General features: G+C 39.9%; 1 protein-coding gene across 4 annotated transcripts; it reads right to left on the reverse strand.

The window, feature by feature from the left end:
• Window positions 1-858: 858 nt before the first annotated feature.
• PXYLP1 (2-phosphoxylose phosphatase 1) lies at window positions 859-53769 on the reverse strand. 4 transcript variants are annotated; one of them, XM_032193538.1, is made up of 6 exons: window positions 53736-53769; window positions 37326-37457; window positions 16109-16270; window positions 15120-15246; window positions 4683-4822; window positions 859-2122 (listed from the first exon to the last, which is right to left on the reverse strand). In XM_032193538.1, exons 2-6 carry the CDS (start codon window positions 37402-37404, stop codon window positions 1191-1193), a joined length of 1440 nt encoding a protein of 479 aa, XP_032049429.1. In that variant the 5' UTR covers window positions 37405-37457; window positions 53736-53769; the 3' UTR covers window positions 859-1190. The 4 variants fall into 4 exon arrangements, with proteins under 4 accessions (XP_032049429.1, XP_032049430.1, XP_032049431.1 ...); XM_032193539.1 differs by lacking the exon at window positions 53736-53769 and adding an exon at window positions 52419-52441; XM_032193540.1 differs by lacking the exon at window positions 53736-53769 and adding an exon at window positions 51867-51905.
• Window positions 53770-72089: the final 18320 nt, after the last annotated feature.

The following is a 72089-nucleotide window of genomic DNA, read 5'->3' on the forward strand; positions in this document are numbered from 1 at the left end:
CTCCTAAAGAGATGAAATTGGTTTGAATACAAGTTTTCATACATACTCGTTGCTTGTTACCCATAAAAGACAGTTTATACTTAAGTCCGCACATCCTGATCAAGGGAAAAAAACATCTAAAAGTCAGCTTTTCACAGCTCTTTACAAACTGAAGTAGTAAGAAAGTTCTACTGTGTTATAAATACACACAGTGCAATATGTACAAGTCTGATCATACAAAATAAGAGCTTCCTAGTCCATAAAAATACTAAGTCAGCTACAAAATTCTTAGTGTTTAGCCAAGCTGTCTTAAGCAGCCACGATATCAAATTCCTAAAACTGTTTTGTTTATAGCGCAGCAGCTTGAGCACGTTCACAATGGGAAAGAGCCCAACACTTCCCTGTAAGACTGATTTATAATGCTAATTTCCCACTCAGATTTAGCAGTAATGTTAGTGTTTGCTATCTACTTCATTGTCACAAGACCTTAACATATTTCTAGATTGTGTTTGAACTATTCAAAGTGCTGAAAGTGCAATCAATAGAGTTTTGCACACATTTTCCAGTACACCCTTCTCTGATACAGGTAACAAAAGTCTCGTATTTGTAGGTCTGTGAGGTCAAAAAGGCACACACTTATTTGTACATGTTCAGGTACGTATGCACAGGTAAAGGTAAACAGTTTGCTTTAAAGACCTGTCCCTAAATATTAAAATGCTTCTATTTGAGTAGGGAGCTTTAAGAATATCTTACAAGGGGTTTAACACAGATGCCTGGAATTTTATAAATATCCTGATACAGCTGCTTAAAATGATTGAAAGTTGATGGTAAAAAAAAAAAAAAAAAAAAAAAAAGATTTTTCTTGTTTTTAAACTCACGGTATCCAAGTATTGCTCTGGAATATAGAGAAAATCAGTCTGTGCTCTGTCAGTCTATCAGAGAAAGTCCAAGGCTACAGTAACTCATGTGGTTTATCGGTTCATGACAGTTAACACAGCATATGTGAGCATACACAGACATAGCACTCCCTCAATATTTGTTCTTCTACTGGAGACCACCTACAGTTTGAATGAAAATAAAACTATTTGAAGAAGGTTTCAAGCAACATCCTTTTGTACTTACAGGTACAAGAAACAACAAGACCAAACTGTGCCTCAACCAAAATACAGACTTTCACTTAAACAGAAGTTAAACATTTTCACTTTCCTTGCCTACAGTGGTCTTCTACGACACGCATCATAATAACTAGTGCTGTTAAAAACTAAAAACATATCCCTCTTGACAAAGCTAACAAATTTTTCTAGTGGGCACATTGGCTTGCTGGAACGTTTATAATAATCCTTGCAAAATGAGGTCTGGAATGTGACATCAGCACCATTGTACAGGATGCGGATAAAGTGTTCTTTGGGTCTCTTCCCATCCTGCCACAGCTCAAAAACTAATCTGGCAGCGAATCGTGGAAATCTGGCCTCTGTAATGCCCAAGGCACTAAGAACAGGTGACAACGTGACATCATGTGCAGAGTAAAGAACAAATACTTCTTCTTTCTTGCCTTCTGCAATACGCTGCAGCCGATTAACAGTCTGGTTGAGAAGAGGATGAGTGGCCAATAGTGCATACAGGAAATAAAGTTTCTTTTCCTGTCGTTCTCTCTCATCCTCCAACTGATGTCTTTTGATTACTTTGAAGTGTTCCATACCAATGCAGCCAGTTTTGGTACAGGGAAAACTGACATTGTGGCAAAAATAGCACAAGAGAGAATCTATTGGGTTAGAAGCTCTCAGCTGCCTTGTAGGAATGCCAACTATCTTGGCCATATCCACATATATCTTCTCCAAATCATTGTTCTTCACCCGTAAACTGTACTGCCTGCGCTGTTCCTCTTCTAGGTAGTGGTTTCGCATAGGACAGTCGCAGCTTCCAGAACAAAAAATGGTGCTCCACTGATGCCTCATGTAAATTTTCTTCCAGTCAAAATCTGGCAAAAAACTGTAGAGCAGCGCCAGCGCACTCTGCAGGGTTCGACTCTTTCCCGTTGTCTCCAAGTAGAGCTGTTTTGCTGTCCAGTCGCTCAGAAGCAGTTTATGTTTGTTTATATAAATTTCTCGCAATAGTTGTCCATTTCGCAAGTGCTGTACAACGCCTGAAAGAGAATTTTCATTTTTATTAGTTAAAACACATGATTAGATTCTTCTGAGTTTTAGAGGAAATAAAAATACAGTTATTGTCCTACTGTTAAATGCATGGTTAGTTAAAAAGTTATGAACTGGACTTCACCCGTGCTCGACTACTATGAAAACCACAGGAAATTAGATACATGCTATTCTTTCAGTATCTCTTGGACTCTAGGAGCTAATCTGACATGCAGATAGAAAAAGCTAGTTCCATAAAATTAGCTTAAATCTTTAGCAGTTTAATATTTGTTCTTTGGACTAGAAACACAGGACTAAATGGATGTACCATGACTATAAAAATAGGACAGTTATGACAGTAGATTCAGACTGCACCTGAGTCAGCTTTCCAGACAGGCCATGAATGCTGGGCTCCCTGCGCATTTATAGGAGGCAATGGAAGTACCAGCAGGCAGGAAATGAATACACAGAATGTAAGCCAGCATACAAACTCAGAAAACTGTACGGTGAGGTGTGGCAATGACATCAGGCTTCCCCATCTTCCTTCAGGAAGTATGCAAATTGCTTGGGAGTTCTTTATTAATGCTTTGGCTTTCCCCAGCTGGAATGGAGGAGGGCATATATCCTTCTCCTACACCAAAACCCCTACTCCAGAATACACCTTGCTTGGATTATTCTCTCACAGCAGCCAACAAATATATCTGAACCCATTACACACCAGACCATTTGTATAAATTTCTCCAGGCAATAGGAGTCCCAAATGCTACCTCAGTCCAGCTGTGCAGAGTGATGAACCCCGTTTTACATGCAACCTGCTATGTCAGTGGGAGTTATTTAGCAATCTCACAAGACGCCTCCTGAGGTCACTTTGCAAGACTTAACACTGATGCCTAACAGGTATTTCCTCTAGAGGGGCAAGAGAACATGAGGATTTGACAGGCATTTTTTGGACTCAAAAATATAGGGGAATCTCTGAAAGACAACTAGCAAGAGGGAAATGGTAGTAACCCCCAAAATCTTCGACACTGATTTCATTCTGTCTGGTCTCTAAACCTGTTGACTACTCAGATCCATTGCAATATGCTCCTTCAGCCACTGGTACTTAGGAAAAAAAGACTAACAGTTAAGGTGTGGGATCAAACAGAACAGACCAATGTTAAAATTGAAAAGATGCAGGATAAAAGTACCATTAATGCAAAGTTTCACATACATAACAGAAGAGAAAAATCAACATATGATTAACCCTTTTCACAATCACATTTCTGTCCAGTTGTGCAAGAGTTATATTTCTTCATGCTTATGGGCAAGCACTTGTTATTTCTGAAGCACTGGTGAATACATTAAGAAGAAGAAGAGCAGCAACCAAATACACTGACTTTGACTTCTATCATCAGTTCAGCTGGTTATTCTGGGTAGAAAATATGAACAATTCTGAGCTGTGTAACCTCTGCAAATCTGTTTCTTAAGGAGTTATTTCTATACCTCTCTCATGCTTACCTTTTGTTCCCCTCATATTTTCCATCATCTGCTGACAGCAGTCCCAGATCCTTCCCAAATGCCCCTTTCACCATAGCCCTGTTCCCAGTCTGCCTCTCCAGTCCCAGTCCCCTTGTCCCTGTCATTAATCCCAACAGCCCAGCACCACAAAAACCCAAGCTCTTCACATGCTTCCTTCTATGTGCTCCTCTCCCTGACTGCAGCACTTCCAGTTACCTCCCATCTCCCTGCTCTCTTGGTGTGGACAGACTGCATGAAGCACACATTCACTAGCAGAGGTCAGCAGCCTCTCTCTCAGCAGTATTGAGGAAGTCTCAAAGCTTTAAGTGCTGGCATTTCTACCCTTTCTCCCAATAACTAAGTTCATCAGGAATGACAGATATAAGTGAAAAACTCCATTTTCCTGTGGTAAAAATATACATAAAGAGGCCAGAAACCAGCAGCCCAACAAATATCAGCTCAGCCTCCTTAATGCTCGTGAAACTTTGTATAAAGCTAAGGAGAAAAAAAAAAAGCAAAAGCAAAAAAAGCAAAAAGCACCAGATGTTAGAAATAGTTATTCTCCTTCCCTAATACAACCATCAAATTTATCTGCTACATCTGAATCTCTTGCAGTGGACACAGTCACATCACAAATGAAAACTGGCAACCAAGTGTTCCAGTGCCCTTCTGACTCACTAACTCATCAGCAGGAGATTACCAGGTCTTCCTCAGGAGGGATGGAGCAATGTCATTTTTCACACGGGTGACAAAGCAATTTTGTGGTGGAGGGCAACATCAATGAAAGTTGCTGTAACTTGTTAAAAATAAAGTTAGAAAAGATGTCAAGGGTGATCAATCTGTAACAGAACGCAGGCAGGCTACACGATAATGTTCAGTTTCTAGAACTGCCACTACTTTTCTGGTAGAGTTTAATACTTTATTCATACCCCAGCAAAACCTAGGCTATGACCAACATGAGGGGCTTCCCACAGAAAAGCATTTATTTCAATATGAAGAAAAATAAGAGAGATGGTTTCAAGTGGACTGTATTTACAGAGCAGAGTGAAATGTAAAGCTGATGTGGAAACTTACCCGTCTGCGTAAGCTCTCCCATCTCGCAGAAGGAATGGCTAGGGTAACGAGGCAGGCTGCTGAGGGTACCATCCATTTGGGCTGCAGACCCTTTGGACATGTGTTTGATGAAAGCTTCCAGCTGAGGATGAGAGGGTTTCCTAAAGAGGTAAACCAAAATGTGAAAACTTCCAAAAGCATATGGAAAAACAGCTCAAAGAGTGAAATATTCTAAGAATGTCAGCTCAGAAATTTCATGGTGAGATGTTATTTCCCACTGAGACAACATCTGCTCTTACTCAAGACTTTTGCAAGCATGCAGAAGAAATCTAACCACTTCATACCAAAGAGTTATGGGGAGACACATGTCTTGGCATGTTAAAATTATGATACCTTTCAGAAAATGATTTTTTTTTTTTTTTTTTTTGAAAGAAGTAACACTTTTGTGATTTTTAAAAATTTAAATCCTTGGGGGCAAAAAAGAACAAACATCCAGTTTCTTTAACGACACAGCCAAAAGCACTAACAATCTAAAGGGGTTCAACTGACCAGTACTGTAAGTAGGCGATCTTGTGGGAATTCTCAAGTTTTGTGACATACAATGCTGACTACAATCTCAGACTTCAGGCTTCAAATCGAAAAGCTTGTAGCCTCCTCAATCACACGAAACCTGCAAAGTAGTGTCCAGTGGCACCAACTGAAAATAGAGCCCCCTATTTTGGGGGTTGTACTACTATCCAAGAAGAAAGAGTCCAGCACTGCTGGACACCTTAAGTGGATAAGATTAAATCAAACTAGGTCCTAGGTTAAGAAAAAAATATTTATGGACTACTTAACATAGCTAATTCACACAGCCTCCACGGTTGATAAAACATGATAGAAAATTAGAGATAAAGAGATGAATCTGATGAAACAGCAACACCAAATTGTCCGTTTTATTCAACCTTGTTGAATACATACTACTTCAAAAGCAGTAATTAAAGTTGCCCATGTGATCAAACCGCATTCTGCGAATGTAACTCAGACTTCTGACTACAGACGTGAATACCATCTCATTAATGGCAACAAAATTTTTCAAATCCAGTACGCTGCAAGTGCCTGTGCAAGCACTCCATAAGCATCCATTCCATCTCCCCTACTGCCAATGCTGCCTCTGAGCAAAAAAGCACAGCTTAGGCAGAACCACCCCTCTGCACAGCCGTAGCACATAACACAACTTCATTCCTGCATTGTTCCTCAAACACAAGATTTGTTAAAAAGAATGTTATGAGAAAAATATACATACATACATATATATACACACATATATTTGCCTCTTTAAAATGCTTCCTTCACACCTTAAAAGAACAAAACAACAACAACAAAAAACAGTAGTTTGAGCCTTTGCTAATTTGACACTTCAGCAATGACCTAAGGAACCTGGGAACACAGAGTACCAAGAAACCTCTGTACCTGGCCAGTGCCCCAGACAGCATGGCATGTCATTGGCATGGTCCTTGGCAGGACAATGCAGCAATGTGACCACTTTGCCCCTTTTTGCACACGCACAGATAATCATTGCGGAAAGCTGGCTTGCCCAACACAGCTTGATAGAGACTGGGAAGAAAAGGCTATTGCAGAGCTCCATAGCCTTGCCCTGAGAATGCTGGATTTTCACCCCTGTATTTGAGTTTATTGAGTTTAATGCAAAAGTAATAACAACAACTGACTGTAAATGCCCCCACAATGCAAGGAAACGATACAATTGGAAAAGAGGATACAAGCAAAAAGTCCAGGTTAACTCACTGAAATAGAATCCAAGCCATTGAAAGCATGTTTAAGACCTCCTGAACTGTTTTGCAGCCTTCAAATACAAGATCGACTCCAGTTTGTTGGTGTATGGTTGTGCTTAAAATGGCATATGCAAAAAATGCTCCAAACAATGCAATCAAGAGGGATTTAAACTGAAAATAATCATAATAAAAAATCTGACCCCACTGTCACAACAGAACTTCACCTAAGCAGTGTTTCATTTGTTAAAAGTCAACACTTAGATTTTACAAATAATTGAAAATGCATGACTTAAGTCCCCAGACAACAATACACATAGCATTGTACTTCAAGACTATCTTTCCCCACCCCAGTTAAACACTATTATTCCTTTTTCACCTCTCCTCTGTGAAGAAATGTTCTGTGTTATCCACACACAGGCAGAGGTACACAGCCACCTCCTTACTCTCGTGTAGAACTAAATCAGAAACAGTACAGCAATCCATTTTTGCCCCAGATGGTTGCCATTTTAATTGGACTTTTATCCTGAACAGTGATCTGTTTGTTTGTTTGTTTTTTGATGTTGCTCACAAGAAAATTGGAAAAAGTATTTTTTTTTTAATTTCCAAGTAATTTGGAAAAAAAATAAATTTTGTCAAAGAACTTTTACAGCTGTTGGGGCTGTATATTTATTTCTCACATTCACAATTTGATAGAAATATGTTCTGTTTTGATACAAAAGACTCAGATCTAAAGAAACTTCCTGAACTACAGAAACCACAAGAGGGAGCAACACAACTACTAAAGTGTAAGTAAGTGTCTGAATATCTTGGTCCTGACAAATTTTGATTCCATGCTTACATAGAAGAGCCAACAGAGAATCTCTTAAATGAGAAAGGACCTACTACAGAGCTATGCCCACAGCAAGTATATACAGGACATCTCATACAAAACAGTCCTTCATTCAGCAGAAAGGTAGGCCTTTGAAACTATGTCATCTTACCATTTTATAAAATTTGAATTTGCCAGTATTTAATTTACCTTCATGAGAGAGAAGAAAACAACAACAACAACAAAAAAGGACAACTATCAAACTTACAACCTTCTTGAAAAGAAAATGTTATTCTAAATTTTGGTACAACTGCCAGTAAGACAAGGGTTAAACGAACAAAATGAGAGGAAAATATTCAAAAGTTTGGGATTTCTTTAATATTTTTTTTTTTTTAAACTTCAAATTAAAAGGAAAACCAGTCAAATTATATTTTAAATTCACAGCTGCTTCTGTATAGTATGATTTTAATAACCCAAAAGAAGATTAATACTTGAGAAGCAGAGCCATGTAAAAGGATTTGTTGCCTTCTGCATCAGTTGAGGCTTCCTATTGTACAAAGCACACATTACAAAGCTTAATCCAGTTTCCAGATGTGAATTTTAAAAACAACTTCTTGGGCATTTTGCTATTTTCACAGCCCAGCAGTGAAAAATGGAAGAATTAAGTTGAGAATATTAAATAAATCCATTAACAAATGGCTTTTTAAGCTTATACAGATACAGCACATCTATGGCTGAACAACAGAAAAGTTTAGATTTTTTAAACTTTTGCACTTCGTATAGCTCTAAACATGAGCAAAATGTCAACCAATTTTCCTTATTGTTTTATCTAATTAGCAAGTTCTGCAAATACGCGCATGAGAAAACAAAACAAAAAACAACACAAAACACAACAAAAACTGCACTATCCATCATTCTGCTTCATTTGCTGCTTAGGTTACAAAAACCTGCATTTTACTGGAACCAGACCTAGACCGATGAAAATCAGCACTCACTTGTGGGAAGGAAGAACAAAAAGAGGGAAGAAAATCATTTATCAGTGCACTGCAAAAAGATCACTCTAAAAAGTGTCAGGCAAGTCCAACTAGTATCCAGAACTTGATAAAATTTACATTCCAATGTATTAATATAGCTTTTCATATATGTATGTAGATGCAAGTTGCTTAACTTCATAGCTTTTATTTATTTATTTATTTAAGTGAGCACAAGTTAAACACATGCTAGCAGAAACAAATTCAAAAATTGACCGTTAGGCACATTTCTGTACACAAAATGAAAGCTTACTACTTGTTAAATATATTTAAGGGAAAAAAAAAAAAATCAGACAACAGAAGTACGAGCCATTCTGCCTGAATGGGACAGACATCTCAGGCTGTAGTACACTTCTGTTCCTAATGTCATTGTCACATCTGCAACACAATTCTGAATACACCAGCAATTCTCCTGATTAACCGCATAAAGCTGAACAAACAATTCTTGCTGTTAAGAAAAATAATTTTTTGTTGTTGTTGCTACACCACTTACTAACTAACAAATGACTCCCCATCCCCACCCCAAAATTTCCCCTTTATCCAGAATACGAATCCTGCTGTTGCACTGGCCAATTTACCGATGCTGCAGGAGACAGAGTATCTAGGCAACACAGCTCAGACTGCTGGGACCGTCTGAGCTGCAAGCAAAGAAAATTACTCAGTTGTATAGTTGAAAAGACTGAAATATCCTTAAAATTGTATTCCCATATAAGTTATAAGAAAATAAAAGTGGATTAAAAAGACACCTACTGTAATTTGCTGGACACTATGACAGTAGATTTCTGCACTTGGGGATGTATGAATACAGTAAGTATTTCAAATTTTGTCAGAACAGGGAATGGCTTATTATTTAACATCACTAGTAATAGCCATACATTTTCCTGGTTTTGAACGTTTATTTCCTATTTTTCACAAATGTTAAATTGCCTTTTACTTCATTATTGCATAATAAAATGTTTATCCGTAACAAAACTGAGGATGTTATTTTTTGCTTGAATATTAAATTCACCTTTTTTTTTTTTTTTTCCTTCAAGTAAACACTGGAGAGTAGATCCCAGATTTAACAGTGCAGTTTTCACACACTAGCATTAATGTGGACCAATATTTAAACCCTTATTCAACATTTAAGTATCTTATTTCGTAAAGGACTTAAAAAGCTTTAATATTAAAATATGACATCATCTCCTCGTTGCTACACTGGAGCCTGTGTAAGTGAAAAGATAAAGCGGTGCTCGGACTGTTCGAGTGCATGGAAGCCTTTTTTGGTAGAACCATTTCTCCAAGCAAAGGTATCTTTGTTTAATAAGTAAATAAATACAACTTAAAAATATTTTTAAAAAATCAGCATGAAGACAAACGTCTGATTTTCCATCACCTATGCCAGACTGGAGTTAGTTCACTGAGCAAGAAGAAAACAGTCTGTGCTTCTCAGGGCTATTTGTCCCTGGACCACTCAAAAATATATTACCAATGATTTATATTGTCTATTTGTGAAAGTTTTTCATCCATTGTAATCCTTTCACATTCTTTCCTACCAAAGCTATTGGAGCACTAAACCACAGCCTTATTTCTATTGTGTATAATGAAGTACAGTTTAAGCCTTGTTTCAAACATGATGTTCAACAAACCACAGCATTCAATCTGTCCTCTGACTCATTAAGCTTAATACTCCTTTGAACCACCTACAAATTTGAGGCTACAGATCTATGAAAATTGCAAGGTTAATCTAATTAAGATGAAGTACGGTCTTTAAGAAACAGATGTGGAAAGATATTATCTAGAAAAGACCACATGCAACTACAGTTTATTTTTTAATAATTGCATAAAAATAGAAGAGTGGCACAAATAATATAACCTCACCACCATATCAGGTGCTACAGATAGACAAAATACATTTGTCAAGGTTATGATTAAAAGAGAGATTGCAATAGAAGACTAATTATTGAGACCAATTGCTAAACAGTCATTTATTTAAAAGCTAAAATGGAATAGTTAATCCAACAGAAAATGACCAGTTAGCAGATTACGGATGCTTATCAAAATTGAGGAGAGGTAATCTTTTTATTCCTCTTACCTCTGTTACTGCACAGTGCTGTCCTCTGACAGCATTGCGCTCTGGAACTGTGCAGGAGATCTACATGCCTCAGCAAAGAACTTGTGGTCGTGGACATGATTACACTAGAGATAGATTTTTTTTCCCCATAAGAAAATCTCATTTATCTATGCAAATGTCACTTTTTTTTAAAGCAAACATAGAATTTGCAAGAGCTAAGAGGGCCAATCTTCTGACAAAGAGCTGCAGAAACCTCAGCATGTCCGTCACTGGGCAAGTAAAGGGATGCCAGGGACACACCAAGCTTCCGACAAATGAACATCACCTCCCCGTAGTTGTGTCACGCCGGATTGCGTCTGCTAACTGCACCAAAAGCAAATCCATTTGCTCTTCCACTTAAAAGGCAAAAATAATATTTTTGTAACTCCAAACAAAAGCTTTCTGTGAAGTTTTCTGTGCCTTCTGTGAAGGTCAAGTAGCCGAAATAATTCTTAGTCAGAGGACTATACTGTTTCTCTTTTAGAATGTAAGTGAATGAAAAGAGCCACTAAAACTAACAACGGATTACAGTAGTCTGCAGAAGAGATCCTAAAGACAGCATTAGTATTTGGGGGGGGGGGGGGGGGGGAGGGTTGTTTATTTGTAGAAGTCGTGCAGCTTGTACATCTTTATACCAAACTTTCCAGTGATCTGGTCTACTTCACTCCTCTTCCGAGTCTTTAGAGAAGTCAGAAGAGGCCCTGAGATCTTTATTCACCTGACTGTGGTCTGGTTCATGCTTTAACCTCAATCCACGTAAAATCCGCACCTGCTTTAGCTCACAATATACTACTCGCCTCTCTCATGCTTTCCTCTTTCATTTCTTGCAAGTTTCAAGACATGTTCATATTGAACCTGAAATTCAAGTATTTGTTACTAAAACTCGAAGAACATGACAATTAACCCAGCATACTATTAAGTTATAGCAGTCTTCTAAAATCGTTTTAGCATTTTCAAGAAAACATTTCTCCTCTATCTCAGATAAAAACCTGAGAGAAGACACATAGTGTACCTGTTATTTCTAACACTCAACACGTAAGGTACAAAGGGAAGGGAAGTGGGAGGTTAATTTATTCCCTCAAAATCAAACACCACAGTAAACAGATTTTCACTAACATCATTCTAATACTTTTCTTGGAGGGTGGGGGGAATACATGTATTATTCAGTTCCCCTTGGAAATTTACATCGAGAACAATGGAAATAATATTAATTGAAGTTTTAGGTGGAAGGAATCTCCAAAGCATTTAATCCGTTTGCTTATATTCATTCCACACTTGTATGTCACAATCCATAATTCGCAAAACCCAAGTGTGACCTCAAGGCTATTCTGCATATCCATCAAAAGTCCATGGGGCTGTAGCATAATCTGCTTAATTAATGAATTCCATCAGCTGAATGCCAAGTCGAATAAAGAAGTATGCTGCTCATATTCAGTCTGTTATCTGAAACTAACATACAGAAAGCTTAAACAAGCCAGACTTTTAATCAGACATCTCAACGTAATTATAGAGCATAAAGAAACCTCCAGTTCAAAGGTAGCAATTCTATAGCTTGTAGCACTCTCAATATAAATACATTTACAATCAAGCACCAAATTTACATCATAAAGGAATATAAGCCTAACAGCCAAACACAGCACATAGTTTCCTGATGTTAAAATAATAAATATTCCATCAAAATAATGATAGAAGCCTTAACAATTGTATCTTTATTCAGAAAGGTCAGCTTTAACCCATCAGGAAACAATGGTACAGAGCCAACTCCTTTAATCTTTCTGCTGTCCTTTCAAAGTCAGCCAGGAGATTCATAAACTTTGTTCTCAAGGAGACAAAGTCTTTTTGTTCTCTACTCATTTTTACTGGTGGCGCATGGTAGTGGATATATGATTTGTACATTGATCTTCTCATGCTTCATAAATTAGTAACAGCCAGGGTCATCTATACTGCTGGCCTCCGCACATCCTGAGGCTGTGCCCTCTTAACTGCATTACTTGGCCGCTCTTGTTGGCAGTGGCAGAAGCTACACTACTGCCTTGCCCTTTTGTGGATAGTTGTCCTGATTGCATGGCTTTCACGCTGTTGTTGCCTGAAACTGCAGAAATACCTATAAAAGCTTTTCCAACAAAAACAAAACCGAGGTCTCATGTGGCACTGTAATACTGAGAAACACCGCAACTCATCCAATGTTGTCACACCTCTGCAATAAAGATTTCTCACACACATTCTAACATGACAGATACCGAGTAAGATCAGAGGATCAGAGCCTTTAAGAACTCCAAAAGGAACCTGGATCATACCACTTAACTTTGTGCTTTATTCTGAAAATAATCTCACCCCTCAGAGGAGGATCATTAAAAATGTTACCACAGCTATTAACAAATTGTTCATTTTCCATCTTGTTAAATAAATTAGTTGGGCACACGACTCTATGGCTCAGATGTCTGTCTGCAAACTTGGTGTGGCGTGCTGCATCTCAGGCAGGCAGCGAGCTTGCAGCGGGTGCAGAGCACTGCTGGGGTTGGGCACCTCTCAGATCAATTCAAACTTCTCTTGGAGGATGTTTGAGAATGCCAATTCTTGACAGAACAAATATTTGGTGGAAGTTGAAGTATGAATAAAGAAGAAGAGTCAACATAAAAGTAGGTGAAAGGTCTTTAAAAAAAATGAACTACATTACAAGTGACTTGGGTCTTTATACATGTAAAACTTTTTCAATAACAGGAAAAAAAAAGTCCTTTATATTTGTGTTCATGACAGGCACTGGAAAAGTACTCTTTTCTAAAGACTTTGATACTTGCTTTAAACAGTAGATAATATGAGTACGTATATACACTAAAAATAACAAAATTAGAAGCTATTTTTATCTTCTCAATTCCAGTGCCATGTTTGCTATAAAAAGCAGATTTCTTCTGTCTACTTTTCCATGCCATTTTAATCTTAAGAAGTATTTATTTGTATATATTATATACAGAAGTGTATATTCATGGAATATTGTATAAGACTAAGAACAAACATAAAACATGTAAGATTTTTTTATTTAAAAGCACAGCTCTTCAATAGAGGCTTAATTTCACTAACAGAATGGAGAAGAGTATTACAGTTCAGGTGCAACTGAAACTTTGCATCTCTGTATGTGCACACACACGGGTTAGAACTGCTCAGCTTTCAAGCTTTTGTAGGGTCACCCCCCAGCCACAACAGTAGCTTGGTCAGCAATACGGCTATTTCTCAATTACACGTGCCAGGATAACATTAGAACACTGACAACAACTGAAGACAGCACTGCAACCTTGCAAATTTCAGGATCTTTATTCACAAAGGCAATTTCTTTTATCTTTACCTTTTTAAAGATAAAATCACAAGCGCTCTCGATGATAGGAGGCTACTGAAATTCTAAGGAAAATGGCCCATTAATTTATCAAGACAAGAAGTACGTACTTGATATATCTAATACTCAGAAAAGCACTTTCAGCGTGCCATTACATTTTCAGCTTGACAGAGCAAAGCTACTTCTGAATAATTCTACAAAAGAAAAGCAAGAACATCATCTCTCTTTAAAGAAAGAGATTCCATGCTTTTCTGGGAAAAAAAGTATTTATGGTAATATCAGCACTGCTTTGTATAGCAGTAGATCAGGAGGCCCACTATGCTCTCTCCCTTAGTAGTGCATGCAGGTACACAAATTGGATGCAACTCCCAGTCATGGAAAGCTGCACACCTGATGCTGTTGAGTGAGCAGCAGTATAAAGTTGCCAAGAGATTTTATTAATGTCTGATAGTTTTTCTTGATGTTTTTCCTTCAACTGTAAACATTCAGTAGGTTCACTGGATAGTCCTCTATTGGGACAAAAGTAATGAAAATACCACATATCCTACTTAAAAAGAGAAAAACACATGTAATCAAGCAACCTAGGATGACTCAAGCTGCCAATCTTGGTCCTGTTGCTTTCTACTGCTCTGCTCTACATCTTTACCAATGAAAAGCTCTAAACAAGAGAGAGAGGTTCTTCTAGAAGAAGCTCAAACTGATTCAGGTATCAAGACAAGCATCAGCAAACTACAAAGATATGATGTTGGACAGAAGCATGATACACTGAAACAGAAAGGTAAGTGACATTTTAATGACAAACAAGTATCAGATGTGTGACAGTGTGAGAATGTTAGCTACAGTACACCTGCAGTTTTCAAGTAGCAAGCAGTTTACTTTGTTTAACTTGCATTTTTATCATTAAATTTTTGTTTCACACTTCCCTAGGGGAAGTTTGAGACAAATCATTAATTTAAGAGGAAACTCTGAAAACCTATATTTATATTACTTTTTCTTTTACTTATCAGAAAACACAAATATCAATTTTCCTGTGGTAGTGACCCAGACATTTTTGTGTTCACACAAAAGGAGACGTATAGCTGAAATGGAAGAGATATTTTCAAACAATGCAATAACATTTTGGAAGTGTCTAGAAGCTTATCTAAGAAGAATGGTAACCTAAATAATTAAGTAGCTTTGGCTTTTTAATAGAAATTTATGGAATTTATTCTGATCAGACCTGGTAATAATTAACAGTTCCTGTTTCACAGGAAGTACCATACACCAGTCACACAACTTCCCTCCCTGTGCCAACTTTCATCCACCACAATACACAAACATCAGAAGCCACACCGTGCTTTAAGCTGCAGAAATTGTTTCTTGGAGATGAACAAAATAATTATCAAGCAAACCATGCATTAAGTAATGGTATAAGCCAGAAATTTTACCTGCTAGGCTGCAATGTACAGTCAATATCTGGTCTTTTTGTCTTGGGAATGGCATATAGTGGATACCTATCTCCATGTCGAATCAACACTTGAACTGATACTAGTTTAAAATAATGAGGTGCATGACCTGAAGCACAAAAAAATATATATATATATATAAGAAAAAACGTAGATATAATTAGTGTTACAATGAACGAAAAACCCCAGAAGGGATGATGAGTTCTTGTCACAGGAAAAATTATACAAGACTTAGGTACTCAGCACATTCTCCATACTACATCCAAAGTCCCAAAGCCATACAAGAAATTATTCAAGCACTGGTCTAGTGCTTGAATAGCAAGCACTAGATTATTCAATTACTCAAGCACTGGTCTAGTAAGGCTACTCCACTTCTATGATGCCTCTTTCCATACCCTTAATTGTAACGATGCATTTTGCAGCACACTTAATTTGGAGCTTTTTGATATATTAGTTTGTGATTTTATGTTAGTGGGCTATGCACATGAGGGAACTCATGCTGCAACCACCATGAAGTAAAGAACACAAATGTGCCTTCAAGGTGACTATGTCTAATGGTTTGGAGTTCCAACATGAATACATTCTTTTTGTTTGGGATTTGTGGTTGGTTTTGTCCTTTTTTTTTTTTTTTTAATTTTAAGTTAATTGTTTTTCAGACATTAATAGTAAAATTTGCCGTGCAGCTCACATGTAATAAACATTATTAGTTCAAACATTAAATACCTCTATCACTCCCACCCCTTCCAATTTTCCAATTTTAGAATTCCAGTTGACCATTGACTGGAAACAGAAACCACTTCCAAAAATCAAGTTATCAAAGGGGATATTAAAAAAAGGACAGTGCATTTTGAATGTGTTAGCATAATTCATTGACCAGCTGGCATTTGCTGTACCTTGCTTCAAGCACTGAAGAACTGACGATGCACAGTCATCATTTCCACTAAATTATCATTTGCACGCAGAAAGCTTACCTTCCATGCTGCGTTCAGCAATGGTAGGAATATTGCAGTAAACACGAGCTTCGTAAACAGGATCTATTGCAGGAGGTTCAGTTAACAAGTCAGGCATTATTCTTTTTCGGCTCTTAGGATTCAACCCATCTTCCTTGATAGGGTTGACCGGGATTAAATGTACTGAAAGACACAAAACATGCACAATTTACCCTTAAGGACATATAGAACTATGCCTTTAAACAAACAAACAAAACAAAGTAATTATTCACAATGCCTACAGTTTCCATGAAAGGATTCCACCCTAAAATATAGATTTTTTGTTTTGAATTTTTCATGTTTTTACATAATCAAGAAGGCAACCCCAGAGAACTCTTTAGCAACTTCGATCTTGGTTAAGACCACAGAAATCTATCTGGCTGCAGAAAAACTCCACCTTTTGCACTCATGAAGATGCTTTTTCAGTCAGTCTCTCACTAAGCACTAGGAGAATGACAGAAAGAAAAGTACCATAACAGGCCCATAATTTTCACTTAAAAACTGATTTGAAGGACATCAAGCAAAAGACACAGCACAGTTATGATGATGATATTGCAAACCACCTGGAAAACAAAGTAATGGAAATTCTCTGACTATGAGATCAAAGGGACTAGATTGCCTACCATTTTCTCTACCGATTCCTCCCCCTCATTTGGCTACCCTTCCCAGTCTTAAGTAGCCCGACTTATCTAAAGAAATGTATTTATTAAAATGCAACTGAAACTACCATAACAAATTTCATTAGAAAGAAACGCAGTTAATGCTCAGACAAAGCAGGGAAATTAACAGCAATATCACTGCTACCATACAGACATGTAGAAGCATGCTTCTATAACATCTGAACATAAATTTGGAGTTCTATTGACAAAGCTTCTTTAGCTTGTTCTGATGTGAAAGCATTAGTTAATTTACAAGCCTTTCAAAATTATACTTGTGATAATGAGCATGCCCCTGCCCTCCCCCCCAACACACCTTTCCCCCCCCCCTCTTACTACTACCATTTTCTGCTATTTAAACAAGGATAGATTTATAGGTGAGAATGAGGAGGGAATTTTTTTTAATTGTTTTTTACCACTATTCATCTTCTTTGGAGAGAGAAAAATTAAATAAAGGAAAGAAAAAAGATGAGAGAACAGATTTCAAAGCAGAATTTCACTAATTCTTCTGGCTCAGTTTCTCAGTTGCATCTTGACTCCCAGTCCTTATTCTAGAAGTGAATTTGTTCTACGGTGGAGTTGTGTGCACAAAGAAAACCAAAGACAGCAGTAAACTGAAGTGAAATACATACACATTTAAGAGCACGTAGCTGTTAATATAACACAGACTCTTCATTCTTACACTACAATATGCTAGTTTAATGTGATTACTCTTTGCCTGCCAAAACCAGAATTCAAGCATTTTTCCATACCCTTGCTAGTGTTGTTGACATGGTTAATACCCACAAGCACAGTGACTTCAAACTTTTCCTTCAGCTGCTCCACATTTTGCATATAATTGCCTACAGGACTGTGCTTGGCAAGAATATTAAGCTGCAGTTTTGACTTTGGACATTGAGCTGTAGGGCTCAGCTGTCATTCCAACATTCATTTATTTATCAGATTCATTTTTTTTTTTTTTTTTTTTTTTTTTAAGTTCTCCCACAGAGAACTTAAGACTGGTGTAAATTATTGCAAGTCATTGCAAACCACCGCTGAAAGAAACTCTAGTAGCAACACAGAACCTTGGCAATAGCCATTAGAGGTCGATGACTATGGCTTGAAGGGTGCTTGCAGCAAATTTATAAATCCCAACCCTAAGAATGCACTACAACAGCTGCTGGCCTCTGCAAATAGACAGCATTACAATACATTGCCTAAAGAGTATAAATGGGGAATTACAGCAGTTATGTTGTATTGGTCAACTTTCCTAGCCAGAAAAGGTTATAAGCAAGAACTTCCAGCTTTGTATTAACAATTTTCTCAATAGCAACCCACAACATTGCTACTCCTCACTTAATGTCACAAAAACACAGAGCTGGCTTTAGCGCCCATGGGCTTAATATAGCTCAGCTTTGACCCAAGATTGTTTTAGAAGACAGAAAACAACATACCCAAAAGCAACAGCTTGGAACTCTAGGGCTAAAATTCAGTTTGGAGATTTAAAAGCAAAATAATGAACTTAATTTTTGATCAAAGACAAATACAAGTACCAGAGCAGACCACATTTTTGCATTGAAACTATTAACTACAGCACAGACGTACATATTTTCTTATTAGGATCAACTGCCTAGGATTGATGCCACAGAATGCTTTATTCACAGATAGCAAGTCTTATTTCTAATCAACCTAGTCAAAGAAATACTTTAACTCTGCCAGACAAATTTAAGAACAAGCACTGAATCTAACAGAAAATAAACAAATCGTTAAAATTGCACATTCAAAATAGCACCTATATGAATATCACGACACATTTTTAGTTCACAAAACCACTGACAAAACATCCTAAAAGGACACTGAAGTCAAACCAGACATTTGTGATGCAACATTAACACTAGCTTGTGGACTGGAAACAGTCTTAGAGATTAGGAGTAACAATAGTTGTGTAATTAGAAAAAAAAAAAAAAGGTACCTACCCCTAAATTTCTAAATGCTGCTACTAACTGCATTTATTACTTCATAATATGTGGTAAAGATTGCCCTTATTTCTTAGAGAATAAGCTTGGATTATACCAGGGAGGAAGAAGGGACACAAGATTTGCAACCCCAAGTACCACCACTCGGTCCACTTCCAAGTACCTGACACAGGGTCCAGGACAAAGGAGTTTCTAACTCTGAACCTACCTGTGGCACAACCATGTGGTCTTCCTTTCTGAACATGCTTGACTTAAATGATTCAAATTATTTACAGGTTTCTCAAAGAAAATTATCAATGACCAAAAAGCTCCAGACACCCAAACAACCACTTCCATTGCATGTTGTATTTACTTTCAAGAGACATGGAATAACATATAATGGAAGAAATCATCCAAACTACCTGCAAATACCTGGGTCTTCTATTTAGCTGTTAAATTTAACAATGTTAAACACAAAAAATATCTCAAAATCTGGGCACCAGTCTAAGCAGTCCACTGGAAATCTCCACCAAATGTATCCATATAAAAATGACTATTATTTCAGAAGGGACGAAAAAAGATCAAGGAGATGAATTCTGGTCGGAAAGCTGCTTTCTGTTGGCTCAGTTTCGACATGGTGACCCCAAAGAGCCCACCTGGCAAGATTGTTCCTCATTTCACCTTGTTAAATTAGCTCCTCACAAGCTCTAACAATCCTGTAGTTTCAGTGCTTTGGAAGGAGGGCCCGAAGTAACAGAGCCCCAGTTTGTACTTCTGCTTGTTCCAGATAATGACAGAGGTATTGCTGCTATCCTGGCAGCTAACGTCTCAGATGCATCTTGTTTTCTCACCTTTCACTATTCCCTGGACACTGTTCACATCTTTCATATTTATGATGTCTTCTCCTTTCTCCCTCCCTTTTCATTTCAGGTCCTTGGGCTTTGTGCTCCCTTGCTGTCTTCGTTTATCTCCTAGCTGCCAAATTCTTCTTTGCACACCTGCCTCCGGCTCCCTACTGCACTGGAAGTTCGGTTTGTGCTCTTGTTCTGGTAGCCCTTACACCACATGGAGCAGCTATGTAAAGCTCCTCGAAGACCAGATGATCTCCCCTGTATCCCAGTATCTCCTTACTGACAGCTCCTCTGCCCTGTCAGTCCCACCTCCGTCTCCCCAGTGGGGTGGGGGCCCTGGTCCCTGCCTAACCAACACATTACACACCTCCAGGTAACGCTGCACTGACGCAGCTCAGGGCAGGAAAAAAAATGCCACTCCTATGAAGCTGAAATTCATTTTTTTTTCCAAGCTCTGTTCTTTCAGCTGTAAATCATTATAAGATCAGTATTCAATTACGTAGCTTTACACGACTTTTTATTACTTAGCACTAGTTTATATGACTTGTTCTGTTAGCTCAACGTGCACTTGCTCAAAACAGAAGTCTGCTGATGTATCTATAATCATACTTAAATCTTTGATTAAGGGAGCTTTTGAACAAGATCTTTACACTGCTCTGCCTTTCAAAACTCATGTTTTACTATAACAGGAATGCAACAATGTAAAACAGAGATTAAACACATGATTTTGATCTATGTGCATTTCCCACACCCAGGGCAGTTAATGAAATACATCTGAAACATATCAAATCAGCTATCTGGAAGCTTTGCCAACACTGAAGCTATAAAGAACACGTACATATTTTTATAGAGGTTGTTTGACAACAAGAAAACGTATTTTACTACCCAATAACCTTTTTAGAAAAAACTAAAGTTAAAGTTAAAAAACTAAAGAAGCTACAAAAAAACTACTTCAGAACATTACATCTGAAAAAGCTGTATCTAAGAGAAAAAGCCAAAAGGCTTGCAGAAACAATAAAAAAGACCTCAATGTAACTCTGATTGGCGTACCAAGTTAAAATTGTTTAAAACATGAAATAAATTAAACACATTGACTGGTACCAGACACAAGTAAGGCTTGACAGAACAAACTGCAAATGGAGTCCTGTGAGAGACAGACGGGCACTGCTCACCCAGCCGAATAGCTCCATACTGCTGCAGAACCTCTCCTTCAGGAATCTGTACATCTCCAAGTTCAATTAGTTTTCTTTCTTAAAGTTAAAATTAAGAGGAAATAAAATCTAAACTTTGATATGAAGCCAATGGAGCAACCAGTCTTTAAATAAGTCGGTCTTCATTTTCCTCTCTCCTAATTTATTAAGAATGCACAGTTTAATTAAACAGAAAATGTCCAGTAATTTATTTTTAAAATCAGTTACCCTACAGAGCCTGAAAATGAAAATAAAATTTTAAACAAAGTTAACTGTTTGACTAAGAAATGTATTCATGAACAAAACCAGCAGCGTCAAAAAATTACAACATATGGTTTTATTTTCAATGCACATTAAGTATGACCTATTTTTAAAAGTAAGCAGCTAATTTGTCTATTTCCAGACACCCAATTTCTGAATGCCAGAATATACATCAAAAAATGCAAATATTGGAAAAGTTGTTGCTAAACAACTAAGAGAATCATTCAAAGGTAATTTCAGTACAATGAGCAGAACAGCCCCTGCGTAGCAGCTAGTCCCCTGTGGAAGAATGTCAAGTTTATCAAATCAACTATTGTATTCAGCGGACCACGCAGGGAGCCAGTCTGATGTGAACTAGGGATACAAAGCTGACATGAATTTGATAGAATTTAGTACAGCAGAAAAACACACAAGCCAAAACACAAGTCACGTAGAAGAAACACCAAATTAAATGCTAAATCACTCCAGTACCAGCTTCTCTCCCTCCTGCAGTCCTGGTTTCAGTTTAAAAGGCACAAAAGGTATCACCACTGTTTATCCAGAACAAATTCATCCATGAAAAAGAAAAAAAAAATCACTTTAACATTTACCTAATATCAGAAAGATAGGGAATAAAATCATTCTCCACTTCTGTTTTCCTTTATAACTCCAAGCCGTCTGAGAAGCAGCACCACAAGCAGCCATCTTAGCCTCAAGTTTTCCCTGACTAAACAGGGACCTGGAGTTTTCATCTGTTTTAAGACAGAAGGCTCTTTCAGGTCCATGCAAACATACTATTTAAAACAGTCACATGAAAATGAAGCCACGTGGCAGAAATGCAAAAACTACCCACTGTAGGTAACCTTATGCTAACGGGTAAGGAAAAGCAAATGTGCATGACAGAGAATACAAAACGTTATTTATTCCTCTTCTACCTTCCCCTCCCCTCCCCATTCCGCTCCTACCAGGGCACCAGCAAGGCCCAGCAGAGAGGAGAACGAACACGCTCCAGCTCCTGGGATTCTGGTGATGGATGGAGACGTTTCTTTCAGCTGCAGTAAAGAACAACCAGAAAAGGTAGGAATGCTCCAAAACAAGTGAGATGGGGAGAAAAGAAGGTGAAGATGTGTACAGTGACAAAAATGATCTGGCAAAATGGCTTAGATGCTCATGGGCTGAAGAGCTCGACCCAAGGCACGCAGCGGACTCCTGCCTGAGCTGCCCCATGGGGCTGGGTCCTGCCACCTGCCCTCATGCCTGAGGAGCACATCCCCAGGGCCACTTGCAGAGGTTTTGGCTACAAGCACGTCTGAACATCAATGAAGTTCAAACACACCTGCGTGACACACCACCCACCCGTCTCATTTCATCCCTTGGCACAGTCAATACAGGTTTTGCACCTCTCTGTTGTAAGATCTGCGTTAACAGTCAGCGCCTTGATCCACAGGGCACAAACACCGAGGTGCTGCATTTGAATGGCCAATCACACAAACTAAAAAGGCTTCTTAGCTACACAGCGGTCATACTATCAAGTACTATTAAGAAAAAGAAGCATAAATATCTCTAAAAAGGCTTGTTAAGCCTGTGAACACACAGCCTAGAAGCAGAAAATAGCATGTATTATCGGTCCTCCTCTGAAGAAGAGCCAGTCCTCAGTATCTGCCCATTAACCATCCCCATCTGAACCTTTTTACTTCCCACATCTCTGCTTCCTCCAGCAGTTACCCTCTCATTTTCTCCATTTCTGCTGCCTTCTGCCTGCTCCGAGCCGAGGGCCCCCGAAGCACAGATGTTTTCTCTGCAGAAAGCCCCCTATGAAAGCGCTGCCCTTTCTATCATCACATGGGCTCCGAGCTTCAAGGCTTCCTTCCCACAGTGCTGCTAATGTCTCTGCGCACCCCTCCAAAGCAAAAAGAGGGAAGGGAGCTATGGGGGAGGTGGGGAGCAGGAAGAAGAACAGCAGGGGAGGTGGGGAGAAATCTAAATTCATCCTAGAGCAGCAACAACAAAAAGCTCTTCTGTGACAAATTCCTGACAAGCTAAAGGAGGTTACCTGGAGTGTAATTTATCCCCAATAATTCCACCTAGCAATAGGATATTTTTCAATGTCACACAGGCACAGCTTTCAGCTTGCAAGAGTATCTGGGCAGCAGAGATAAGCGCTTCCCTTCTAATACACTGAAAAAGGCCATGAAAACAAAAAGGTCTGGAAGTAGACGTACAAACTCCTCAACCTTACCACAGATGCAGGCAGGAATTTCTAACCTCACGGTATCCACAGAACAGTCAAATGGGAGCAAACAGCCAACACAGACAACAGATCTTTTCTTCCAAGTTTCCAAGAATTTGCAAACATTCAGCACTAGTGGAGAGTTAATTTTGGACTGAGATGTGCTCAGACACATACACCTACTTGACATACATTCAGTTTCTGGATTGCTGCTGCTCTTCCTCCTTCTGTAAGGGAGATCACGGTAATTTAGGCGATTTTCATGCAGTCTGTTGATTTACAGCACAACCTTATTGCCAGCAACCTACATTTCATGTTCAAAGAAAGACTATGTCAAAAATATTCAGGAAAAGTATTTAGAAGTGCAGCAACCAAGTAGTAGCTACTGAGGTATCATTGAATAAACATTCTTTTCAAGTCAGTGCCTAATCAAAAGTGCTGAAAAAATCTTTGCTATGGCAACCTTGAACACATGCATTTCGTTCTGCAGAAACACAGATTTCTGCGATAACCTTCACTACACCATATTTTGACCTACTAAAATAGTTCTATTGATCCAATCAGGTAAACACACATACCCCTTCTACAGGGAAGCATCAATTTTTGGTTTTGAAGGCAATGAGGGATGCTACAGCAGACTCGTGAAAGAGAAAAATATTCTCATTTCTTACATATAATTATTAACCTCACAAACTCTGTCCCCCTTGCCTCCCAAATTTTGACGCACTGGTTCTTGTAAATATCTGCATTACCTGAATGAATATTGGAAATGCACTGCTTTTTAAAATCCTGTTTTCCATTGCTGCGTTGGAATTTCCTCATGTTCCTCAAACTGCATCTTCTGTTTCCAAGTGACTACACAGAAGTTTCCCTTTTTCTTCCCAAATTATTACTTATGATTTAATAAAGACAAGGTGGATGTCCCTTTTCCTTTGCTCTTGCAGGCCCAGACGCCACAGAGCCAGAGGCAGCCGCTCGCTCCCTGCTCTCTCCTCACCTGCAGAGCTCAGCCATGGCCAGACACCACCAACACTTCTTGGTTTCCCTCCTCCACTTTCTCAGACATCCCATTTAACTTGCAGAATACCACCTGTTGAAGGCTGAGAGGAACATATCCATTGGAAACATTAAATCTAACAAAATGCTACCTAAAGGTGTTTTTTTCCTTTGTATTTCATGGTTCCTTCAGCTTTGATTATTATTTTTTTTTCAGTAACTTGTCTAGGTAATTTTCTCCTTAGAGACCTAAACCACTTTTAATTACCCAAGTAAATAAAAAAGCTGCTTTTGTTTTTAAAGCAGAGGAAAGATCACTTTTCAGAAGCATCCTGCATATCAGACGCTTACTCAGAGGAAATGGACACTTAGCAGGGCTGCTGGGCTACAGGAGAAAAAACAAAACAAACAAACAAACAAAAAACACTAAAAACTTCACCAAAATCTCCCACCATGCATAAGCTCAAACGTAAGGTAAGCTAAATTTCAGCTGAACGCAATGGCAATCTACACACATGCCCCAGTACCAGTTTTCACAACAGAGCCTCGTCTCTTTCCCCTATAACAGCACTAATATGACTGTGGCTACAACTTGTATCTTTGCTAATCACTATTTATGTAATTTTGCTGCATGCAATGGAACTGAGAGCTTATTTTTCAGTCTAATTCCAGAAGAGTTTTCAGCCTCCTTGGTTTTCAGATCCCTCAAGTTTTCCACTGGAGGTGCAAATCTCCACATGGACAATTTATAACTACTGTAAATCGGCTGTTTTCTTAGCTGCTTTTCACAGGCTTGCTCAGAAATAGTCCGAATTACCTGTTTCTTTCCAGGAATGGGTCAAAACCTATTTATCAGCCTATTTTCTGGATCACAGGTTAGGAACTTCCTTAAAGCTTTTCCTCGTCTCAGGAGAATTGCCAAAAATCAGCCTTCTGCCCATCATCAGGCAGACACTGACTCTGGGCCTTATTCCTCTTTAGACTCGGTGGAAAAGGCCGGAGTGGCTTGTCCACATATTCACGATCAAAACAAAACAGCTACACACAACCAGCATAAGTGGCAGCTTTACCAGCCTGAAACAACTCGCTCCAGTATTGTTGATGAGACATTTCTTATTTCTACCCACATTAGCTGCATATTTTGCTGATTTTTCACACAGGGTCCCTATCTGACTTGCACAAAGAAAATAAATATGGTAAGAAAATCAATCTTGCATCAAAACAAAACATGGCAGACCTACTAGTGTTATGTTTTTGAGGCCAAATTCAATCAGACATTAAATTTCACAATGGGCGCTTGCGTTTTTATTCAGTCCAGATGGGGTTCTGAAAAGAGCTTTACAGTTTCAGTTCCCCCCACCCCAATTTGTTTCTCAATTGACAATTCAGGAGGGCATATGGCATTGCTTAAACAGCATCCAGGATTTTCAGCTTGACAGCAGTAACGCAGCCCTGCTGACTGCAAGCTCCAGCCTTTTCAAATTCCAGAGACGACAGTCATTTTCCACTGCTCCTACCAAAGTGAAAACCTACCCTGTATATTTTATTTTCCTACTATGCTGAAACACTGAGGTTTTATAACATGGAAAAGATTTATATTTCCATCAATTACTTGCCCTCTTTTCTTGTATGTGTGTGTATATATATATATATATATATGCATAATGAAGCTTCTCCTTGCAAACTTCTCACTAATTACCTCACTGCTTGGCTTCCCAGTCCAATTGAAGGAGAGTGGGAGGAGGTTCCTGCTAGACATCTAGACAGATTTCCTGCCCTTTAAATGTTTCACTCAAGTCAGATACTGCTCACACTCCAGGTTATTTAGTGACAAGATAAAAAAAGCCCGACCGCTGCTTATGATTAAACTGTTCTGTTCATCCCCAGCACACCAGGGGCTTGCTCAGGACACACATGAGAAGCATTGCATAAACACGATGCTAAAATGAAGTCATTCCTACCAACACATCTGCATAGCTGCCGTGTCTCACCAGGCCGAGATCACTTGATGAAATCCGTGTCCTGAAGACTACCGGTTAAGTAAACAAAGGCTAGAGAGGTTTTATGCTGAAATCATGGCTTTATAAATACAGCAGATGCAGCCATTATTACTTATCTGAAAAGATTCATGAGCACACCAATAAGATGTTAAAGCTCTGTCCTGCTTCTGTCTACAGAACCCAGCAACTGGTAAATTAACTAATCGAGTTGAATTATCCTGGAACAGATTTTCAAAACAGCTTCTATCAGCTGTATTCAGATTGTTATCAGCTGTTCCCATTTCCATACTATTGTCTCAAAATAAAGGTCAACATGAAAAGGTAGCTCCAGGACACAAAACGCTGAACGCTACTGCCGTAATTCGCCTGTGGGTGGTGACCTTTATTTCAAGTTAAAGACACTCGTTTCTTTTTCTCCTGTATATTTAATGGATCTGACAAAAACTGGAGCAGGAAGCTGTGCAGCACTGATTACATAATGACTGAAGGAAAAAAAAATGCTTGGCAGATTCTGCATGAGAACTGTGCACAGAGGCCAACTACACAAAGTATTCAGCACAACAGAAGAAAATATGTATTTTCTCAAGAACATGGACTGCAAATCCTCTGTCTTCAGCATTCTTTTCATCTACAGCAGCTGAAAATTACACAAAATGTGGCCCATACAGAAGAGTTCATGTCAGTTCAGCAGCTGCTCCTGCTCTACCTGCAGTACATTGCTAATGCTCTACAATTTTGGCAGGGTCTCTCTGCTGTTGAAACATGCATACCCTCTGGCTTATTCTCTAAGGAATTTGCTAACTCTGGCTACTAAGCTCACATTCTTCAAATGGATAAGAACTGGAAGTGTGCAGTATTGCTTATCATCCTAGATAAAGTGCTTTTCCCCTCCCTTTGAAGACCAAGCAATAGGAGCACAGAGCAATTTAGAGCTTCAAGAGCAGGTGGCTGCCTCTTTTCCTTAGCACCCTCCTTAAATGCCATCCCAAAAACTCAGAATGACTTCTTGAGTCAACTTTTATTCTTTTATTAAAGCATACACTAGAACATCTAGATACTGAAAGAGAAAAGCAAAAATATGTAGGCAAAACAAACCAACAGAAATAAAAGGGCTCAGAAGCACAGCTTTGCCTGCCCACTACGCCCTTACAAGCATCGCTCCCTCAGTTTCAGACAGCACATCAGCAGCTGTTGCGGCTGCAGCAAGTTCTGTCCATCAGCTCCCCAGACCAAGCATTTTGTCACCTCCCAACAGAGCTGCTTGCTGCGGTTCTCAGCGGCATCTCCATTTCTTCACACCTGCGGCAGTTACAGTAATCTCCCTTTCTCCCAAAGGACTACCACCCGAAAGTCAAGATAAAACAGAAAGCCTGTGGTTCAGCCACAGCCTTTGCAAAGGCTCAGGATGCAAACTGTTTAATATGTTAATGTCATCAGTCAAACACAATCCACAGACATCTGGTGCTTCCCTTCATTGGTGTCCTTCAAAGACACAGAGCCTTACAAATTCAAATCAATATTTTAACTACCGCATTAAATTAGCACCTTTCTGTTTCACATCTAATCCCAACTGTTTTCTGTCCACGAGGCGACCTGCTCAAGGAAGTGATCTCAACACCATATGCCACTGCAGATCCACGCCAAGCCAGCTCACTTGTTTGTCCAGAGAGCTGCCACAGCCCGGCTAGCAGGAAACCCCACCACAGCAGATTTAACGCAGTAGTGCCTGATAGATTTTTGTGCTGGGGAACCTTGTAATGAAAGACGCAGTCATCAGTCTTAGGAACTCGGAACAGCTCCCTCTGGAACAGAATTATCGATGTCTGTAGCTGTAAACCAGGTTGGAGGAAGCTGGTGAATCATATTTCTTGTCTTCATCCAGTATTAATGTGCACAGTTGGTAAACCCAAATTACACCATGGACCTAGGGCTTCCAGCTCTTTTAATCCAACCATCTCCCAAAAATCATAAACGGAGATCACTTCTATTTTCCAAGATTTCGTATTTCCCTGCAGCAAGTCCACAAAAGCCTCAGCCTTGTAAACCCCCCACCTCATTAGCAAGCAAACCACAATGCTATTTAGTATGTGTAAGCACTGCTCTTCTCCCAGTGAGCTTCAAAACCTTACAAGGGAAGTAACTTTGGGAACAGAAATTACATGCTTCTCAAAAGTCTTCATGGTCAAATGACGAGACACTTTGGATCAAAAAAGCCACTCTGACATTCAAAAATGAAAGCCCGGCAAAAACAGAGATGAAAGGCCAAAACCACCAGCAGACAAATTGCAAGAGGAAAATTAGGAGGACTAAAGACAAACATGAACAACCATCTGAAGAACATTAACAACTGAAGACCGTTAAGTGTATCTCAAACAAAGGGCAGCGAGCAGTTACTGTATGAGGAATCTGCCCACAATTAATAGATAGCATTTTAATAAAAGCTCTGATAAAAGTAAGAGGGCTAATGCCACTGCAAATGATTTGATTGTGAACTCTCAGAAAACTGATCTCACATTGGAGTGGTCAGCAGAAATTAACAGAGGCCTTGTACTAAAACAAAGCAGCGTGACAAGGCTGTCATTACCTTAAGTGTAACGTCATAGCTTAAGACACTCAGGTTTTGCTTTGATCACATCATCTTTGTAAAACACGATAAAAACAAATGTACAAAGGAAGACAGCATACAGCAAGGGAACAAACAGCTGACAAACTGTACCTGGAAAAGAAAAAGCCTTCAGGGATGAGAACCACTTTCCGTTGCCTAGCCAGCAGAACAGAAAGGCTCACCAGGGATGGAAAAAGAATGGCACAACCAGGTGCCAGCAGTCTCTGTGGTCCCCAGCTTGCCCACAGGCAAGAAAAGACCAAAGCTGCACAAAGCGCATCTCCCAGGCAGCCTGGAGCAGGCAGCGGCATGGGGGTTGCATCCATGCAGCTGCCACCACACTGAAATCCGAAATCTTGAAAACACCGAGGCAGAGCTAGAATCCAAACTCTGCATGGAGGGGGCCGTACTCTTATGAGAAGTAAGGGCTTATATAAGGCAGACTTCACCTACTTGAAGTAAACCTGAAACACCAAACCAAGTGTAAAGAATTTAACAGCTACAAACAGAAACAAAACTATCCCACACTATTTATCAGTAAGGCCCCACAACTCGGGATCAAAGACCATAAAAGAATGAAGAGCAGAGAACTGCACTGGCTGGCAAGTGAGTGTTTCCTTCAGTTGATCAGGGTAACGCTCCTGAAATTATAAACAACAAAGAAACAAGGTATTCATGCAAAAAAAAAAAAAAAAATCAAAAAATCTATCTGATCTACTGCTACTAATATTTTAGGTTTTAATGGACCTCTGCAGGTCACCTGGTTCACTCAAAGTAGGGCTAAATCAAATCTGGCTGCTCAGGGCATTGCCCAGTGAAGTTCAGCTACAAACAGCTCAAAAGTTACCCGGTGGGCTAAAGCAGCCTGCCACTGGGAATGACAGCAGACAGACAGCCCTAAGGCCTGGTTATGAGTGAGCAGCCTGTAAAGGAAAAAAGTTCTGATTTCTTTGCTGTCCCACATCTTAGTTCAAATTATTCTTCATCAAACTGATAAGAATTAAAATACAAGTACCCTCATTGGAAAAAATATAGAAGTCAGTTACAAACTGCTGGCCTGTACAAACTGGATGAAAGCTAAAAAAAAAAAAAAAAAAAAAAAGCATAAGAACAAGAAATGCACTCCATACATATAAAAATAAAAAACAGCCAGCACTTCTGACAGCACCACAGAAAATCTGAGCTACTTATTCTGTGTACTGCCTGAGCTACTTATTCTGTGTACTCCATCTCAGACTGTCTGCAACTGCAGTGATGCCACTACAGCCCCGTGCAGTGATTCCCCAAACCCCCACCGAACTCAGAACAGACTAACACAATGCATACAAGCTCACAGACCTGTAAATCAATTACATACCTAAAGAGGTATGGCAAAGAAAACTGCAAGTCACCAGCAGAAAACACTGTGCAGTCATCCTCTCCCGGCTTTCCCCAAAGCCTACTACACCTCCACATAGAAGTGTGCACGGGCAGGAGCTGTGCAGAGGGCTGCTTCAGCATTTGGTCTAAGACTTCAGTGGCAACAGAGCTTGCAGCATTTACACTGGCACAACACCGATTTAAAAAAAAAAAAAAAAAGGAGCCCAGTTCACTTAAGAATAAACCTATTCCCCTCCTATTATTAAAGTTCATTTTCCTTCGCTGTTTTACCATTCATGTGAAATTCAAATAATTGAGCACAGGAACATACTTTTGGGACTGTCCTTAAACTTCCTTAATTTCATAGTAAAATTTAAAAAAATGCAATGTTTACTAATTATTAAAATATTTAAGAAATTTCAACGCTTCTAAACTTTCTTGCAGATATTGGAACCATGATTCAAGTTGGATTTTGAGTAAAAAGATGCTAGATGGTTTTATTATTTTCCAGTCTTATTTCCTTCCCTGTAGGATTTAACCCATTACCGTAGTAAGGTTTTGTAGAAGCCTAACTATTGACTTGCAGTTAGTTCTTGTGAAGTTTGGGCTTTATATACAGGAGCCTTCAACCAAACACTTTAATGGCTCCTATTAATCTGTGTACATACGGCTCAACTAACTGTCATGGATGGAGCCAAAACATACATTTAATTAAGATTTATGAAGTTCCATAGCCTGCCAAGTAACTTCTACTGGTCAAATCCCATCTGAAGCAACTTAACCTCACCTATACTTAAAGCAGGTGTTTTAAAATGATTTTTCTGTTTTTGTGGGAGAAAAATCAAGACTGTCCCACAGTATCGTTCTGATGTATTCATTGTGTCTCATCCCCCTCCAAGTGAGATATACTGCAAAATGCAAACATGCACCCTGATTCCAAAACAACACATTACAGAGCTTTTTAAGTATCACCAAAAAAGCAGCTACACTTCATTTAAATCTCCAGTTACAACATAAAAAACTATCTTTAACAAAAAAAAAAAAAAGCAAAACATGCTTATGAGTAGATTTCTTCATTCACTACTAAAACGTACACAGCCTTGGATATATTATTTGTGCATTGCCTTTCCCTTAAATCTTAAATATAAATTAGTACTTAAAAAAAAAAAAAAAAAACACAAAAAACCACCAGTCTTATTAGTGGAAAGTCTGTCATGCTTCTGAGCTTGAAGGCAAAATTCAGGAAGGGAGATGCTGGTCTCCTTTTAATTCAGTATGCTGGCAGCACATGACAAAAACCAAGTTGTCTGCTTCAAGACTTCCTATGTTGCAATTTGTTAGATATGGTTCATTGTAATAAATAAGAAGAATGTGACACTCTTCTTACATTGGACCTATTTTAAGTACATAATATGTTCAAAGTGCAACACAACTCCAGCTTCCTGAGCTGAGGAAGCACACCCTGCTCTGCCAGTGGAAAGGCTCGATAGGGGCACTACGCCCCTCGGTTTCCAAATCTATTCCCATCCTCAAGTCCCTGCTGGGTCCCCCTTTCTCAGACCTGCTGAGCACCCACCACACCACAGCTTCCCTGCAGCAGGAGCTGGAGTGAGCAGAGATGCTGAGCTAAGCTCCAGCTGCTTCCACCTGACTCTTGCACAGATGTATCTGGCCACAAAGCAGGCATGCACACGGCAGCAGTCACGCCAGAAGGTTTGGGATTATTAAAGTGAACAGGCTTCCAAAAGGGGCTGTGCAGCAGCACAGCGATCTCCTACAGGCAACCACCTGATGGGATCGCATATGGTGCTCTTCACCGGTCCTCAGAAAATACGAGATGCCCGTAGCACCCAGGCCAATAAAAAAACCTCACTACCTTTCGTGGTGGAGAATCCTGTCTTCTGTTTCATATAACTCATATATACAATCAAAATCTCCAGTGCAAAACCAGGCAACAGGAAGTACAATGAAATAAAATTTATTGGAAAAAAATAAAAGTCACATCCAGATGGGCAGAAAACACCAACACTCGAGACCATCAAGGCAGATTGAGCCCTTAAATAAACGAGGCTCCCCACGCTGTATGTAAGAGCTAACCAGGTTAGCAGCTGACATTTTAGAAAGCAGTGGCAAATACTGAATTTTTTTTCTATAGAAAGACAGGCCTGAGACTGGCCAAAGTATCATGGTACTGAGGGAAACAAGTGTCAAGTAGAGGATCCACATATGCAGGCTCTGCCTGAGAGCCAGAGCCTTAACAACTTCGCAAGCGCCTGTAGCAGGCTCAAAGGAAAGTTTATAATTTACGGCCACCACAAGGGTGAAGAGCTAGTAGAAAGAGATGCTTTCCCAGTGTAGTTTTAGTCCTTTTGTATAGAATTTTTTCTTTAAATACATTTGCTTTATTAAAAAATATATTTACAAGCATTTGACTAAAAAATAAAAATCCATAGTAATTGTCAAGTCAACTTTATAGAGTTCACATACTGTATCATAACAGCTCACTTATAAATTTCCTTTTAGTTTGGTTTATTCAAAGTAATTTCAAATATACGTAACTCATTGAAAAATTCTGTAGAGATCCACCTTCAGGCTGCTGCAGTCAGTCTCAGATGTTTTAATTTACTGTAAGGTTTGTGCATGCCCTGTAATTGGGTCCTTATGTACTACACCAATCTTAAGGGGTGAAAAAAGAAAGATAATGTCCTGTTCCTGTGCTGATCTGAGCTCTAACCAACATAATTGATGTTGACAGGGTCCTAATGGATGCCTTTCCCCCCCTGTGAGGCTGCATGACCACAGCCTGACTGACACAACCCTGACCTCAAACCCGAATCTAGCTGAGTTGCCATCCTGTTTTGGTACTGTAGGAACCCCTCCAGCCACTGCATTTGCAGTCTCTTTGCACTGCTCTTGTCGTTTTACCAAGCACAAAGTAGGAATGAAGACCTAAATCACTGCAACCTTCTCCTCTAGTGGAAAAAGAAGCACAAAGTATCACAACTTGCATTCACTCTGTATGGAAATAAAATACCCAGTGTTGGTCAACGTAATTACAACCACAATTTAGAGAGACAAAAAGGACAGTCCACTATCTAGGACAGGTCATTTCTCCATTCTGCAGTTTTTCTGACAATGCAAAACCAGTAAGTTTTTAGTTGTGCCACCAGGACATTAGGAGAGCAATATTCCAGCACCCGATGGAATGGCATTCGATCCAACAAGCCAACCCAGCACATGTTTGACAAACGTGAGCTGCCTGCTCCACAGAGCTGCCTTCCACACCACTGGTACCACCGTATTCCAGACACAAAGCAGAGGACAGCTTCTGCTCTGGTAACAGGGGGCACTGACAACTGGTTCGTGTCAATCCACTGCAACTATTACAGGGGCAAAACACCAACAGCACTCAGAACCGTTGGCTACTCTCAAAACAGATTTGGAGGAAGCTTTCTCAATGGTCTACCCTGTAAGTTAAGCACCAGTAGAGAGCATGCTCTAACTGCATAGAGCACCAGCCATGGGAAAACCACAGGAAAGAAGATTAGTTTAGACCAGAACTCAGAAACCACTGTACAAAAGAAATGGTCTAGAAACAAACATGAAAACAGGAAGCAAAGTGACCTGGGTCTGCCCCAGCCTACCAGTATTGAAGGCTCTGATGTCCAGTATCAGTTGTTTTCCCTGCTGTTTGTCTTCCTTCTGTATAAACTTCAGATGTGACAATCATTAGCCCTGAAACAACTGCCTTGGGACTTGCTCTTACAAGGACGGATGGACTTGCATTAAGACTCTTGACATGTATGACACCCATCATCTCCACTTCATCGTGGCTGCAGAAATCGCTGCTTATGAAGCAGCTCCAGACCTTCTGCAACACAGTCTATTAAAGTAAACCAGCATCAATTTTCGCCTGACCTGAAGTACTGGGCTGCCAAGTGCCGCAAGCAATGCCTGAACCCTTTCAGCTCAAGCAGATAGTAATCTTGTCAGACATCCCCACGTGCTCTGTGTGTGACACTGAGTGGGAACCTACGGAAAACCCTCTGAACCTGGGCATTCCCTGCTTGCTTCAGTGCAGAATCAGCCACAAATCACAGGGCTGGCTTCAAATTGCTTCAGTTCTAGGTATGGACAAGAAGGAAAAGGTATCATGTTTATACAGGAGCTAGGCTCTGCCCTACAGCAGAAGGTTAAAAAAAAAATTAAGGAAGATATGTCCCACTTATGCAATCATGCATTTATGTTACTGTTTCACTTTTCTAAACAAAGTTAGGATGTGGAAGAAGAAACACTTTCAACACTCTCTTCTTCGGAAAGCAGTAGCATGTTTTAAGACAACCAGCCCTCTTCGTCAAACCTGTGTGCTGCTTGCTAACAGAGAATCACAAGCTCACAACAGCCTAGAACATTCGTTCCCATACCAAAAGCTTCAAGAGACAGCTCCCATCATCCATGGGTGGGGCATTTTCCAAAGTCTAAATGTATGAACTCTCATTTTCATATTATATGCATATGAAAATTATATACACATAATGAAAATGAAACTTATATTACATATACATATCTACACATTATACACACATATCATAGCCATTCTATGCTGATTCATTTTCATTCCATGATCTGACTCAAATTACGAAGCAACATCACCAAAATTTGCATCAGGAAGCTTGGAGGGGATCAGAATTTGGAAACTCAATTCTACAGTCTGACGAAAAAGAAAATAAGCACATTGCTTTCAGAAAATAACTTTCTACATGAAACAAGACTACATTACTACCACACTGCGTAACAGTGAGAATCAACAAACTTCTGAAATTTGCGTTATCTTAGGGTAACAGATTCAGTGCAAGGGAAGATGTTCAATAGGAAGGACCTCACAATAGCTAAGAAGAAGAAAAATAGTAAATACAGATCTACTAAGTATGTAGTGAGACAACAAGTAGTTTGAATTTAAAGCAGCAGTAAGTTTTCTTAACAACGTTCTGAAATTTCTCAGGTAGTGATTACTGCTTTGTTGAATCAGCATGTGGGTTATGTTCTAGTACTTGGGTCACTTTTATCGAAGCATCAGTTTTACATACTGGTATCAGTCATACTGACTTCTGCTGTGAGGCAGAACTGAAACCATGCTTGCACTGACAATGTATTACAAGTATTTCCTTAAATATTTGCATTTCTGTTTCATCAAAAGCTCTAGTTCAGAATCAAGTATCTCTTCAGTTTAATACTATTTGGGAATAATTTATTCATATTTATTTATATTTATATATTATTTAGGAATAATAAATTAGAGGAGTATAAAAATTTACAGCTATAATTTATTTGAAAGCAGATCATGACGAACTCACAGAATCTGAACAATTTTGTTGGTGGTTGTGATAGAAGAGAATTTTGCCTTGGCTTTGGAGATGGCCTTTGTGACAAGCTTAAATTAACATCTCTACAAGCTGAAGTTGGCAGGAGTTAAAATATTAGGCTACTTAAACTACCTGGTCCCTGCTGGCCTGCACTGCAGCTCTCATTTTGTAAAAATTTCTATATGCATTTTGGTATTGGCCCTAAGCTTTGCAATGCCTGCTTGCTGTAGCTTAAGTGCTTTTTAAAGCACTCCTCCAACTTCTTTAGCTCCTGGAATCCCTCTTGCACAAACGTTATCTCCTAATTAATTGGAAAATTAACTTGCTCTTTCAATCAAAAGTAATTTACTCTCCTGTATACCTCCTTCTCTAAAAAAAGCTCATTTTGGTGAAAAAGTCAGTTTCATATTTCAGCTGAAGTTCCTCCAAGACCTTAGCTCTACACACAATTCTTATCAAGCACACAATACCAGGCTTTAGCTATAAAGAGCCTAAACTGATTGCAGCAAAACAAGCTACACTCAGACCCAAAGGCATGTACTCACAGGAGGCTGAAAAAGCCATTTGGAGCCACAGGTTTCTGTATTACATGCAAACGAGTTTAAAGACAAAAAAAAGATAGTAACAAAATCAAAGTTTTCTTTGTTGTTGTTGTTTTGTTCCTTTTTTAGTATTTAAATAGGAAGAAAGAAAAAGAAACTGTTCAATATACACAGAAGAAACTAAATCATAAGTAATCTCTTTTTTTTAGCCACAAGCCAGGAAATTACTCACTCTATGCAAACTGAAAAAAATATATACATCTATATATAGATTGGTAGAAGGCTCACAGAGCTTTAAAATATTCTTACATTAAAATCAGATAATTAAGCCATAAAATGGTCTGGATTAGAAAGGACATTAAAGATAATCTCGTTCCAAACCCCTGCCCTGGGCAGGGCCCTCCCCCCAGCCCAGGCTGCCCCCAGCCCCATCCAGCCTGGCCTTGACACTGCCAGGGATGGGGCAGCCTGGGCCAGGGCCAGGGCCTCACCACCCTCTGAGGAAAGAATTTCCTCCCAGCATCTAATCTAAAGCTACCCTCTTTTAGTTTAAGGCGATTCCCCCTTGTACTATCACCGCACTCCCTCCCCAGCTCTCTTTTTTCTCTTCAGCCCCCTTTAGGTATGGGAAGGCCGCTGTAAGATCTCTCCGGAGCCTTCTCTCCTCCAGGCCAAACAAGCCCAACTCCCTCAGCCTCTCCATAGGAGAGGTGCCCCAGCCCTCTTATCAGCAAATGACCACCCTCTGGATTGATCTATGATTAATTCATGTGAAGCAGAGACCATGATTCATCTTTTCTTAAATAAACCTACGGATAAGCCAATTCAACTGTTAAAAGTTTCCCAATGCAAGGGCACAAATAAGGAGAAGTTCCAACCTCTTTCACAGCAGTTTTCTCAATCCTGTCTAGGCTGATGCAATATAAAATACAAATTGCAGCAAGTTTTACCCAAATGTGTTTGGTTTTATTTCATGGAAGGACTAAGACACTTTCAATTACTTAATTGCACTACAGAACTAAGAATTTCTGAAATAGCCTTATTTGAAAAGATTCTAGGTTGTATGGATCCCTACATGGCACACAAAACTGTTTTAATTCTTACATTTGCTTTCCTATTTTTGAAAACAAGTATTTAAATACACAAAAAAATGCTTGAGTGACATGTAAGCATGGCTACTTTTTAAAACACATCCACAGAGAGATGCAGACAAGACAAGGAGGACACACTTACAGAACTGTAGACTGAGGCTCAAAAAGGCAAGTAAGGCTGCCAAAGCCAGCAAGAACAGAAAACGGTTTCGGAAAAGCATTATTATTCGTTCTGCTTTCTCTTCATGGTTTCATCTTCACGTGTCAACAATTTCTGCAAACAACAAACAACAAAACATTGGCAAATATACTTCAGATGTGGGAGTATCAGCTAAATCAAAGCAAATTCAAATAGCCTTTTGACGGCATCAAGTTACTTCTTAAAGGCAAACACGAGCCAATTCAAACTGCGAACAACAGCATCAAGAAGTTGTCTTGACCCAGTTATGAAATTACATTTCCACAGTGCAAAACTTCCAAGTAAATAAGACTCTGTCTTTTCCCATCAGATTCTTTTCTCTTGCTAACACAGGGTTAATGCTCATATCAGAACATTGGCAACAATTAACAGAAGCCTCTTACCCCTAAAGAGAGCAATTCACAACAAGAACATTTCTACCTAAGGGCTGTCAAGAGAAGTTTTGTTAAATTATTGCAAGGGAAAACAAAACATACAAAAAAAACCCATAACATTAAAAAGTTACATCCCATCTCCCTTTTAAATAAAGGTTAAAAAATAGGTTCTCTAACTGGCAGCCCTTTTACAAAGTTCACAATTCTTATTTAATAGAATAAAAACTAAGAAAAAACTGCCAGTAGCACTACACAGAGAATAGAAAAGTATATCAATTTAGGAATAACACCTTCAGTAATTCTGGAATATTTTTAAATAGCTGTTTTGATGAAGATCAGAATAATATATTTCATATCAATAGATATTTAGGCACACTTCAAAACTCAACTAACTTGTTGCAAATGTTAAAACAAACAAACAAAATAAAACACCCTCTCCTGAAAATATCCAAATATGTAAAGCGCACAGAATTTGCTGAGGTGCTCTATTTTGACATGCACATATTTTCTATTGGAAAATGGTCCCATATAAGGAAGAGGGGGGTGCTGGGGTTCTCCTCTTCCTCTTTGTCTTAAGGGAAGGAAAAAAAAAAAGGGATGTGAGATGCTCTTATGTGTGAAAGATGCCTTTTCCTAATACTGACAGCATGTTCATGAAATCTGAGATTCTGGGGTCCTTTGAATTGAGTTGTTTATGACAGCACATCCAAATCAGTTGACAGAAAATAACTTTTTACTTTACTCCAAAGATTTTTCTCATTAGTATTTGAAAATGTCTCCTGAATGACTGAATTTCGTGTTTTATCTATTGTGGTTAGTCCTAAGAAGAATTATTGATCTATGCATTGAGCCAAAGCAATACCTTAGTATTAAGCAATTATTATTACCTTAGTATTAAGCAATAGGACCCAGAGTGTAAGCAGTGATCTTTCAGAAATGAAAGAAGTGGCACTAGTGGTGAGATGTTACAGACATGTACATTTTACTGGATTGAGGTCCCTGTCTCATTTTACTTGGAGAACTATCTTCACAGCTTTTGCAAACTGGAAAAACTGAAAGAACTGGAGGTTCTGAGATGAGAAGTAAGAAACCAGATCTATTACAGTATTTTTCCAAAATGCCAAGAGCGCCATAGTTGGCACGTGCAAGCCGTAATAAAAGAAAAGTCAAAAAAGAGACAGAAGGAATGACTTTAGCAGTGTCAGTTTCACTAAATCATAGCTCATCGGGGAACATCTCAGTGAAAGGTATGCTGAATCTAAACTGCACTAAGCCACTGAAACTAAACAAAGCTGTGAAGGGTGGAAGGTATAAGGGGCTTGGTGAATACAGAACACTAGGAGAGAATGAAGCAGTTAAAACAAACAGATGGGAGAACAGAAGGGGAACCACGGGAAAAGGCAAAATTAGACTTAGACAGGAGGAGAAGGTAAAACATTAAAAAGCTCTCACGAACAAGGGCTCTTGTGCACAGTCCACGCACAGGAACACAGCCACTGCACAAACAGAACTTCCATAAAAGGGGAAGATCACAAATCAGGAGGAAAAGGGGTAACACCTCTAATTGCCAAAACAGTTTAAGTGTTTAATTAGTTTTCAATCTAGTCACAAGATCAGAAGTTTCAAAACGTTTAGTTTTAATGCAATTAAGAACTGCATTAAAATGCAATATTTTGCATTATATCGCAATAATATAATTATTATTATAATTGTGTAATAATGCAATAGTTAAGACATTATTAACAAGGTAGAAAGATTTTCCTTTTAAATATATTTGGCCTGCTGAGTTAGAAGATGCTGTGTTCCAATTCATTAGGAGAAGGAACAGTTGCTGTTGAGTGATTGTTAAATAAGAGCCTGTCAATACAACTTGTCATCAGCTGTCACTTGGTAACATCAAACTGCCAGGAATAAGGTGAGCGTACAGAAGGCTGAGACCTGAAGCCTCTGCTCCTCAGTGCTGGCACCCGAGGAGCTCCCAGGTAAAACAGGACAGCAAATGCTAAGAGTGAAGACAGCACAGCAGGCATTGCACCCAGCGATGGGAGCATTTGGAAGCATATCATAAGAGGGAAGATAAGATTAAAAAAAAAAATAAATAAAGCCTGAAGGGGAGAAAAAAAAGAACCAATCTTACCTCCCCAAAAAACCTCTTTTCCTACGCAGACTGATCACAAAAGAAGCCACACAGCAGACCACATTTTGGGTCTTCACAGAACATACTAGCACATAACCAGAGGCTTGTGTGTTGCAGAGCATCTGCTGCGAACATGACATTTGGAAAACATTGATCTATTTACTCTGCACACAGGCCAGAGTGCAGGTCGTGCCCTGGTCTCGCCATGTCCCCTTGTGAGCTCTTGGTACTCAAAGGTCAGTTTTATCAGCATCTGACAGCTCCACGTTCCTGCTCCCAGCTATGGGCCGTGGCTCTTTTGGCAGAGCTAAGCAAGCAGCTGCTGCTTTCAGGGGTGGCTGCACCACGCTGCTGCAACTGGCAGAGCTCTGCACCTGGAGGACAACCCAGGCAGTGGCTTCTGCAACATGCCAGGAAAGCACTGATTGATATTCACCTCTGGCGAGGATCTTCTGCTCAAGAGAGAATGTAGGTCTGGATAAAGAAGCCCTACAGAAGCCAGAGCTTATTTAGACAACGCTAATTGTAAGCATGACATACATAAGCAGCCTAGATATTCTGAAGAGTAGTTGTTCAGAAAACACCCTATAACTAAAGGCAGATAATTGCTACTTCTGAGGCCCCTTTTGCAGTAAACCTACCTACCTGCAGGACTTTCTTTGCTTTTCAACTTATTCCAAAAGTCTCAGCTTACCACAGCACGCCAGGATGACTCACAGCGTTTAGAGCACCCTCAACCCTTACCTACTTTCACAAGACTACGCCAAACCTGTTCTAATGTAAGGCTCTAGCTGCTGCACACTCAAACAGGGACAAAAACAGCGTTTCAATTAAAGGCCAGGCCTCGACTTACCCGCAGCTCCCCAGTCCAGCAGCTGCCATCCCACTTAGCTTGGTACCAGCAGGGCGCTGCCCCGTGGTGCTCCACATGCAACCTCCCACCCCGGCACCGCCTTGGCTGCAAAGCAGAGAGACTTTTTTTTTTTCAGGGTTAATTAGCCAAGCTCTCTCTTTTGATTATTTTCGGTCAAGCTCTGAAAACACTTATAAGATTAATGCTTTCAAAGCTCATGTGAAGTCTGATGTGACACTAAACCACTGTTCCTGAACTCCCATACCAATGTACTGATACTATTATGTCCTCTAAATTATCTGTATCCATCTAGAACGCAAACCTACTACATGGCATGAAGTGCAAGCACATTATTACACTGAATCACCATGACAGCTTAAAAAATTGATTTGATTAAAATAGCATGTCTCCATAAATAATCAATAGCACTCTTCAAAGCCTGCCCCAATAGAATCACTTTATTTATGTGATATGGCACATCAAAATGACACACCACTGAAATACAAGCAAACAAAAGTGGTCGCAATGAAACAGCAAAGAGAAATAATGCTGTCTTCCTTTTCTGGAGTCACTAAGTCTGAACCTAACTATACACTGAAGACAGATACAAGTGTATTTTGTTGCACACTTATACAGCCTACCAGGGAAAGCAGAAAGCCTACAGACATAAAGTTGATTTGGAGTAACATTCATAGATAGCTTCAGAAAAACTCATGGAAGAACACAGGGACACACTTAGTAGTATGATGCCTCTATACTGCAGAAGACTACAATCAACTTGAGAGTTTTTTATATTGTAATTGTTTTTTAATGCATCTTTTATCTTTCTTCTACATCTGCAATTTATTTTCCAACACAAGCCCTGTTTTGAAGGAATCCAAAATGAAGGTGACAGCTCCAGACACAATTATAATGAAGACTGCTGCCTTTATTTTCACATTAATGAGTGATGTTCCATCAATTATTCCCCAGTCATTTGGCAGCTGACTACCAGGCAGTATATTTGTCATCTACTAATTGCCTGAACATTGGATTTCTGGTTCATTCAGACAGCTGAAGAACTTCATGCTCTTAAATAAGAAGCTGCAAAAAATACCTGAGTAAGCAAGTGGCACAAGCCAAACCTTTTCTTTGGTGATTCAGAGGACTATTTTCTGTTGCTTTTGGTTTTTCATTTTGTCCTGGAGAAATGAAAAATAGTGGCTGGTATCTTGTGGTTATGACCAAATCCACCACTGCTACAAATATCTAGGAAAAGCAATAGAGGAGAGAAGGAACAGGACACTCAGCAGAACCAATGCTGAGGTCAGCACAGCCTGCTTAGCTTTTCGTGCTTGTAATGGTCACATTGAGGAAACCCTCACAAAATCCCTGCAGCTGACTGTAACTTCAGCAATTTAAACTGGACTTACTATTCCTGCACCACTGACATTGCATTTTGCACAGCATCATGAAGGAACAAAGCTAGCACCTGCAATATTGTTAATCATAATCCTTCATTTCCTACCAGGAAAAACAACAACAACAAAGCAGGTATTCAAGTTTTTAAAAGCATTTATGAGAAATTGGTTGCATCATTTATCATTAATAAAATTAAGTAAAACCTGCTTGGTAACGTTACTCATGTTAGCCCACCTCATGACTTAAACTGGAAGTAAGCAACCACAGAAAACACAGAACTTGCTGGAGAGTACAAACAGGTCAGCAGCCTGCTGAGCCCTAATAGAAAATAAAAGAGAAGGAAAGACAGGATAAAAAAAAAAAAAAAAAAAAAAAAAAAACACACAACATGTACTACTCCAAAACAGAAAGGAGTGTACAGCCACATTTTAATACGTGCAGAGTAATTGTTACCTATGAAATGTTTTCAAAATTTTATTTTTGAGCTGCTTAACATTTTAGCTACTGTTTCAGTTACTCAAGTTTAACATTTTCTGGTATTTAGAAAATTAAAATATCTACATCTAAAGTTCTCTTTTCTCCTATTCCAAGTGTCTTCCTTAACTATTCAGTTCTAAAATTCTCCTGCTGACACATCTGGTCGTGAGACTCTTGAAAGCTATTGAAAAAGGCACAGCGGCACTGCCCAGTCTGTCAGAGCAGCCAACACAAGCTCTCACTTCATTAAAGCGAAAGGATCAAACAGAGCTCTTACTCTAATAAGTTTTGTCCCTCTATACAGAACTCATTATTTTCACTGTGTAAGTAAATCTGCGTCAGTTTCAAAGCCTTCCCTTTGCTGTAGAGCCGAGATACAGGTGGTCCACTGAAAAACTCCATCACTTCAAGCATCTAAAAGCTCAGCTGGAAGAGATTTAGAACTAACAGAGCAGTAGCAAGCATCTGAAAACAAGAAGCAGGTGGTAGGTCAGCCCAAGGAATCGAGATTTCAAGTCTCCAAAATCCTAGGTGTGATAAACTACTTCCACTGCTCAGCTCCAAGGGTTGAAAGACTGAAGGAAGCTGGGACTGCCACAATAACTATGTTTGATGAGGCTGAAAATACTGCTTCGAAGGTCTCTCTCCCAGTAGTTCAACTGGTATTAACGAGTTAGAGGGAAAGCTTGAGGGGTGAGGGAAAGGCAGAAGAATGATGCTTTTCTGAGGGGAAGAAATCACTTTAACTGGTTAATGAGAGATACAATCATCTTCGTGCACAAATTTGTTTATAAAAAATAATTTGTCTACTGTGTTTTAAGCATTAAAAAAGTGGGGAAGGAGAGAAGGAAGGATGGAACAATAAGTAACTAAGAGACAATCCATCATCACCATAAAGAAATATCCCAGGAAACCCCAGGCTGTCTCACATCAAAAAGAACCTGTAGGCTAATGAAGCAACATTTTAAGATGAAGAGACTGCTCCGTATGCTCCTACATGAACGTGATCTTTTGTCTGTCTAAAGTCACCCCAAAGCCACTCCTCAAAACCTTCTCCCTCAGGGTTTTCTGTTTCAGGGTAAACCCGTTGGCAGAGCTGGGGCTGAGAACAAAGTTATTCACCACATATATACCATTCACCATATATATATATATATGTGGTTATTCACCATATATATGGCCGTATTCATATATATTCACCATATATATATATGGCTGGATTCTCCATTCCTTCCAGTTGGGGCTGGAAGAAAGAAACAGGGGGCTGGGGAGTGGGATGCAGGATGAAAAAGTGGGAAGAAAATAGAACAGATTTCTTTCTTTAAAGAAAAAACATATATATATTTTTTTGGCTGATTTCCTACACTGCACATTCTTCCCCTTCAAAATAACCACCACTTAGCCAGTAACTTTGAGAACCAAACATTCAGGCTGAACCAATATCAACTTCAAATACCAAGGTTTTGTTTTGTTTTTCAATAGAATACTCAAGGTTATATATAAAAAAAAAAAAAAAAAAAAAAAAAAAAAAAAAAAGGCTGGATTAGGGGAGAAAAAAAGATGCTGTAACAGGATTGGCTAAGAAGTGAAAGAGACATAAAACTAATTTTTGTTGCAAGTTTCAGAAAGTTCACCAGACACGGTGTCACAATATCCCAACTAGTGATGGAGCAACAGGAGACATCAAGCTGTAGGCAGGCAGGTTTCAGCAGTTCTGGTTCCCACAGAAGCATTTATCAAGAAGTATCTTAATATTTTTATGAAGCCACGGAACCACATAAACATAATTAACTCATCATTGGTACAATGCCAGCATAAAGGGTAGTTTGTTAGACAGAAAAGCATATTCCCAAAAGCTGTTTATGTCAAAAAAAAAAAAAAAAAGTCACAGACTTCAAAGACACCCTGTATGCCACTCGATTTTATAATCGAGAAGAGCTGCTTTGCATTCAAAGTGATGAAGGGACTACTGCTCGTACTGCAATTTGATTATACCTTGTAGATTATATCCTGCTCTCAAAATAAAAGGTCCACTGGACTCTCAAATCTTAGCTTTTAAACGCCAAGGTACACAAGCATGTAACAATGAACATTTTATATAGCATCTCCAAACCTGTCTCAAAACTTTCAGACTGGAGCAGGACTGTCATACAGTTTTCTACCACTAATTCTGGGAATGCAGTTTTTGGGTTACAGCCAGAGTACATCCTTGAAAGGGTGGTTTCCAGCCTTTCAGTTCTGTCCTACTCAAATCACCAGCGTGAGTTCCCTACAGGTGCAAGCAGAACAAGTTTTCCGTACAGTTTAACTTTGCATTTAATTTCTGATGGTCCAAGTCCTTTAGAATTCATTTGTTTTATTTAAACTTGAGCCTCCAAGTTGATGAAAATTTTAAAACTGAATATAAACACAGCCATGCAGAGACTTCTACATTCAAGTTCTGTTTAGCACGTGAATGTTGCAGCTAACGTAATGTTCTCTTAGAACAACTATCTTTTATGGGTTTCCCAGCACTGGAAGTTGACTTATTTTGCAGACAGGGATCTCCTTGTTTCTGGAGGCTTAGACTTCTATCAGCTTTCTGATGAAATCATGCCCACGTTTTCTTGAACAAAGTTAAACTGAAAAATGTGTGGGAACTGTTAAAGAGCACAAAAAGATGATTAAGTATTTGATTATTTTATCTTTTTCACACTTCCACAGAACAGTTTAGATGTATTCATTTACCTCCCCTGTACTCTGACCACTACCCATCCTACAAGGGATCACTTCTAAAAGTAAATGCCTTTGACAATCCAAACAAGGCATTTTTGAAGAAATGTGATCTGCATGACTTGTAAATACATCCCTTCTATTCAGCAATGCTTCAAAATTGCACCTTAAAACACTTGAACACTGAAAGTGTTTTGTAAGACCTAACACAATCATTTCTGACATGTGGTCATTAAAGAATATCAGCACTGCAATTACTTCTGCGCAATCACTAGCACTATTACTAAGAGAAAGCAAGTAAACACATGAGCTAACATAATGATGAAGGGAAGCAGAGTGCAACAATACTACCTTTTCCTTCTCCGATCTCTCTGCTATTCCTAAAATGCTCAGTAAATATATCAAAGAAGTTCTGAAGAGCTGCAACTGAGATGTCATCTCAACATGTTCTTCCCACAAAATATACATATGTATATATATGTTAGTCTCCTTTCCCCTCTTTCCAGACCACTTCCCCTTGTAACAACCCAACACAGAGACAGCTCGCTGCCTTCGTGCCCTGGCCCTAGCAGCATACTGACAGCAGGGGCTTTTCCTCCTACCAGCTTTGCTACTCTCTCTGTAAAGAACATCGCTTGCTCCCATCAGCCGTGACACAGAGATGACGTGCACATGCCTGGAGGAACTTATTAGAGTCTAAATTAGCTCTGGCAGTAAACAAATGAGAAAAACAGGCTTGCTCGTAGAGTGCATTACACATTCTGTAAGTGTTTCTGTCTGTAGGCTCCTTTATGTCTCCTTACTTTGTGCCAGATTTAGACATCCGCATAGATCACAGGATGAAGCAATGGTCACCATCAAAATTTATGCTTGCCAGCTCATTTATTTTCCCATTTTCCACGAGTGCTTTTAGTTACTCGTGTTAGTCCCTGATGCTCAGCCCTCCCACCTCCCTCCAGGGCGCCGAGAGCCAGCAGGATTTCGCTGTGGAGCTCCGCACGAAGGGGAGCAGGCAGGTAGGGGGGACACGGCACCCCTGGGAGCTCCTTCAGCAGAGATGCACACACGTGGACGATGACCAAGCACTGACTTCTCCAGTGATCGCTGCCTGCCCCTCCCGAGCTGTCATGCTGATCACATATTTCATCAGGCGTGCAGAGGAGCCCCTTGGCTTTTACTTGGTGCCGTGCAGTTCTTCCCGTCGGGGCTGTCTTCCAGAGGCCCTCATTGTGCCACACACCACTGCAACCCAGGTCTGCTCCCTCCAGTCTGGTCCCTTTACAACACCTGGACAGCCAGGTATTTCCAAGTCCCACCCGACTGATCCCGACTGATTACTTTTTCACCCTTGCTAGTTGGCTTTGGGCAACCTCAAGCCTGTCAGTATGTGTATGTTCCAGGGACCACCTACCATGGTTCATATATACAGCACGTCCCTGTACCCAAGGCATATGTAACACTTCTTGCACAGTATTTCTCTTTTCTTGGTTATTTGGAAAAAAAAAAAAAAAAAAAAAAAAAAAAAATTACGTGCAAAATTAGGAAACAGATCCCAAGAGATTGCCTTAAATAAAAATGTTTTGCTGACCACAAGAGTTTAAGTAGTCCTTATGTCACTGCTTGCGAGCACTAAGTATGACCCAAGCTTTAAATAGGGGCAAATGCTATGATGCCACACAACATACCTATGTTATCTTGCTGGCCTTCTTTCTAAACTAGTCCTCTACCAAGGCAGACACCAAAACACAGGGACGAAAACATGCTGGAGAGGATTACTACTGTTTTTATTTCTGCTTCACAGTTTACAAAGACCAGGCTAAAGCCAAACATGCCCTCATTACAGCCCTTGTTACAATCAAGTTGCACTGCTGCGTTTTTGTTTTTTAAGTTGTAGTGGCTGTATTATCAATTTCTACTAACATGAGAAGAAAAAAAAAAATCACACTCCCTCAGGCTTTAACACCTATGCACTTGAACAGAAAAAAATGCAACTGAACTAAATAGGACGTATACGTTAGCTTGTTATAATAATGAACACAAAATACAGATTTGCTACATTCCTATCAGGTAAAATAAAGAACAAAGCCTACCAAATAACAGGAAAAAGCATCACAGAAAGCTCATTAATGACATACCCTTCCACAGCAAATCAGAGACATTCAGAAAACACACTGTTTTCTTTCCAGCTACACAGAGGAACTGCACACCAGTAAAAAAAAAAAAAAAATCACATTCTCCAAGCCACACTAGTCTTCCTTTGACCACTGCTTTGAGGACAGGCTTTATAAAGAAACATATTTGTAGCAGACTGATTCTCTGCTATAGATAAAAGATTTTCAGAACATATTCTTCGCATCAAACCATAAGGAAAAAAACGTTCTCTATTAATGGCATTAAAACAAACACATGCTGCTGCCATCTGCATTTCTTTTCTAAACACTTCAAAGAACCAAAATCTCTTGCATTCTGTTCCCAAACCCTCTTTCCCTCAACTTATCAGGACTATCCATTTTTATGCTGTGCCAGCTACAAACCTGTCCAAATGATTAATAATAATAGAAACCAACCGAACAAAAAACAAACAACAACAACACACAAGGCCCCTAGTTCTCAGGAATCTACACATTTTTGATTGCCAAAATGATGGCAGAGAAAGATCACTTCATTCAAAAGGAAAAAACACCCCTATCTCCCACATTGCTCAGAATGCACCAAATAACATGAAGATGGATAAGATTTTGCATTTAGGATGCAGATTTTAAGCTACATTTTGAACATGATATATAGCATGGGCTACTTTCTTTCAAATCAGAGAAGCCTCGCTGTTGTGTTAAAAATCTATCTATATAATCCAGTCTAAAACCAAATCTGCCAAATGAAAAAGCATTAAACAGTATTTAAATAACTTTGGAACATAAACCATTCCTCCTTTTACAAATCAGACTTGATAGCTCACCCAAATCATCAGTAATTAAAACACTACATCAATTCCCCTGCTAGCTTAACATCTCTTCTCTCATTTGCACATTCCTTTCAGGAACCATTGAGTTTCCTCACTTTGGTTTTCCATTAGGTCTCATTCGGTTTCCTTGTTTCAAAAGCAAATATATGAGAGCATGAAATATTTCCAGGATGAGGTATCCTTGACTTTTTGTTTTAATTTTGACCCGTTTAAAACCTTAGTTGGAGAGATGCTTCCATTCAGGCAAACTTCTCTATACATGCTTTGACCTGGCCTTGACTAGCTCTTTTTGCTTGGAAACTAAGTCACTGTCCTACCACTTAACAAAATTTGAATACCTCAGAAAACCTGTCATAAGCCCAACTCTTAGACAACCTCCTCAGCAGTATCACCACATGCCTATTCCTTTTCCCATCAAGCAATAGGTCATGCACTTCTGCTTTGCTGAACTGCAGGGAAAGTAAAAACAAAAACAAAGGAAGTGTTTGTGCTTCCTTAAAGGAAACCGAGCAACTCTTTTTCAACATTATTATAGAACTTGAAAGAAACCTTACGATTTTGATGGCTCCAAGCCAGAACTGAATCCTAATTGACAGCAAAACCATTCCAGAACATACACAATTAAATAAGTCTTAAAAAATAGCACCAGAATTTAATGATTTTTAATTTTAAAGTGGTATACCATATGCTCATAACTGTATGAGCATAGATCGTAATCAGACACAGATCACAGCCAGTGGCTGATCAGATAACACTACAGCTCCAAAAAGCACACAGAGGCAAAGCAGTTAACATACTTTAATTGTTATCCATTTTATTTTATTTTTTTAGTTAATATTTTATCGTTCACAGCTTTAATTGTTTGAGCAACTCTCCTGCCTACTGTAATGCTGCCCTCTGCGTGCATTTCCAATACGAACCATCAAACGCTCTGGACACGAACCCATCTCCCCCTGGCAGGGTTTGTAAGCTGCTGCAGAAACCTCTTCCTGGCCCTAACTTTGAGAGAAAACATTGTGGGGATACACTCAATGCTAATTGCAATCAACCAGTGAGGTCAGGTTGAATAAATAGATCAGATAAGAGATTTAGATTGGGAAGCTCCTAAGTGGAGGAAGCAGTTTATGTTGCCACACCAGGTCTGATTCATCCTACCCCACATTTGAGATGGTATTTTTATGAAGGAAAGTACCTTCCTCTGCATATCTGCCCTGCCGCTCAAGTTAGATCTGAGGATAAGACCCGAGCTCCCAAGTCTCTCCTTATTCTTTTCTTTCCAGATGATCTTATACTGGGCCTGGTTTCAACCTGGGTCTGTTTCAGCTCATACTGACAGAAAAGGACTAGGACTTTATTCAGCAATTTAGTCATTTTCCTGCAACCTAACCCCAGAATGGTTATCAGACATGCATTAGTGGACACTCAGTATTTCCTGCTCCTCTTCTTCCCCACAACACTCCATATAACTGCCAACTCGCCTGGGTGCTGAGCAGATGAATGAGGAACAACGCAGGCATCATCCTGGGAGCGCTGCCGTGCTGCTTTGCAAGGTGGGACGGGACACCCGTTCTTTCCCCAGTCCTCATGGCAGCAGCACAAATTAACCCTGAGATCACGTCATCTTACAGTTAGAGACAGCCTGAGCACAACGGTGTGGGCAGGCTGGTTATTCCTTCAAAAGGAAACATAAAAATAGACTTAGGTAAACAGTGCTGGCGTTAAACGTTACGTCCCAGCATTTCATTTGGAAGTCTGATCGCAAACACTTTTGTTGCTTAGCTCCAGGAAGTTTATTTCAGAATGTATTGGCCCATCAGAAGCTTCTCACGAAGGTAACCCAAAGTCTTCACAGGCAGAAATGCCTGCCTGCGCTACCTCCAGAGCAATTAGCTAGTCAGCACAACAGCCAGAAATGTGAGGAAGATGAACAAAGCATAAAAAAATATGGAGAGGTAGCGTGTCAATATTGCTTGTCCTTTTAAAGTAACCTTTGACAACATAATACACATGATATTCACAGGATCTCTTTTTTTAAAATCACTTCAGAGTATCAACCAACGAAAACAGTACAGTTTATTCCACTGCATAAGTGTGGAATTTCTTATAGGGGACGTGGAGTCAAAGTTATGGTGTTTTGTTTTTTCCCCTCAACGGAAGACATTTATCATTTGACAGCTTTCTGGGGGAAACTGACTTCATTCTTGTCACATGAAAAGTTTCATGGTGTCATAAGAACTATGGATGAAACAGCTGGAAAACACTTACTGAATACTATGTCTGAACAGCATTTCTGAGCAAGTCTTTATCAAGCAGCGAAAAAAAATAAGCCTAATTATTTCAGCTTCCAAAAATCTGTTATGTGCAAGAAATACGCCAATTCTGTAGCTTTTCAGTGCCCAGTTTATCTCTTTTTAATCAATACGAAGCAGCCTGTCAATCTTGCTCTGAAACTGTTCCCTACCATCAGCACCATTCAGTGATAATCACACATTTATCACCCACCTTTGTAGCCCTCCTGACGAAGGCTCCTATTTCATTATAGCACTGCACAATACAACAATGCTTTTTTTTTTTTTTGGCTCTTCACGACCAACCATTACATTTTATGACTCAGGCATTGACTGGGAACACTAAAAATGACGTTATCTGATTAAAAAAAAAAAAAATCATACAGAAATGGTGATTCTAACAGCACCCTTTCCCACTCTGTTTCTTCAATGAGAAAATCTCACCCAGCTGTAACCAGAGACCCCCCCAGTACCTTCCAGACAAACAAGTGCATTTAATTTGAATGCTAAAATACACCCAATGCCACAAAGCAAGCTATGTGGTCAAAGCTCACATGTTCCCGTAGAGATATAAAACCCATATATATCTTTCAGTAGGAAATTTTATTGTTAAAAAATTAAAAACTTCCTGCCCTGAATGATTTACAAAACCAAACGCTTGCTTAAGGGGACTCCATTCAGATTTCATCAAAGCACAGCCTGAATTTAACAGAACATGAAGCATGTCACAGTCTGTATCACATTTCTGATATCTTTCTGGAAAGTTCGACATAAACCTTCAGCCATCATCATCCAATACGGAGCTTTACAATCAACTGTTTCCATTTATATTTATACTTCTGTGCAATTTATACCATACTAGAGTCTGCATTTATCATAGAAGGCGTTCTGAAAATCATTTCAAAAGACAAAGTGTGTTTTACAGCACAATCTTTGTACATTATTTTAGTACAATTCCAGTTAAATTACCACAAACCTAAAAATCATGCAAGTAGAAATCCTGTATGGAATTTACTTTTCTAGCCTCCTCCCAGGCATTTGTCATTCCTTCTCATTTTTCAACACAATTTAAGCTTTTATTTTCAAACTCAAGCTAGCTTATTTCTAAATACAACCTTCTAAGCACGAATCAGTGCACTGCTCGCTTACTGACTCTTCTCACAGCGAGTCAAGACTACAGCTACACTCAAACACTGTTCCAATCTAACCTCCTGCCTAAACAGTTTTGAAACAAACCCCACTGAACCACTGACATCCTCTTTAAACAAATCCTTCCTCACCTTCAAGGCTGCCGTCTTGCAGCACTTCTCTGTGCTGGTCAAGACCCTGCCAACACAGCTGAGCTTCCAGGCTCCTCCTGACCCTTTTGAACAACCAAAGCACCACCACCTCCTCTGTAGCATCTGACATAAACCCTAAGTCAAATCATACCTAAATCATGAAGCACATGTTAGTAGGTGGCTTAGCATTTCATTCCTATACTTCTGTGATGCATGTTTGTCAGCAACATGCATGTCACAGTGGAGGTTTCTTGCATGCTAACTGCAAGTGTTTTTTGTATTAGAATAAAAACCTTGGGAAGAGGAAGAGAATATGCAACCAGACCTGAACATAAATCCAGATATAAGCCACTCTTAGTACTACATGAATCTGTCATTCATCTACTGAGCAATAAAATGCAGATACACTTAAGATACAAGCATTTTATAAATTAAAAAAGGCCTTTTAAGAACAACAACAAAATCTGCAACTTCAGCAAGAAAAGCATCCCAAAGAAGTCAACCTAATTTCAAAGCTCTCATACGAGGTTATGAGAAGGAACAAAGACCTACATTAGAAATCTCACAGGATGCTCATGGTTTCCTTTGTCTAAGGAGGTCACGAGGGAGAAGTAGCAAGAACACAGCCCCTAGTGCAAAGCCACTGGAGAAAGCAAACTTCACGGGAGTCAGTAATCTTGCACACCTTGAAGCACTGGTTGTGTGTTTGCTCATTCCAAGATGCCCACTTTTTAAGCTAATAAAAGCATGATAGAAATAAGAATGTGGTTACTGAAAGGCGAGGTCATAACTACAAAACTGAAACAACGTAACTAAGTGCAAAAAGTCTAAGCAGGCTGGAGACCACTGCACAAAGGTCCCTACCGCCACCGCTGTCAGCCCCTCACGAGAGCAGGCTCCTGCTGAACAGGGGGAGCTGTTTTAGTGCATAGTGAATCTTATAAAAATTCATGTTTCAGCACTGCTAAGTTTACATAAAATATTTAAAAGACTACAATTAAAAGCCACTAGTGAGAGGAACATATGTGCTTTAACTGCGCGCGCTACTTTTAGTTACCTTTCTGAGAAGATTAAAATTAAGCAGCTTTGCTTTCATCCCACTCACACCCTCCCACTACAAAGTCTGCCTGAGCAAATCCTCCGTCTACAGACGTCAAAACAGGGCATAAGCATTACAGCGACTTATTGCCAAAACGCGTTGGTTTAATATCCCATTATTATCGTAATACTGGCACAATAACTTATTGTATGTGACAGCTTTTGCAGTTAGTCAGGGACAGATCCTCTTACTCTGGAGTTTCTTCATGAACACAGACGGGTATTTGCGGAACGTGCAGCACAGCAGATGTCGGGGCTGAGGGCGATGAGATGCTCACCGCAGGCCCCAGCGCCAGACACAACCGAGTGTGAGCGGGGCAGCGCTCACAGCCTCCTGCCGTGCCCCAGCCCTTACCTGGAGCAACCGGGCCAGCAATTCAGGTCACGGGATTACAGCACACGCCGCTGAGCCACTTACTTTCTATCATTTTCGACTAAACACTTTCACAGACATGTTTTTTTTTAGCGCGAGGGCCTAGGAGCCCCCGGTGTGGGAGCACAACACGCGGAGCCCGCCCGTGCCCCGGGGCTGGGGGCTGCCCCCGGGAGCAGCCGTGCTGGGGCTAAGGCACGTCCGAGGGCAAGGCTCGCTGCCGAGCACACTGAACACAACCAGCGTGGGAAAGAAAGAAAGAAAAAAAAAAAAAAAAAAAAAAAGAGAGAGAGAGAGAGAGAGAGAGAGAGAGAGAGAGAAACCCGCACAAGTTGCTCAGCCCCCTCCCCGGCACAGCGGAGCCGCCCGGGCTCCCCGTCCCGCAGCCTCCCCCTGACCTGCCCGCGCTGCCACCTCCTCTTCCTCGTCCTCGTCCTCGTCCCGGGGCCGGGGCCGCTGCCCGCCGCCACGCCACGGCTGGGGCTGGGGCTGTGCAGCCCGCCCCGCGCCCCGGCTCCGCCGAGCACCGCCCTCCGCGGGGCTGCCCCCGGCCCTCCCCCGGCCCGGCCCTCCCCGCTCCGCCAGGCCCGGCGCTGAGGGGCGCCCCCGGCCGGGCCCGAGGCAGGCGGCGAAATGGCTGCTGCCGGCGGGGACCCGTGTGGCCGGCAGTGAGGAGATGGACGAGGGAGAGCGAGGGAAGGCTCCTCGGAACTCACCCGGTGCTCACTGCCAGCGAAGGCAGCTCCCGGCTCATCAGGCTTTCCCCCTCCCCGACGCGGATTGTCCGCCAGGAGGGGTGCTCATGTAGTCCTACAGGCTGAGCGCCTTTCCAATACACCGATTTTTCATCCGTCCCTACCACAGATTCTGAAACGCATGGTAGAGATGCAGGGAGTGCCCCAAGCCCCTTCATGCTCCCCCGACACATAGACGCAGAACCACGTTGCTGTGGGTTTTTGTTGTATGCCATGGCGAGCAGGAGGGCCACACGCTGCCCAGTGCCCCCAGTACCACTGCCAGCTTCCCACCGCTTACCCACCTGCCCTCTACTCCTGGGTCACAGCGACCTGTGGTCACAGCCCTGTCCACACAGGCACCGTGCCAGATTTGCTCTTTGACACCGTGCACCTACGGCCAACGTGCCTACCAAGGAGACCTGGCGTGTTTTTTCCAGCTGGACTGGTACATCTGCCACTGGTGTGACTGCAGCTGGCTGTGCGCAGAGGTTCTCCACCCTCCTGCTTTCTAGGAAAGGACATAGGAATTCAGGGAGTTTTGACCAACAGATTGCACAGCATTGCAGAAACTGACCTGCAGCTGGACGGCCACAAGACCCGAGCCTTTCCCTCCTGCCACCCTTTATAAACCATACGCAGAGCCATGCAGCAGCACGGCAGTGGCCTGCTAACCAGCAGGTGCTCAGCACGTACACAGAAGCTGCCGTTCTTTCCAGCCAGCAGCATCACACCAGTTTAGAGCTAATGCATCATCATGGCTTTTTTTTTTTTTTTTTTTTTTTTTGAATAAAATAAGTGCCAACAATCTGAACAAAACTGTTTCACGGAGGAGAAGAAGAGAAATCATGGGACCCTAGCTGCAGAGCAGTAAGATTTCCAACTACCATTCACTAGATCACTGTAGGGCATTGCAGGATTGCAAAATGCCCAATATTACCACAAAGAAATTTGGCCTTCTTTACCCAGAAAGCAGAGTACATGCTTTACAGAAAAATCATCTCCATATGGAAACAATGATTTATGATGACAGCAAATGCTTGCCCCTACAGTTGTACATGTATTTCCACCACCACCCAGAACAAAGTGCAATTCACAAAGGATTTGAAATCTAGAAACTGTCAATCTGTTTTCCTTGCGACAAAAGGATTTCATTTTCTTCACAGAACATTTTTGCTTTGAAGAATAAAATACAGTTGTCTATATATACAAAATAAATTAACTTTGCCAGATATTATGTTTTAATTTAATATTATTTATTATATAAAAGACTATATGTACTCAAAGTTGCTAATATCTTGAAAGTTTCTCTGCAGAAATGTCGTACACGTGGATTTTATGAGGATTAAAGTAGAGGAGGAATTGAATACTCACAGGACAGAGCAACTGCGACTGCTATCTTTGGAGTAGGCTTGGAGTTATGCACAGTCCTGCTGTATCACTTCACCTGGTATTCTGGTCTACTGGATCTACTTTCTCTATACATACTATTATAAATCCATATCTTCGAATAGTGCAAATAGTATTTCGTATCATCAGAATTTGCTCTTTTGCAAATATCTTAAGGCACCCTTACAATAGAGTGAATTAACTATGAATTAACAAACAAACAAACAAAAAAAAAGGTGCATTAACCAAACTGCAGCTGTGAGCATGTATGGACACAAACTGCGAGCTCACTAACATCCACGACTGTGTGTGGTCAAAACATGGCAGTGGCACTCTCTGACCTCAACCCCAAGAGGTAAATTGACAGCCTGAATTACAGAGGATAGGTCACAGTGAAATGCAGTCCCATCATCTAAGGGGACAGTACTAATTTTATGGTTTACTTAAATTTTAAAGCTCCTGATCCTAATTTTCCTAAAATACTGCAGGATTAAGTATATTCCAACTATTTTGTTTGCCTATGGCCCATGTCCCCTTATTCTCTATTTCATGAGCTTCTCTTTTTGTCCATGTTACCACCAGAGACAAGGATTAGAAACAGGCATGGGAAAACAGACCCCTTTTCCACAGATACAAATACAATTGCGAACAATCTACTGCATATAAAGAATTTAGCAATGCATACAAAAATTAAAAGGAAGTCTGTTGAGAGGTTAAAAAAAGCACCCCTTCCCCACCCACCCCAAATAGGATTATCAGGCTTTTTTACACCGATTACAGGTGTTTCCAGCCTCTTCCCAAGATGGAATTCACAAAGAACTCTGTTGAAAAATACCTCTTCAGTCTTCTAGCAAGGGCTTCGGAAGAGGAGATAAGCATGAGGATTGCTACGCCAGTAAACTTTTTGTATTACAGTGCTGATTTTCAGTGGATATCCAAAAGAAGAGATGAAGAGAAAACTAATAGCTGCATCTCAGCTTGAAATCTGTCCCTATAGCTTCATCATCTTAGCTGTCCTTAGGAAAGATACCTCTGTAGATAACATTTTAGCACGTTAAGACAGGGTGATCACAGTACACTCGAATTTTAGCAGTATATAAATAAATGACATTTTAAAAGTGCAACACTGAATTTCATGCTATTTTAAAAGGAAAGCGTAAGTGATACTCATCTCAGAATCATTTTACTGTAACTGCGTGTTTAAAGCATACCAGATTGGAAACTTTTTCTGATGTACCTCACATCCAAGATTTGTGTTTTAGGTTTCCTAGCATGATGCAAAGAACACTGCAAATTAAATAACAAAGTTTAATGAGAAATGACTGATTCATGGCACTGATCTAATTAAAATCACAAACAGGAAGTTGGCTTGTTCTTAGAAATCACTCAAGCAATTGTACTTGTCCTAAACTTTCATTCTGTGTGTCACTCACTTTAGGTCTGCGATGCAGGCACAGTTTAGTGGTGCCCCTTGATAATGATTAGCAAGAAACCTGACATGAAGCTTATAAATATCCAGTATTTATTTCTAATACAGAAACCAGGTAAACTAAGAAAGAAAGAAATGGAGAAAAAATGTCCCTCACATGCCAACATTGGTTGTTCTAGCAACAAGTTTCAAAGCAAAATACTTTAAGTCTTACAGGATTATGAACTTTATAGCTTGTGTTTGGTTTTGTTGTTTTGCCTTTTTTTTTTTTTTTTTTTTTTTTAAAAAAACCATTAATCACCTCTACCTTCATTCATCCCTGGGCATTTCTGACCTATCATTAAATTACCATTCATATATTAAATTTGTTGGGATAGAATCTTTAAAACAAACAAACAAACAAACAAGAAAGCTTTCATTCCTTCTTGGAACCAGAATCCTCCCTGCTACAGCTATCCCCATTCTTCCCATCTAGACACTGCTGGCATGCTATTGCTTTTCACATTCATGTGATTGTAACAGGAGTTCAGTTTGTGTCCTGTGTTTGTGCCCCCTACCATAATGTTTCATAAGGTACCTTCACCTAGAGATCTGCTAGGACTGAATTCAGCCAGTAACATCTACCAGAGGCAGAGTGTATTAAAACTTCAGCTTTGGTCTCACATCCTGACAGCACCAAAGTGCAGGTGAGTGGGAAGAGAGAGAGGCATGCCTCCGCTCCACAGACAAGTTTACAGTCAGTTTTGCTCATAAAAGAGGGTTTCTGCCACTTCTAAGCTACAGTACATTTGAACTGTGAGAGAATATTTTATCTGAAGTAATATTTGAATAGGGTATTTCAATTCAACTTCTGCACTGTAGTGGTTCGAGGCTCTAGACTTCAAAAAAATAAAATAAAATAAAATGAACAAACACAAGAGTTTCAGCAGTCTGAATCTTTCCTTCAGTTCCATTGTTTGACTATGGCTGTGGCTGCATTTCTCAGCTACATTCCTGAATACTTTACAAAGTTCTTACTCTCCATCTAGCAAAAGGTCGCTTCTGACAATACCCAGTTCTTTAAGGAAGTACAATTCTCAGTTTGCTAATTACAGACTGAGATGCCTTGTGTCTCATTCCTACTGCTCTTAAGTATTTTAAGAAACTGTTGGCAGTTCTGGGAAGAAACCCATTTGAAAACAGTTGTTTATGCCTGCTTTTTGCTACCACATATCTGAAATCTGATGTCATCTTTTTCAGTTTCTTTGTGCGTGTTTCTGCATCATTTCAAGCGCCACATGACATATCCACCCCGTGCCTGAACAAACTTATCCCTGGTTTTACAGTTCTGAATGCCTTGATGACTCACGTATATTTTGACGTTTTATTTCTATAACCTCCCAGGGATGCCAGCATTCTTACCCATTAAATTACCTCAGTCTGTCTCATCAGATCTTTAGGAATCTTTTAATCATGTCGTAACCATTGGTCTGGATACGGTGCCAAAGTGACTCACCCACATTTCTGTAACTGCTCTATTGCATTACAGCAGCTTTGGTTTTCTTTAGAGACTGCCTATTATCTTATTCCTCAGCATTTCTACATATATGGCTTTACAGCGTGTAAATTATCTCTGCAGGGGGTCACTCGATTCAGGAATCAAACATGCCGTTTGGCAGTATATTGTGCTCATGTTAAATGTAATGTTTTCATCTCTTACTCTCAGGCTTAACTTCCTGATAAAAACATCACACTCAGCCTCATCAGTTTCAGCAGTAATCAAGCAATCAGAAATTACAGTACATACTAGGAATATTACCATGCATTGCATTATTCTTTCTTCTAGTCTTTAACTGGTTGACTAAATTTCAAATAATAATTACAAATTCTACATCTTTTCTAGGTGGTGTTAAACAGACACAGCAGAAGATTCCTTATCTGGCTGTACTTGACAATATTCTCCTTTCCTCTGGATAGCATCATAACGAAAGCATTTTTTATTATTTTTCAGAGTGAATGGAAGTCTGCTGTTTGCACATGGCTCTAACCTCCTGGAGTATCAACATATACATAATATATACTAGCAAATGACTAAGTGGATTTAGTCCAGATGACTTAGTTGCAGGATTTTCAAAAACAGATCAGGACCTCTGAACAAATACAACTTCAACAGTTATTTTGGCCCATTACATTACTCTTCCTTCCTTTTCTATTCCCCACTGCCATGCAGCTGTGCACGTACCAATCATGGGATTAAAATATAAGCATTTTGTCCCAGCAGGTTTGCATCTTATCTCAGTAGGACCCTATGTGGTCACAAGAGGTTGTCAGGGCGTGTCAAAGTAACATTGACCATTTAATCAAGTCTTGACAACAATACAGTCTGCTACCTACCAGAGATAGTTTTGGTGCTCAATATCACCAAACGGCAATATTGCACATCATATCCCAATTGTGCTTTTGCTAAGTGTGAAAACATGGTGTCATATTTTGAAGAAAAAAGTTTCTTGACATTTCTTTATGGAGAAAATTCTGCAAGCAGCAGAAACCACAACTTGTATGTGGGGCTGAACTTCTTAAAAGAGGAAGTTCTCATGGGACCACACTCATGGAAGAATGTGCACAATATAAATAGACTGTAAGTACATTAAGAAAACACACACATTATGCATTGCTGATTTCTCCTCCCAAAACAAAACACCTGTTTCCACTTTGCAGACGTTCGGCAATCTTCTTTGTAGCCAAATTGTTTCAGCATTGACACGTTAGCAAAAGACACAGCATGAGAATGACATCTCGTTTCACTCAGTGCCACTAGAAAGAAACCTAAAATGACTTTTTTGTTGTTGGGTTTTCGGTGGTTTTTGTTTGTTTGTTTTTGGCATAATATCTTATGGCACATCATACATCAGTTCAGATCAAAGAGCTCCCAATCATAATTCATTTTGAAGTAGTTTTAAATAAGAGCTTACACTCATCTGAGAGCAAAAACAAGTGACACAAACTCTAGTTTTTGCTATAATCTAAAATCTCATTAAAGAGTATTGATTACAATGATAACCAGTTTTTCTTTTGATGAAAAAGTGTTATTCTGAATACCTATCTTAAATTTGAATATCCCATGAGACTTGACAGACAACTTCTTGCAGAACAGCTTTAAAGCAAAATTAAATGTTAAGAACCTTTGCTCTTAAATCACCCTGCTCTGCCTCGTGGATTAGTAACCAGCAATGTAGGGCTGTGAGACAGAAGCAGCCTCAGAGACAGCACCCACCTCTGCCATTCTGGTACATCTGCTATTTGGTTGGCTCATCATTTCACCTATTTAAAGCTCCATTTGGTAATTTTCCACCAGGATTAGCTTCTGAAAAGAAAGAGCTTAGAATAGTCCTCCAGAACACAGGTCTCAGATCATCTGAATATGTATCATTGGTTTTATTTGCATTTCAAACAGCTCAGATGAAACTACAAATGCCCAAAAAGGCAGCAGGTGCATAGATAAAGCAAAGGCCTCAAGAAACAACCCTTAAAATAACTGCATACATACACAACTACTCTCCAGTGTCATTTCTGATCCCAAACAGCTCTTTCTGTCTCTCTGGAATAAGGCAAGCCATTATTACAGCACTTAATTGGTTCTGTGGGTAACCAAGTCCAGCTGCTCTGTCTAGCAAAGCAGCACAGCTGCCTTCTCTCAGTCCAGAGGAGCTGGAGGCTGGGGGTGGGGGGGGAACACGAGAAGAGAAGAAAAAAAAAAAAAAAAAAAAAAAAAAAGGCAAGCACACACCACTTCAAGAGCTCCATTCCCAGGGTCTCACAAACCTGACTAGAATCTGGATTGGAATTTTAAACAGATCCCCTAGGAGCAGCCATCGGCTTCCTAGGCAACCAGGGTGGCCGCATCCACACGCTGTTTACATGGAGATAGAAGGAAGGGCTGGGAGGGGAATATATGTGAAATTGCCCTTACACACTCACGGGAGGGTTTCCTGGTTCATAAGTATTCCTGCTGCAAGATGTGATTTTAGTTAAATTCAGACTCAACTTGCCAAAGTGGTGAGCAGTAAAGTTATTCAGAGTGACAGCTTTTAGCTTTCTGCTGCTGGGTGAGTTGGGACCAGATGCCAGCAAAACTGTTTTTAAGTATCTGAGTGCTTTCCCATGCCTGAGGAACTCCCAAATACCTTGCTGGTAAAGATTTCTGACACTTCTGGTAGGCAGAACTAAAGAATTAATCCACAAAGCTAGGTGAATTTTTAGCATATTATGTTATTTCTTCGTTGCATTTAGTTCACAGGGAAATTGCCAACTTCAAAAGTCTAATTGGGGAAGTCCACCCAGGGAAAAAAAGAAAAAAAAAAAAGCCCTCTGTATTGAAATTATCATTATCAACTTCCCTATTACCCTATTCACTCATAGGATTCACATCTGCTCATGAGGGGCCCCACCCAGAGGTGAGAAGGAATGGCTGTGCCAAGTCATTTTCTTGTTCAAACCAACCCCAGGAGTGAACAAATAGTAAATATCTATGTCCCATATTCCCGTGTTTTTTTAACCAGGAAAAAAAAAAAAAAAAAAAAAAAGGAAATGCCATGGAATGGATAGACATACACAAGCTCATCATGACATACAAATATTATTCATACTGTACTCTTTTTCACCATGGAGGCAAAAAATTCCTACCTAACAGGATGCATCAGTGTCCTCAGCCTGTAACCAGTAACACCGGTCTGCTTTAAAGCCAGCAGGTAAAGCTGCGCTTGCCATACTGACCTGGTGCTCCATCAGGAAAGAATATACATAAAAATTCAGCTAATAGGGATGGGTGTAGTTGAAACAACTTACAAATAAAAATATTAAGACAGTGTTACATTAAATATGAACCTAATAATTTTGAGAATTGAGTAGTTTATCTTCATATTTCTGTGAACAAATCAATTGGCTGAGAATGCAAGGAAGACATGTATAGGCTGGACCTGTCTCCTTGTTTAAGTAAAGATAAATGGGACTGTAAGGCCCACCTTTCCAAACTGTTAATCCTTGCATCTTAAAATTAACACTGACTGATATATTTTGAATCAGCAGAAGGCTTCTCCCACACAAATACATGCACATACTACTGTGTCATATGAGCTTTCAGTAGGAACACATACAGTTGCTCTAAGGCAGGAATAGTAATGCACTAAGCAGATATAAAGCCAGTTGCTTCAATATAATTTATTTCTAACTGTATTTAACATTCATGTCACAAATACACCTCATTTTTAGGGCTCAATTCTACAGACAGATCATGCACGTTTATGCTAGAGTCTCCTTTGCTATTAATGCATAGAAGACACTTCCCCCAGTGTTGTAGGAGTAAATAAGAAATTGGACAGAATGGAGGAAGTGAGTGACTTGTGTGGTGTTGTCTCTGAACAGCAGAGGAAAAACAGTCAGCATGGCTAAGCTAGGCTTCCCCATTTCTATTTGCATATAGCACGAGTATTTCAAGTATTCATTTTCTCCTCACTACTTTAAGTCTGCCAAGTGAACAAAACCAGTACTAACCTCAAGAGTAGCTCCAGCCCTAGGAGAACTTGCTTTCGGATGAAGAAACGCTGTATTTTAGCATTTGATTCAACCTGGATTACAGGTTACACAGCCCCCAATGTGAACAATGATAAACAGGCAAAAGACTGTATTCTGTGATCTAGGTAAGGAAATTGCAATTGCAACGCTGCCTCATTCCTTTCAGGTCATTCAAGCAACTCCTGTTCTTACAGATCTTCACCTGGTACACTCTGGAAAGAAAACAAAACACACACAAAAACATTCTCTTCCTTACCTACAGACTCTTTAGCCAATTAGTTTCTAATCCTTCCTTTGCCTTTTTCCCCCCTAGGGACCAGAGTATTTTGCTTTTCTGCATACAGTTCTCAGATAATACACAGCTGAAGCATCAGTAATTGAAGCCAGAGCTCCATCAGAATCAGGTTTTGATAATATAATTGAAACAGAACAGAAAGTGTGAAATAAATAACAGCTGAAAATAACCATGCACATAGGTGCATGAACTTCTAGCAAAGAATTTCTAGATCAGAATAAGCTTACTTACTTAGACCAGAGTGATCTGCACCATGCAGGCAGTTCTCAATGTCTGTGAAATTATGAAGAGGGGCCCTCTGAAAATATGATTTGGTAGCGCGTATTAGATCTAATAAGTGGGGAGGGGGTGGGGGGTTAGTTCCACTACCTTCAGTAGAGTTACTGAAGATTTAAAGCTATAGAAATATCAAACTTACCCTACACTTTTAAAATGCTAGAGTCAGGTACCTCTGATACTGACAGCTTTATTTGGTGCATGCCCTATTCATACTGCTGCTAAACTGCAGGTGCCTGCTGCTGGGCAGGAAGCAGTAACAGCCAGGGGCATCCCCAGAGTACCTGAGCAATAGAAGAAGCACAGAGCCAGACATGGGGACCAGGACTGAATAACAGCTCAAACCCTCATGCTAAGGAGGCAGGTCTTATGCTTGGGTGGGGACACAAGGTGAGGCTGGTCAGGATCATTAAGGTCTGCTAGTGGCCTCATGGCCCTAACACGTTTCCTTCCTGTATGAACCTCTGGAAATGTCCCTTGTCTGCAGCCATGTCTAGTGGTACCTTCCTCAGTGATAAGGACTTTGTATTAATCAGTCCTTTAAATATTCTACAAATACAATTGCTGGCTCTCAACAGTCAGCTCTTAGGAGATTTCCACCTTTAGTTCAGATATGTGTGAAGAACAGCAAACGTAAAAGGTCAGAATAGTATGCTGAAATGCTCTAGTGTGTCAAAAGAACGTCTTCCCACAGCTGAGGATCCAGTATATGGAATAGGGTGGCGATAAAATCTACCTCAGTGTGTCTGAGGAAGGCTTGATAAAACCTGTAAGTTTTGAAGTGCTCTGTAAAATGATAGATGCTAAAAATGCCATTTGGAGATTACCCTTTGTTGCATATATCATAAGGGGAAATGTAATACTTTCATTTTTAGTATACTAAAGGCTGCATATATTTTTTAGGTTAAAAGAATGAATAACAGGCCAAATGATGGTCCTAGAGGTCAACAATATCTAGCATGAATACTGAGTGTGTCAGCATTTAGTGCTCATGAAGAATGACTGTCTGTATAAATCATTTGTCATTGTTGCTCCAGGAACTCATATATTTTCAGAAAAAAAGTGACTTCTTTGTCTTGTTAGTTTTTGCATACAGCTAACTGGCATGTTTCAAGGACAGGACAAGATCAAGAAAAGATGGGAGAGTACTGAGATAGGAATGCAAGAGAGACAAATGAGTTGTGTGCTGTTTGATGATAAAAAAAGACCATTTGATAATAGTCACCACAGAGAACAGCCAAATAACGCAAATTGTATGCATGAGCATCGTATTGCCCATAATGAAAAGAACCAACCAAGCTATGGTCCAAATGCTTATTAGCTCAAATATGTGTCTGAAAGCAAACATTCATATGAATGGAGCTGTCAGTAACAAACTGATTAATCCCTCAGTCCCAAATGAAGAGTGACGCAGCTGCAGCAGCCTTTGTAGCTTCATCTACAGATAAAGGAGAGACAGCAATAATGTCACCGCTGCTATCTGGAAAAAGCTGCAGGCTACCTTAAATGTGAGTTAAGAATCATACCTGAAGGATCCCAGGTCCTGCCTAGGCATCAAGGCCCGAGGGATCCCAAAAACTGCTGATGTACATGTAGCTCTCCACAGAATGCGTGCCATGGAGCTTACCAACCAGCCAGCCAGGCAGAGCATGGTGCTCTCACGCTGTCATCACTTGTTCAAAGGTCTACAAACAGCTTCAAACTCGGAACCTCCTCTTCGTGTCTGTGCTGTGACACAACTGGGATTCAGATCTGTATCCTGGCACTGAACATTTATACACATTGTGAGCTGCAGCTCGAGCACAGACAAAATAGAGCAACTCGCATCTCTCTCACTGACAGCCATTACAGCGAGTTCTCAGGGCTTTTACAGCTGCAGGAAACCAGGGGGCTATTTTCCTGACAGCTTTCCAGTGAATTGAGTTTTCTATTTTGAGACTTTCATTACCCTTGCCCATTTCCAATAGTTTGATATTCCTCTCCAAAAGCTTGAAAATAGTATCAGCTTCTGAAATTTGTCCTTCATTTTTTGTCAAAAACTGATGTTCTAAAATTGAATTTGAAATTGAAATGACATTTAAGTCATTTTTTTCTCTGTATGCTATGACAGTCTTAGTAGATTCTCAGAGCATCTAAAGTAGCATATATTGGTTGTGCTTATTTTTCAGGCTTACAGTAAGCACTCTGCCATCTCTCCAGTGACCTCAGTGGCTTTATTTCGGGTTTACATCAGCAGAAGGGAATTACCCCTTTTTAGACGTCAGATAGCAAGGAATGCATCCCACGGCCAAGCGCAAGCTCTGAATGAGGAAAGCATTCTTACATTTAATACATACTTGATTTCCACTGTACTGCTGCAAATGTTAGGTATGTGATTAAAGACTATTTACAAAACAAATTTCCTCTAAATTGGCACAGATAAAAAGCACGCAGGCTCTTCAGTTCTGCTCTCAGCTACACTGGTATCGGATTTACTCCACATCTGTGCATGAGAAGTAAAACCACGCCTAAATGGGAACTATAAAGATGAGCAGAAATATCCCAAAGGAACAACTGCGAACAGACAGGCCGACCATGTCAGGTTACTCAGGTAAATCCTGTTAAGGCTTAATGACCCTTTAGGGGGTAATCGTGTGCAACTGGCAAAAAGGACAACTCAAACCAGACCTACACAGGATGTGGTATGAAATACAAATTCTTTTTGTTTTCCTGGCTTAAAAAGTAAAACCATTGCATAGGTCTCAGACAGGCTTATGGGTTAAACATTCTGTAAGGGGAGACTATGCCGTTTGTATGTGCTTGTTTATTGAACATTTTGCACATGAGAAGCAATGCTTGTTTCTTAACAGATTATAGGACAACCTGTGTTTCTCTAAGGGTACTGTTTCTAATTCTTGAAGGCCCCTATTTATAATGCATTGAAAGTACTTTTTCTCTTGGATTTTTCTACTCTGTCAAATCAGAAATGTCCTGCAGAGGAAAAAAATATTTGATTGCAGGCTTTTAGTAAGCCTTCAGACTCTTACAGTGAATAATTTGCTGATTAAATGTAGTCACCTTCAGCCTCCTAATGGCTGTCTCACTGAAGATAGTAACTAGGTAGAAGAAATCAGTAAAATATGTGTTTTCTGTAAAAATCTACAACCAGCCGTCTTGGGCATATTGTTTCCCCTCTCTCATGTACATAATTACTTACTCTTATAACAAATGTGCAGTTCATAGTCCAGTCAGCGTAAGGTTTGGTGGACTTGGGCCTTGTGATACTGGCCCTGATAATGTAATGGTTTAAAATCTAACTTACCACAACACAGCAGGCGTTACTGCAGTAAGGCCTGTTTTGTTCTCAGCCAATGGATGGGTGGGGTATTAAAGCACATATAGATGAGAAAGCTAATTTAACACTGGATGCTTAAACAAATAAGCTTATTAAAAGAGACAAGCAATTTCACGTACTTTTCCTGCTGCTGAGAAATGCAAAATGCCAGTTTTCCTCTCTTGTAGTTTAGTTTAAAGCTAAACATTTCAGTTCTGAACAAAAGGAGGTGGGTAAACAAGTGCCTTTGAGGACAGGAGGAAAACATTGCTATTCTTCGCAATGAATGTCCCAAAGATCAAAAGCAGAATACTCTGCATTGTATCTATGGTACCGGTGTCTCTGTAATGCACAAAGGGATGGCACATGGGCTCACACAAGTTTGACTGTAGCAAAATAGCAGGGATCCCGGGGGCGTTCCCATGGAGCTTCCATTAGAAATGAAGACTCATGGTGTATTTAATTTCATCCCCTGAAAGACTTTGCTATGTGTCAGTTGAGAGCAGTACATAAAGACTAGAACAGCAGTCTGGCAAAGTGGGTTTAAAGTTGCACAGTTTAGTGTAAACCAGTATTTTACAACCCCCACCCCACCAAAAGAAAAAAACAAAACAAAACAAAACAAAAAAAAACTAAGAAATGTAGAAGAAAAATCTGACTTCAATCCACCAAATATAAAGAATCTGAACTGTGATTTCTCTGCTTTTCTGCAGTGTCTCATTGTTATTACAGGACCAGCTCCAGTTAGAATTGCAGTCCATATGTCAGGTGTGATTTGTACTCTTTTTGCCCTTGAAGTCAACTGAATGTAGGCACAAAGGAATTCATTAGTGAGCACCCTGATAAAACAGGGATGAAACTTCAAACTGAAATAAGCTAAAAGAGTTGTTGTATATTGAGGAATTTCTTCCCTGAAGATGAAGAGACAGCTTCATTGCTGGTCTGCTGTAAAAAGTCTGAAAATGCTCAGGTCAGACAGATCTGCCCACAAGGTAATTGCTTTATGCTGTATGATCCCAGGTAATGTTTCTGAAACATGTCCTTTTCTTTCAAAAAAGCAGTGTAACAAAAGACTGCACTTAGTATCTCAACCTTACCTCTAATTATTTCAGTTTCTTGTTGCACGTTTCTTTCTTTTGATATAGGTTACATGTATAGCTGAGAAATGTTTATGTTAATCAGAAGCCCTATGGGGTTAGCAAACTCCCCATACCTATGACCTCTTGTAGAGCTTTATCTTCAGGTAACTGGTGACGAGATAAAGAGCAGAAATGCCAGTCAACATCAAATATGGACCAATTTGACTACTTTAGGTTAAAGAGTTGTATAAGAAAAGAATCATTTCCTTCATTTTTCAAACTTAAACTTTTAACACATTACTTTGCCTGGTGCAATACAGACTTTTAACTTGAGGCTTTTCATATACAAGTGATGGAAAACTTCAGCTGTAATAATTGCTTTCTCTTCTTTGCTAAAAGTAGTGACAGAAGTCCCATACACAATAATGCTTATATTAAAATGCAGTGTAAATTATATTTTTTTCTTTCAGGCAAGTGATTCTTGTTAGTCTGGCAAGCAAATATTTCAGCATCAGCCAGTTATTCTGGCTGTGAGAATAACTCTTAAAAGTTCCTTAAGTGTTTACAATGGCGTAAAATTCTCTGCTTTCAGTTTTACTTCTTACTTTTTGCCTTTTGTTTTCCTTCATGAGACAGTGGTTTAAAGGTTCAGTTATTATTACTGATTAGAACAATATTTTGTTTTGAGTCCACTGCTGCATTTTATTTTGATAGCCTTTTCAATTATCTCCAGATGGATTCTGTTAAAATGTTTTCAATTGTACACACTGTTTAAAAAACATAAATGTGTGGAGTATGAGAAATCATTATTGGAAAGAGTTCCATATCTTTTTCTTCCTGGGATTTTTTTCACTCTCTAATATAACACTTCACATTTAACTGTCCTGGGTTTTGTTTGTTTTGTTTTCCACATATTAAAGTTCCTGTTAAAGTACCTCCTTTCTTCTAACTTTGTGGAGTGGATTATGAGACCAATCAAGTAAAACTTGATTGCAAAACTGTTCCCCCCTCAAATAACTGAATTTACTGTTAGCAGAGAATAGAGTACAACATAATTTGGTGGTGACTTATTTTATTTTTTCCCAGTATAAAGATTTTCCTGGAGCTTTAGCAACAATTGTCCTCTGCTTTGGATTTTCTTCATCTAGTTTCAGTAGTAGTCTATAAAATTCAGATATTTACAGAAACAGAGCCTTCATATAGAGCCAATAATATCATGTTGCTTAAAACATTAAATTAACTAAGTGGTAGGTTTATTTATTTTTTTATTCAGTGCAGTGACTACTAAAACTGTTCCAGTCCTAGATCACTAGCCTGGACAGAATATCTTACTTGGGCAGCAAATTTCATCCTTGGACCTCCGCTAACATCTCTTCATGATGCTGCAATGCCCACCCTTCAATGTTTTGCCAAGTTTGTTGTCTATACAGTTATCACTACACATGTAACCGTGAGAGTACAGAATGCTTCAGTTTTTGTATTAGTACCACTACAGGAAACACCAGCTGAGCCCAGACACTTTAGCCTCTGAGCAATCTTCGTGGGATGTATTTCTTAAGCATCAAAAACTGAGTTGCACATTCACAAAAAAGGGCAGCAAGCTAACTTGGGAAATAAACATCCATGTCCTACAGTGAAATACAGGGAATAAGAGAGCCTCCTCACAATGAAGTATAGGAAACTATACTGATTTTATTGAAATCCAAGGGTTGACCGTCATGTAAACAGTGATATGATGTGCTACCATGAACAGCATTAGCTCCTTGATGGCTATAACTGCCCATGCTGCTTGCAGGTCATTCTTTCAAAATGGCAAAACCTTCATGGCACTAAATATGCTTCTTCTTGAAAAAGTTCAATTGTGCCAGAAAAATAGGTAACTTCATCAGCAGCTGTCAGGTTTCAGTAGCCATTTGTTTCATTAGTTCTGAGAACAATAGAGGAACTCCTGTGTCCTCCTTCCCAAAAGTGGCAAAAGACAACGTAAAGCCCCTTAAAATCAGACATGCATCAGCTGGCTGCAGTTGAACTGCTTAACATCAAAACTGAAGCAGCCAAGCTATGTGTGTACTGCAAAATAGGGCACATTGGCACTTACCTTTCTGCCTTTGCTAATGCCTGCCATGAAGATGTGGCAGCCAGCTCTGAGAATAGCAAGCTTTAATGTGGCTGCTGTTCTGTGCTGGAGAGAATACCACCAAACCTCTGCTGCCTTCTTACTGCTGCTAGCTAAATTAAAGTTATCACAGATACAGCAATCACACTGTCATCACTGCAATGCTTTATTACACCCTGAGAGTAGGTGCAGAGAGAAATGACTCAGTATAAACAGCACCTATATACTGAATACCATTGTGAACTAGATTTTCCAAAACATGAGCCGAATGCTTTGGGTATTTGGAAATTATTTGGAAAAAAAAATACACATTAATATCACCTCAGCTTTCAGTAATTTCTATAATAAAAGACACAGAGGAAAAGATAAGATCAATTAGAAGTCCTCTCTGGTAACTGCCAGTTTACACATCTGAGGCAGGACCAACTCAAATTGCTCAAAGCACATGCAGGGCTTTGATAGTATCTATTTATGCAAAGTATACCTGGCAGTCAGTAACTACTGGTGTTCCTCAGGGATCATTGCTGGGATCGGTACTGCTTAATGTCTTCATTAATGATTTGTATGATGGGACAGAGTGCACTATCAACAAATTTGCAGACAACGCAGAATTGGGAAGAGCAGTCAACATGCTGAATGTCAGGTCTGCTCTTCAGAGGGACCTGAATGAGCTAAAGAAAAGGACTGATGGGAACTTCATGGAAAATGACAAAAGCAAATGCAAATTCCTACATCTGGGATGGAACAAACCCATGCAGCCCAGATGGGCCGGGGCCAACTGTCTGGGAAGAAGCTCTGCAGAATAAAATCTGAAGACCCATGTAAACGTGTTCATACAAATCAGCAGGGTGCCCTGGGATCAAAGAAGGCTAGCTGCATCCTGGGCTGTATCTGTGTAGCCAGCAGGTCAAGGGAAGTGATCATTCCCTCTATTTGGCACTTGTGATACCTCTCTGGAATACTATATCCAGTATTGGGCTCTCCAGTACGAGAAAGATATTGACATACTGAAGTGAGTCCAGTGGACAGCCACCAAGATGGTTGGGGGCTGGTGAACATGATGTAAGAGGAGAGGCAGAGAAAAGTGCCTTAAGGCAGAAAAAGACTGAAGGCAGAAAAGACTTTAGGCAGAAAAGACCACTAGAAAAGCCCTGAGGAATCCTTAATCCCCTCTACAGCTGCCTGATCAGAGGACAGAGAGATGGAGCCAGACTCTTCTCAAAGGTGCACAGGATGACAGACAACAGACACAAGTTGGAACATAGGAAATACTGTTTAGATGTAGAGAAAAAAAATTACCATAGGATTGATCAAATGCTGGAGCAGGCTGCCCAGGAGGTTGTGGGATCTCCCTCCTCGGAGGTATTTCAGACTTGACTGGACAAGCACAGGCACAATCTAACCTCATTACACCTGCTTTGAACAGGGAGTTGGACTAGATGACCTCCAGAGGTCCCATCCAACCCAAATTATTCCATGATGCTATGATTCCTAGATATAGAAAGAAATACTACAGGGAGCTGCTGACAGCTAACCTGTTTATGTCTAGAGAATAACGGGATGAAAAGCCATCTGAGCAACTACAAACCTGTTGGTCACAGAATCACAGAACGTTTAAGGCTGGAAGGGACCTCCAGAGGCCATCTGGTCCAGCCTCCCTGTTCAATCAGGGACACCTTAAGCAGGTTGCTCAGGACCATATCTAGACAACTTTTGAAGATCTCTAAGGGGGAAGGCTTCACAACCCCTCTGGGCAACCTGATCCAGTGCTTTGCCACCTACGCAAGGAAGAAGTGCTTCCTGATTGTTCAGATGGAACCTACTGTGTTCCGATTTGTGCCAACTGCCTCTTGTCCTGGCACTGGGCACCACTGAGCAGAGCTTGGCTCCATTCTCTTTGCACCCTCCCTTCAGGTATTTATAGACATTGATGAGATCCCTCCGAGCCTCCAGGCTGAGCAGTCCCAGCCCTCTCAGCCTCTCCCCACAGCAGAGTTGCTCCAGGCCCTTGTTTGCCTTGGTGGCCCTCTGCTGGACTCCTTCCAGCATGTCCAGGTCTTTCTTGTACCGGGGAACCCAGAACGGGACACAGTGCTATAGATGCGGCCTCACCACTGCTGAGAAGAGGGGGGTCTATCTTCAACAGGTTGAAAAACTTCTGGACGCATCTTAAAGGCAAGAAATACAGAAGACCAAATGATGAATGGACACTGAGATAATGTCCCATATCAGATTATCAGCAGCAAGTCTTTCAGATCATCCTCATATCTTCTTTGATGAGAAATTCTTGGTAGTTGAGACCTGCTGTTTTTAAAAAGCACTTTGTGTTGGAAGTTTTTCAGTCTGATGAAAACATTTAGTGAAATAAGTATAACCCAACTAGGGATCTGATGAAACTAAGGAACTGATAATTTGTGCCAAAAAAAGAAGGCTGAAAATTGGATCTTTGCTGGTCTTTTCAAGGCCTGCAATTGGGACTACTTGTCTCTTTAATACTTGCTTTTGCCAGTGCCATTAAAAAGATGTGGGAGGTAATATTTGTCAAAGACAGGCACTGTTACCAATAATCAG

Source organism: Aythya fuligula, chromosome 9 (assembly GCF_009819795.1).
Source record: "Aythya fuligula isolate bAytFul2 chromosome 9, bAytFul2.pri, whole genome shotgun sequence".
NCBI lineage: Eukaryota > Metazoa > Chordata > Aves > Anseriformes > Anatidae > Aythya > Aythya fuligula.

What these genes read in the sequence shown, in the direction of transcription:
- PXYLP1 (XM_032193537.1), bottom strand. Translation starts at nt 21,702, where the DNA reads ATGGCTGCTTGTGGTGCTGCTTCTCAGACGGCTTGGAGTTATAAAGGA. An exon ending in TGCTGAACGCAGCATGGAAG is followed by an intron (nt 15,247 to 16,108) that starts GTAAGCTTTCTG and finishes TTTGTGCTTCAG; the next exon opens with GTCATGCACCTCATTATTTT. An exon ending in TGTACATTGCAGCCTAGCAG is followed by an intron (nt 4,823 to 15,119) that starts GTAAAATTTCTG and finishes TTACCTCTTTAG; the next exon opens with GAAACCCTCTCATCCTCAGC.